A 60,948-nucleotide genomic window follows, 5' to 3' on the forward strand; every position below is an offset into this window, starting at 1 on the left:
AACTTTAATAGTCTGTTTTCCGACTCATGCATCTTCATAAAGCGCCCTTCCCCAAAGTCTGCAGGCGAGGGGTGCCATTTCAAACAGCTGTGCCAGGCACACTCCCGCAAAATGAGAGGAGCCTCATGATGAATCGCATACATCTTCCAGTTCCTTCCATTTTTCCATTGTTCACCTCACCTGGCAAACCGTCAGTGGATTACCTTCATTTCCCTTGATGCCTAGAGGTAAGGGAGTGAAGAGAAAGTGCAAAGAGAACAAGGATCTTCTGTAAGTTCCTAATCACCTGGTCCAAAGGAGAGGAGGGGGAGGGGTGAGGCAGGGGAGGCGGCATCCCATGAGTGGTATTAACAAGCAAGCAGAGCGAGCTGCCAAGGTGAGAGCTCGAGGCCTGCGAGCAGCTCTGAAGACAGAAAGTCTTCCTTACTTCACATGCATGCATGCGAATGTGTCATCTGTGTGGGAGTAATGAAACTGACTCACATCCTCTGTGTGCTGTTAAACCATGGATGGATTATGAGGACCCCCCCCCCCACAACACATGAGACTGAATGAGACACACAACGACGTGGTCTCTTTGTGGTTGTTTTGCGTCTCTTTTGAAGTAACTTTGCATCATTTTATGTCCCTTTGTGGTAGTTTCGATTCTCGTTGTCGTCGCTTTGGATCTCTGTAGTTGTTTTACGTGTCTTTGTGGTCATTTTGTGTCTCCTTGTGGTCATTTTAAGTCTCTTTGCAGTCATTATGCATCTCTCTGTAGTCGTTTTGCGTCTCTTTGTAGTCGTTTTGCGTCTCTTTGTAGTCATTGGCTTGCATTTCCAACAAGAAAAGTTAACAGTCACTCCGAACAAATGCTCGTAGGCCCATTCAGGAGTTAAACTCATGCCACAAACCTTTATGAGAAGAAGCAGCGTTCACTAAACAAACACTCCACTGCACAACAGCACTTTACTGACACACACACAAGCACTACAATAACAGGTATTTCAAAACAATACATCCCCAGAGAGGTGAAGCAGAGATTAATCAGTTTATTTTGGGCTCCACCATAGAGCGATGTATATGGAAAAGGACTTGAGAGCTGGCAGGTAGCTCTGCTCTTATTGCTGGTACCCTTTCTCGCCTGACACCCAACTAAGCAGTGACACCGGGTGACATTTAAAACACTTGTGACAGCAACAACATTTCAAATGTTGCAACTCTGAAAGGAAAGACAGGATCTCGGTTAGGGGAGATGCAGGCGAGGGTGAAAACTCTTGGCTATGCAATTGATCCATATTTTTGGAAGGGAAGGTCTTATAAACAATATCTCAGGGGCTTCATGCATAAATGGAGCTGAAAGGAAATGAGACTATTTAAGATGTCACTTTGTATTAGGGGTGTTTTACTGTAGCGTGCAGAATTCGCTGCAAGCCCAGCGGACCTTTTCTTGACATACACCTACACACAGGTAGGCCACCAACCGCAGTAACAATTAGCTGTGTCAAAAATGACAAATTTAATTGCAGCCTTTTATTTACATGTGCTGCCATGTTGAAGGGGGGGGGGGGGGGGGTGAAATATATTTGGCAATTCAAAACTTTGTGAATATGAGCAGAATAGAATTAAAATCACTGATTTTTGGACTGAATTGAGTCCATTTTTAACAAACATTTCTATTGGGCTCTTTTCATGTGACATGCTTTTCAATTCTGCCCTTTAATCACATCTGAAATAAAGATCCTGGCGTGTGAAATGTGTCTTCGTACATTGAAAATAGGTGACAGAGAGGCTGAACAGTGTAAAATAGAAGCAGGATTTTTATTTCTCCTTGTGAAGTTGAAAAATTCCCCTCACATTCAGACACATTCAAAACATGCAGACTGAACTATGTCACATTAACACATATATTTATTTATTTTCTCCCTAAAAATACGCCTCAGTGTCAGCATGTCTCACGCCTGTATGTTTATTGCAGAAGTGCCACATGGAATCTAGATATATTTTCATGGCTTGTTTCTGCGTACGCTGATGTCAAATTGCCTCGGTTTAACTGAAAGGATGAAGTCTCAGAATAAGTGATAGACAGCTGCAGGGGTGCGACTGCAAGACAATCTGGGACGGACTTTCGAGTGACGTTTGTGTGTGAATTGATTAAATTGTCAGTTCAAGGGCAGTTGACCCTAAATTGGTGACTGACTAATATAATGTTTGTTATCGATACTACATCTAGATTTGGCCATTTTTAAAGACACTATAGAATTGTTTTCCCTTGTCTAGGTGAACTTTAAACCATCAAAGGACAACATCTGCTGAAACCAAAACTAAAATGAGTTGGAGTGGGTTTACAGTTTCTTCGAGCAGGATGAAGCCAGTGCTCAAAGAAGTATTCAGATCCTTTACTTTCACGGTTGTGATTTCACTCAAAACCACAAGTGCCACCCTCATGTTTGGAAAAGGAAAAGCCAGGAGATCACCAAAGTCTGTAAGATTCATCCTCTGGGGGCCATGAATGTCTGTTCAAAATGTAATGGCAACCCATCCCATGGCTGTTGACGTATTTCAGTCTGGACCAAAGTGATAGACTCAAAAATACCAGGACAGCTTCACAGGGTTACATTACATAAGTAGAAATATGATAGTAGAAGCAGAAAAATGCATCAAGTAAAAGTACTTACTCCGAGTACTTACTCTCAACACACTAGACAACCCTGGTAAAACAAATACATATAACTTCCTGTCTGCAGGCTGCTTGACATCATAGAAAGCAGACGTTTATGTTAGGCCGGTCTGGTTCCTTTCTGGAGAGTCAGCAAAATGTGTGGGGTGTGCTGGTGTTAGAGGCGGAGGACCTGGGCTGTAATAACACTGGCAGGGTGGTCTCGAGGTTTAGGCAGAGGTACAGTATGTGCATTTTAAACGCCATGTATCCATGAGACAAGACAGTGAAGCCTTTTTCATGTTTTCACGTCACTGTACAAACGTGCAGCCAGTTGGAGCCTGTTAATCCTTCTCCGTTCATCTCGACATTAAAGACAAAGTTAGACCAAACCAAGAGGAAACACGGTTAATACCCGGCATCACATACAAATCCGCGAGTACCCACTGTAGCTTTGTATTGTTTGTTTATTTACTTCCCATGTCAGTCTGGGGGTATGTGAAGATTAGAGCGTTAACAGGGGAAACCACAAGCCGCGGTGACAAAAACTTAGAACAACAACAGAACAAAAGACTCAGAGAGGCGGCTGAGGGAATACAGGAGTTTAGTAAATGCAACGGAGGTGTAAACAAAGGTAATTAACCGGAAAAGGAAACTGAGATTATTTTAAATACACCAACATGACCAGTCAGGAAACATTTGTGACTGTTTGCTGGGCCACAAATGACTGGTTTCATCATAGAAAGGGCGAGTACATGTCAAGTTGCAAGTCTTGTCAAAGCCTCATGTCCTTGAGGGCAAGTCTACGTCAAGTCTCATGCCCGTCATAAATCAATCAGGACAAGTCCTTTTCAATCTTTCAAGTCTCAGGTCCTTGTGGGCAACCCAAGTCTCAAGTCATAAAATCCAGGTCAAGTCTCAAGTCCTCGAGGGCAAGTCTTAGTCAAATCTGAAGTCGGTCAAGACATTCCCAAGTCAATCTCAATGGAGGGAAAGTCCAACCCAAATCTCAAGTCCAACAAGTCCAAGTTGAAAGTCTCAAGTCCCTGAGGCCTTTCCAAGTCAGTTCTTAACTGAAGTCCAGGTCAAGTCTGAAGACTTTTCAAAGTAAGTCTCAAGTCAATCAAGTCTCAAAACTTTGAGGAGAAGTCTGAGTTAAGTCTTAATTCTTATCAAAGCAAGTTCAAGTCAAGTCCCAAGTCAGTCAAGGCAAGTTCAAGTCAAGTCCCAAGTCAGTCAAGGCAAGTTCAAGTCAAGTCCCAAGTCAGTCAAGGCAGAACATTTTCCTTTCAAAGCTATGTTAGCTGTATTTTTTTAATATAACTAAGACCAAGTCATTTCACTGCAGAGGCCAAATACTTAGGTATGTGTTTGCACTCAAATCTTGAGCAAGTCAAATCTGTCAGCAGTCAAGTCCAAACCAGGTCTCATGACCTCTTTTTGGTGACTTAAGGTCTACAGCTCTGGCAGTTGCCTGCCAAAACATTTTTCTTTCTTTTCTTTGTCACACACAGACAGCAACCTTAATAAAGATTTTTATTTCAGATATGAAGGCGGCATGGATGTGTCTCGGGTCAACTGGGCTGATCTGATCAACCGCAGTGAAAGTTGAGGCCTCATTGATCATGAGCCTGACAGCATGTGGGTTTGGGATCGTTCCTCCAGGACACCTACGCTCCTTTAAGCCTTTTTCCCTCCTTGTTGCCCGGTGCAAGAATAACAATTGTGGGCGCACCAATGTGTGTAGAAACCTGAAGGTCACTCACACACTGAACATGATGAAGTGAGTCTCGCCGAGTCGCTTTCTCTCCATCTCCTACTTCTCAATTTCATCGCTCTCCCCACCAGCCTCTCTCTCGTTACCTCTCTTAACTTCTATTTTGCACTTTGTCTCGCCGCTTCAGTGTGCTTTATTCTCTTTCTCACCCTCTCTCAGCCACTCTCTCTCTCTCTCTCTCTCTCTTCTATTCCTCTTCTGTCCAGGGTTTAATATGTCATTGAGAAACCTTGGAATAGATGAGGTCTTCAATGAGAGGCAACCATCAGCTCGGCACTACAATACAGTTAGAAATGGTATAAATCAGAGAATATGATCAGGAATGACAGCGCTATTTGCCTTGGAAAGCCCATAAACCCTGATGCAATAATGTTTGCAGGGAGAATGGCAGAAGTTGTCATAAAATCAAACATATGCTCAATATGGGCGACGTGTGTGTGTGTGAAATTGAATAACCTGCATCATGTGACAAAGCAGTCTTAAAAAACAAATTTGAATCTTTTTTTTTCCCCCCTCGCTCGCTTCATGGGATCCATTTAAATGCAATCAGTGGAAAGTAAAAAAAAAAAGAAAAAAAAAAAGGCATTTCTGTTCAGTTGAAATATGTTTCTCATTAAAGATGTCAGTGGGAAAGGCAGGGATGTTGACGCTTTAATCGCCTTCCTTTCAAATGCACTGTAATGGGACTTGAAACAGCTGTGTCTCAGAGGGGGAAAAAAAAAATCTGTTAGTGCGTCATGTGGTCAAGTATCATTGAGACCCTCTGGAAGTGTTCAAGTTGTGGTGGAGGAAAAAGTGGATTATTTTAATTCAAGTGGGTGTAGGGAGACGGAGGGGAGGAGAATTTTCCCCTCTGAAGATTTAAAAATAAATGCCAGCCCTCTTCGCCCCCTGCCTTTTATCTTGGGACACCACATGCAAGCCTGCAGTTCTCCCCTTTTTAAATTACAGCTATAGGTTTGTGGCAGGTTACTTAATTCAGAGCAGCAATTGAGCAAGCAGCAGAATAAGAATAAAGGCTAAAAACCACCAAGAACTCCACCTCTCCGCTTAAGCTTCAGTCATCCTACTGACGGTGTACAAACTGACAAATCAAGTCCAGACTTTGGGGCCATATTCAACTCCTCGCTCAGCACACCGTTTTCTCTCTGTAGGGATCATTACTTTGTTCATGATTTCAGATAATGGAATGTATTTCCTTCCTAAAAACGGCTGAATCTAAGTGAAAACTCAATTCATTTATTTAAAAATCCACCTGCTCTGTAAACACTCAGTAGACTGACTGTTTAATTGAACTTCTATTATCAGTGTCTTTTTTACTGTCAACTGTAGTGATCCGTGTCCTCTTGCAGCCAGAAACAAATCAAGTTTTGGATGCACGGGGACATAAAATCAACAAATCGATCTGCTTTAATAAAGAAATCTGGGTGGGGTTTTATTTTCCATAACAGTAAAAGGTAACACATCATTTTGGGGAAAAGTGTCATGTATGCTAACCAGTCTATCTGGGTTTTTATCTGGTAGACTGCTGTTTTGAGCCTGGACACAATATATAGCTAGTAAAAAGGCTCTTACTTGCTAACACATTAGCTCTAACAACCTTATAAGGCACTAATAAATCAGGGCTCAGTATCTGTCAGGTCATTGTGGAGGTCTTCTGCAGGTTTAAAGTGGCAGATGTTTGCTAGCACATTAGTCATCACTTTAAATATAATTTGCAGCAGCTGATTAACATCTTGTATCATTTCTTTTATTCAAATAAAATAGTAAAGTACATCATTTTCTTGTGTTATAACAGCCAAAAGAAACACAATAACATTGATTAAATAGTACACACTGTGTGATTCGAGTATGTCGTATTGCATTGAGACACAGCTCAACAAGTCCACCCCAGACTCTGGCTTTCACGCGGCCTCTTGGACAGAAATCCGACCATCAGTATCCAGAGGTAGGACATCCGGCCGCGCTGTAAACTTTGTTAGACAGAGGAAAGGTGAGGCAGTGAGGGAGAGAGCTTAAGATGTCTTCCAATAATGCACCTTCTGGGAAACTGCCAGAACTGTTAATTCGATACATAACGAACGCTGCTTTGCTGTCTGTTTCTGATTAAAATAAAGCCACTGAGGAGGGAACAGTGATGGAGGCACTTTGCGCTGCAGGTTGGCTGAAAAAGATTAACCCTTTTCCTATTATTACCTGCATAAATATGAGCATGCATCAATAATTCATCCTAATGGCTCAATGTGTGCGATTAGATGTCAGCTTCCCATCCTTTCAAGGATTTGCATTTATGGCTTTTTCTGCTGCTTCACATGAATGTGATTTGTGTTGTAGGAGGTAAAAAGACAGATGTCTTTTGTGTGTGTGTGTTTGCCTTTATTGCACACACACACACACACACACACACACACTCCCTTGACCAGATCCCATTAGCCTGCAGCTATTTATTTACAGCAGGAGAAAGATACTGGTACCAGGAGAAAACATCAAAACAGGGCAGAGAAGTCATGTGTTTATGTGCTTGTGTGCGTTACTTCCTTTTGTTGTGATTTCAGGCCTCACTATTGATCTCAACACCAATAACCAACTTCCAGAAGACTTTTACACGTTTGAAAAAACCTCGCTTGTCTTTCCAGGTTTCTCTTTTCTTTGTATATTTATCTCATGAGTGCTGCAGTCATGTTGCTTCTTAGGAAGTCATGGGATTCCTCCGGAAAAAATACACAGCGCTGCAGGGGAAGAGAGTACGATGAACTGAGAGAGAGAAGCCTACGTTGTTAAAAGTAGAACAGTATAGGCACTGTCTCAAATACTTCCTTTTGATATCAGAGTGGAGACCTTGTGACATGTTCGGTTGATGCTATTTACACTTGAAGTTGCGATTGATGGTTTGCAACAGATAACGCAAACAGAAACTATAATAAGCTCGACTGTATTTCTTTAAAAATAAGTGAAGACCAAGTCTGATTGATGATCTGTGACCGATCGTCATTAAAGAGAGCGATGAAGTGAGTTCAACTGTTACTAAACCATCTGTTCACCGAGGGATAAAAGATCATATAATAAGTTAATATAATAATGTGGCAACTGATATATTAAAGCTCCATTCATTTGTATATTTGTGGCCACTAGAGGGCAGAGGAACGGACAGAGCGCTGAGATATTATCACTTTACAAAGTTGTTCTGCTTACATCTTAGCAAAACAATTGCACTGTTGGAGCTCTAGTTTGCTCTTCACACAGTCCTGAAGAAGAAATATCTGGCTCCTTAGCTGCTAAATGCTCCACATTCTTCATCAGCTGATCGCTAACTTTGTCTGGTAGCAGAAATCAGCAGATACCATAGCTCGCGTAGCTGAAAACAGCCGGCTGCTGCAGCTGGAAACCAGGTTAATGATCAGCGTCAAGCAGCCAGCAGCACAACAGTGAGTTCAGTGACGTAAAACTGCTATAAACAATATTTTTATTTTAAGAATGGATCAAATGACGTATGTATATGAAAGGCGTCGCCCCTGTATTGTATGCCACCTGCCCAATGCCAAACAGGAGACGGACACAGTTAGCAACTAGCTAGTGAACATGAAGCATTTAGCTGCTGAAAGGCCAGATATTTCCCTCTGGAGTTGGTGGAGACCAAACACGGATCTAAAAAAGGGTGAACATTGGACTTATGTTCTTAAGGTGGACCGAAACACAACTCCAAAGACTGCAAACTTTGCTCCGTTCCTGTTGGATGTGTATTCAAGTGTTTGCCAACAACAGTTAGCAAAGTTTGAGTTTGAGCTCAAGCAGGAGGACTATCTGCCTCGTACTTATTATCCAGTTACCTTATTTGGTAACTAACAATGATCAAACTTTCAAATAAGTTTCAATTATGAATTCCAAATACCTTTAATTTATTAAAATAAAACGCGCAGTGTGTTCGCTGATGGTGTCCTCCCTGATTGTAAATACATTTTGTCATTATCTATTCACATCCATCTCATCCCATCCTCCATTAATGGAGAAGATTGCTCCTCTTCTTTACAGTCCTCCCCCTGCTGGTGTCTGCACTCTGTTGGAGATGTGAGCCCTCATTTGCCGCCTTTCAGAAAAAAGCCATTTGCTACCATTCATCCTTCGGCGGTATGGAAAACCATCTTCAATAGATCAAGATAATCCATAACACTGAATATGAATCAGTAATTTGTTTGGGAGTTTCTATTTGATCATTACTTCATTGTGCCCTAGTTGAGTGTTTTAATATGATTGCATACATTACGTTTCTCTCTGCTCGCTGTCAATCATCTGACGCCCACTGGAAGAAAATGAAATGTCTTCTGGGAAATATTCCCTCTAATGCAAGTCGCCTTACAAGCTTAACTGTCACATTTATAAGAACATGTCCTTATTTTAAGACAGCAGTAAATGCTGACCATGAAGTTTCAAACTGTTCTAAAAAAAATCGAATTTATTTCTTTATTTTATTTATCATTTGTCGGGATAGTCTGGTTATGGCCAAAATGCTAGCACAGTACTAGTACATGCTTTTCAAAATGCTTGTATTTCGAAATACAAACTAGACTTGTATATAAAATATAAGGGCAATCATTTTAAAAGGTGCCACTAAGCAACTCTGACAAACATGCAGGACACTGCAAAAACTCCACCAGTATTTTCTGTCTGTTTTGCCTGTGAATTCTCCAAACATGAGGAGAAAATGTTTGTATCTTAAACCAAGAAATGATAATGCCGGTTGCTGCATTAGATGTAGGAAAATTAAACTTGTAACTAGAAATTGTTCTAGAAGTACTTGAAACAAGTCAGTTTTTACTGGAGCCAGATAGAAAATGAGTGGTTGTTTATTTTAAGAATATGAAAAGAAGATTTATATCACTTTCATGTCCATCCGGTGAATATGAAGCTACAGTAACCAGCTGGTTGTCTTAGCTTAGCTTAGCTTAGTTTAGCTTGGCATAAAGTCTGGAAACTGCTGGCCTGGGAACAAAATCAGCACCTCTAAAGCTCACTAATTAGCCCATTTAACGGGAGGTTATGGGCCGGACTGTTTGTCCAGCTACATGTTTACCGAACTGACACGACAGTGGCATCAATCTGAGGAGAATAAGCATATTTTCCAAACAACTCTTCTCAATTAAAGACAAAAATGACTTGATAAGGAGATGCAGTGCAGGTTACTCACTACACCTTCGTGTCCTCACATGAAATGAAGTAAATAAGTTGTTTAGAGTTTACAGTTATCAACACAACTCAGCAGCACTGTCAAACCGTTGGAGATGTCAACATGGGTTTAAATATACTGTATAATGTCAGAATCTGGGGGTGAACCATCCCTATATAAAACGGAAAGTGGAAAACTGGCTGCAGAAAGTTTGTCGTGCAATGCCAAGAGCGAAGGCTTGGCTGAGGCCTTGGAGGAGCGCTTGGATGAGGGCAGCTGCAGCTGGTGGGGTCTGAGGTCACAAACAGATGTCCTTCACAACCTCCAACGCCGTGCTGTTACTCTTTTGTCGGAGAGCTCATTTCAAGAACTGCCAAGTTTCTCTCAAACTCTGACATGTAACTTGGGAGCCCACAGGGGAAAAAAAGAGAAAAGAAATAATAACACCATTTCAAATAGGGAAAGGATTTTTGGGCTGACTCGATGGCTTCCCCACTCAAGCAACAAATGAACAGCTCATGTCTAGATGCACTGCTCAAAAACAAAAAGCTGCATGGCTCACTGTACTTTCCCTCTTCAGGGATTTACTTTATATCATCCATCTTTTTCACTCATGTCAAACCGGTCATAGTTATTCGTTTAGTAGTCGCAGTATTTTAGTTCACTGTGGGGCCTTGAAGCTCTCCACTTAGTCCCTGGATCACTGCAGAAGGACAAAGGATTTTATTATTTAATGTATTATGGAAGGAAGGAAGTTAGTTTTAAGCACATGTAAGCTGAAAGAAACCTCAACCCCACAATTTTAAATTAAAATAGAAATTTTTCTTAACTTCCTTTTTAAAGTTCCTAAAAGTCATTCTTTAATATTAATGGCGTATTTAAAAAATGGTAGACCACCTGGTAGTGACACTGGGCACTTCGAAGGCCACACATAACTTACTTTTCACATCTGATACGGAAGCTGTGAAGGTTTAGGTCTTTGAAATCTCAAAGCAGCCTTTGAAATCACTGATCATAGGAGTTTTTGACTGCTTCCAGCATTAAGCTCTTATCTTTCGCTATAACATACATATTCCTCAAAGCTTCTGCAGGTTTCTCTCTTCTTTGCTCTTTGGTTTATATATAGACATCAAATCCAGATACAGATGTGATTCAAGACTTACCTGCTTAAATCAATACACACAAGCAATGCAACTTTGCCTTCAGTAGCTTTGACTTGTAACTTAGACTTGGTCTGACATTTTTTTTCTTTCCTTTACCAGAAAATCATTGTTTAGTTTCCCCAGACCACAAACAGCGAAGCGCTTCATGAGCTCCTTATTTTTTTGTTTCAGGTTTACTTTGAGTCAAAACAATCAGCAATCAGTACACAATCAGACGGTAGGGAAATGTCTGGAATCCCTTTACCAGTGGGAGAAGGAATCATTCCTGCAAAGAGTATCCATGAGGTCTGACAAACATGTCGAGAGCATTTCCTTCAGCATTGTTTACATCCATGTTTACAATCTTGCAGTAATGTTTTTCTTCTCTTCTGCTGCATGTCGTCTGCACTTCTGTGCAGAATATTTTGCTATAAGCGTGGGTTGCTTGATATGGTTGGTGACTATTTTTTAAATTTATTAGTGTATGCCAAGCTAGGCTAATTTCTCTAGCTCAGAACATAATGCACATAATGCTTATCTCTCAGAAAGAAAGCAATTTTTTTCCACACATGATGACAACTTCAAATAATTAATAGCTTTGATGGATAAATTCCACAGACTGTATATCAGATTATCCAATACTGAAAAAGCTCTTTAAGTCATTGTCAATCAATTGCCAGCCAATCAGCTCCCAGTAGGCCATTCAGTTGAAAAGAAAATGTAATAGAAAGCATATGCGAGCTGTGGATGACAGTTTTGACAAACTCTTTTAAGCTCATGTCTTGAATCCAGGAGGACTGTGTCTGTTTATTCCCCTTTTTATTACAAGAAAATAAAAATAAAACTTTGTGCACATCCTAACGCCTTCAGGTGGCCACACAGGACATCATTTTATCAATGCCCATCATCATGCATTCGTTTTTTAAATTGTTCCTGAGTCAATAGCCTGCCTGTAAGTAACCCACGCTGATTTATAGCACGTTGATAATGACCATTATGACCTATTCAGCTAAACTAATAACACATAAAAGTGGCTGCACTGCTGTTTCTGAAGCCTATAATCAAGCAGCGAGGCCAAACGTTGACCTCATGCTGTGACCCTTTTTCTTAATTGGTCTTTTCTATGATGAAGTTTTGAAGTTAATTACTTCTATGAGCGCTCCCGCTTGCTTACATGGCACAGCGCCGCTGTGTTTTACAACCATCAGGCAACCCGAGCTGTGTTCTTGGCACAACTGTCAACCTGATTGATTACCTCTGCAAATGTCTAAAGGTTGAGCCTCTCACCTCTCGACATTTCACTACAGTTTCCTTTTGGTCAACTTTGACTCCAAACTTGACAAAAGGATAACAAAAGCGGGAAAAATTCCAAACACTGACAGTGGCCTTAGAAAAATAAATGTCAGGGAGAGAACGGGCAAGACAAGGAGAGCTTTAATGCTGAGGGTAAAAACAATGTGATAGAAATGTAAACTGCTGTGTCACATAGGATGAAGACTGCAGACGTGATAAGATCAACACAAATTACAATTCATACTAATCATTTCAGTGTCTTTGTAGTCTTAATATATTTTACTTATGGAAAAGTAAAGTCTGTAAATTCTATTTCAAGATGAAGTTGTTGTCCACAGTCTCCATCTCTGGGAACGCATAGGCTATTGATTAACAATTTGAAGCCTCAAAACCTCTTAATTAACTGTGAAGGAGGCTAAACTTTACTGCGTCTCCAGGAGAGAGAAACTGCTGGCAACCAAATGAATCCACTCCTCAATCCAAGCTTGATAAAAACCCTGAGCTTCGATTAGAAAGATAATTTGCTAATATCTTTTCCGTGGTTTGTGGCGTTGATATGGTGATCCTTGCTTGTGCAGCCCACTCACCATGACCCCAGCATTTTCACCACTAAGGGTCATGCTCCAGTCATGATGACTTTTCATGCTGCTTACATGATGTACTGGTAACTGTTCATGCTGGATTTAGGATTTACCTTGTGGCTGTGTTGACCTGTATAGTATACTCTCTAGGCCTTTTCTATAAGGGAGTTTTGACAGGCTACTTTCCTCAGCACTGAAAATAGCATCTCAAGCTTCAAGATATCACAAATGGACCATTTTGGGGTTGTGTAATGGCAGAATCCATCGTTATTCTATTATTTCCATTTGTTGTTTTTATCTATGCACTAATGGAGCCCCAAAACTGACAAACTGTTGTAAAGGATTATCAGACAAGTCCAAAATCTAACAGAATACATCAATAAATAATATTGTTGTAGAAGTAATAGGCTACTGGGTAAATAATTAAAGTGTAAAAAGAAATGTAAAGTTTTATATGTGTCTTTTTAGCTTTATTTGTTTCCCTCTACCACCAATCAGTTGATAAAATAATTTATTTACTCATTTCAAGTCCTTCGTTTTCTTTTTTTTGGCAGGAAGTGTTGGCACACATTTAATATTGTTTTCCCCAACAATGGATTTTTGCAGACAAGCTAACAATAACAAGGTTAGCTAGCTAACATGAATTAGACCTTCACACATATAATTAAATGCATGTCTCATCTACAAGCCCACAATAAAAATAAGTCTTGGACATTATTGTTTTATCCTTTTAATGTCAAACAAGCTAATCTAAACATGTAGCGTTAACTAGCTAAGCTTGTTAGCATTAGCTTGTTAGCAAACAGCCATAGCCACAGCACTGTTACAAAAGTTTATACAGTGATACCACAGCAGTATACAGTACAGTAATTATATGGATGATAAACTTTTAGCTGCAGTTAGCTGGCTGAAGCTAGGTAGCTAGCTCAATGTGCTCAATGTGTTAAACAGCAGTTAAGCTAGCTAGCTAGACGTTTGTTGATGTTACACACACATACAAACACACACTGGACGTATAGTACATGGACACTACTACTTCATTATCATATAAACATCTGGAAAATTGGAAATTGTGGTGCGGAAAAGGGGAATGTTGCTTGGGGAAAATAGGTAACAGATAAATGATTAAATGCGAGCCGAAAACTAAGGAGTTAAAATAAAAAATGAGCAAGTGGAAGACAAAGTTTTAATTCATTTAATCAAATGACAGGTGGTAAAGGATCTGTTTTTATAAGCCGGTCACAGGTTAAAATTACAAATATTAAAGCTTTGTTTGTTTATACACTCCATTTTGATTATTTAACTACTAATATTATTATTGTAAACATATATGTTTGACTCATCTGGTAATCATTTGCTGTCTTTTGTCAGTTTGGGAGCTCCATACAAGCATGTCATGAAAATTAGAGCCGTCAGGAAGCATATCATCTAGACATGTCGAGTCAGTAAGCTGACAAAACCTTTGCAGGTTTTGGGGGCACTGAAAGAGAAGGGTGTGCTTTTAAAGATATTCTGTATTTTCATGGTATTGGGCACCCTGGTGAGCGGGTCTTTCATGGGGACCGTGGCTTTCATTGCCCCGAGATTGAAGTACATTAGTAGAAGAAAGGCAGAAATTTGAATGCGACTCGGGTCTTTCCTTCAACTACAAAAAAGTGACTTAAGCAGGTGGAAAAAAAAAGAGATCCTGTTCCATTTCAATAAACTCATTTGTACAAAGCATTTTTCCTTGTGCACTTTCTGACTGGCCATTGATCTAATTAATTTGTGGCTCAGCATGAGGAAAAATGCGAGGTTGAGGCACCGTTCCTTAGAATGGTCAAAAGTCTGCACTATCACAATCAGAGTTACTGATTCAAAAATTTCCTTTTACATGACGCACAATGTACCTTTATTAACCCAAGCAAGAGCGACAGACACAAAGTCATCAATTTACGAATACTTAATATGTGCAGAGAGAAGCAATTTAGACTCTAGAAATTGGAATGAGACAAATGATTGAGCTCCCACCAAAGTCCTCGTTCGCTGAAAGCCCTCGTTCTTAGTACTAATGCATCAGTTTTAGAAAATCTCACGCAGGAAAGAGTCCTGTTGAAACTCAATACTGATCCTTTTCTGCTCCATCAGAAAATAAACTCGGCATTGCCTGATGTTGTCACTATCGATGTTGGAGCGTCTCCTTTCTGATTCTCGGCCTTATTGTTCAGACTGCGTCAACAGCTGTTGTCAGAGCGAATGGAAACTGAAGTCACATTGAGACCAGTTCTTCCTGCTGTAATACATGCCAGGAACACCACTTAAAATCGAATCCTCCTCCTCCACGTGCTGTTGTGTCCGATCACACAACTCTCTTTGTGGCCTTGTTAGAGTGGCGATTATCTGACTCCAAAGTTACATCATGAAACTAATTTTCTTCCAGGTATTTTAGAGTCCTCAGCTAGGAAGTACAGCTTGTACAGCTTTCTGCATTCTGCAGCTGGAAGCGGAGGGATATTTTAACATAAAGAAGACAAAGAGACGTTTAATGTCATGTGCTACCCAAACTAGAACCACAGGAATCAAGTTTTTAAATAATTCCTCTTTGTAGTGATTCGGCAACCAGTGAAAACATCATATTGCTATTACTGCTGCCGTCCACACTCTGCTCCAGAGAAGGAACCATCTGCCAGGGCGACGTTGATTTAATCCTCAAATGTATGGCATCCCTTGAAAGAAGTGCGGATGACCTTGCAACAAGAGGCCGTTGTGATGAACGTGAATGTATGTCAATTAGAAGAATCTCACAACCACCTTAACATGCCGGAGAGCAGCCTTTTCAAAGGACACACTTTCCTGCAGTTTAACCATTTCATTCAGAAATCAGATCATGTGTGAGCTTTTTGGCCTTGCTTCGTAGAACGCACACTATACCTCCCTCTTTCACAGTTTCTTTCCGGTTGGAAAGCTGAGATTCACAATTTCAAAACCAAGAATTGAATATGTAAATGTTTTTTTTTTTTTATCAGAATAAAAGCAGCGATTCAGATTCTGCAGATTAAGTTTTTAAAAGTCTTCTTCCATCTCATCTTCCCTGACAGGAATCCATTAGATATAAAGTTTTGTTTAGTCCAAAGGCTGTATGAAGTTCTTTTGTTTTCCTTTTTCTTGCTGCTGCGCTTTATTCACTGCCAGCAGGAGTGGGACCAACAAGGGGTTGACCGTATGATAATCTCATTAATCAAGACTCAACCACGAGAAGGCTGCAGCTTACAACAAGAAAGCTATTACAATAAGAAGTTGTCTTTTAATTAAAGCTGCCCTTAAGCTTTAACACACAAACACGCACACACATACAAAGACGAGCATGTTTATATATCACCCATGTGCCTGTGCATAAGCAAAGCAATTATTGCATCGCGAGCCAAAGAGAGACAGAACAGAGTGAAAAACAAGCACATGATGAGCGTGTCCCCTTCAACTGATGGGTCTGAAATGGCATTGAAAGTATTTATGTTGAACGCAGCTCCACCGCAGGGCCTCGGGAGCTCCACCGTGACATCTCCCTGCCTCCGAGAGCTGCTCATCATCCCATTCAAATGAAATGTAAATCCCCGCTTTCCCCAGTTCCTACCATGTCAATACCTCTTTGACTCCTGCTCAGCCCCCATCTATTCTGCATCTCCCTCCTCCCTCGTAGACTCTTTCTCTTTCTTCTAACGCTCTCTCTCTCTCTCTCTCTCTCTCTCTCTCTCTCTATCTCCTCTTTCTCCCATCGGCTCTGGCTCTCTCCAGCTACCTGCCGCTGTTTTCCCATTTCTTCCATTTTCTGCTTTCTTCCTGCTTTGCTGATGGATACGGGCTGCAGCCAGGCGAGGCAGGAGAGTTTTATCACACCGAGCTCAACAAATCAATCTGGTTTCATAAATACATTTGAGTGACTGTGGGCCAGATCTCATTAACTCCAACCAAATTTAATTGCAATTACTAAGAATGCTCTTTGGGGCCTGTATATGTTTGTGTGAAATGAGTGTGTGCGATGACATTTAGAGTATCGCCAGTACATCGAGGAAACACACCACTATAACTAATTAACAATATGATAAAAATGTCTTCTATTGTGTACGGGAACTTTCTTGTTCTTAAAGTTTATCTCTGTTTTATTATTGACCAGTGAGGATTCACGCAGTGTCTGCAGACAATCTCAAGAAAGCAATTATAGTTGTATGGTACCATTACATGTGTTGATTTCCAAATTACAGTTACACATTAAGTTGATGCTCCGATCCGGAGTGATTGACAGCTGGTGCGAGTTAGAGGAGCTATTCTTAAATAGGACAGGCTGTATTGTTGAAGGATTAAATCAGGATTTTTGTGTCTTTTTTTTTTTTGTGGAAGGTTATTTTGGGAGATTAACTGATGGTTTTATCCTGAGCAGGCAAGTTTCAGTTTGGCATCTTACTCAAGGACACTTTGACAAATGCTGATTTGCACATGGTGTCAAAAACGGGTGAAGCCAAAACCATTGGACCACCTTGAACTGGTCTTTGCTCGTCAGTCTAACACTTAGTTAAAGGTGTTTATTTCTCTTGAGAGTTTTGTTAGCTGTGGCAGATTCGGCAGATCTCTCTGCTGGAGGGTGGTAAAATAAAAATGTTCAATTAAAAGAAATCCATGGAACACTTAGGTTTTTATGTTACGATAAAACTGCCTTGTAACAATAATGATGCAATCACTTCATAATCTGAATCATCCAAAAGTGGTTTCACTGCATATCACTGCAGTAAGAATTAACTGTAGCGTCACCGTGCTATGAAATGCATGTATCCCCAATTCTGATTCTGAGTGTTTAGAATAAACTGGGTTGATAATTCTCCCACTTCTTAAGCTAAATAAACCATTTAATGATCTGTCACACAGCTGGGTTTTTTTTGATCTAATGAAAAGTTGAAATTTTGGAGATACATGGTTTTCATACAATGAGAAGCTGACAACATGTGGATGTAAGGAGGCGTTATGTGTCCGTCCGTCCGTCCGTCCGTCCCATTCTTGTGAACGCGATGTCTCGGGAACGCCTTGAAGGAATTTCCTCAGATCTGGCACAAACGTCCACATGGACTCAAGGATGAACTGATGAGGATTTGGTGGTCAAAGGTCAAAGGTCAAGGTCATTGTGACCTCAAAGTGACCTTCACAAACTCAAAAATTGATGCGATAATTATGACAAAGTTTCACGCAGATGTTTAATGGAATACAGCGATGAAGTGGTGACATTTCTGACACTTCTATTCAACACCATAACTCAGGAGCAGAAGGGGATATTGTGACCATATTTCACAGTTGGTCGGACACTGAATGGGTGACACTTTTGACTCAAAGGTCATAGGTCATTGTAACCTCAAAATAGGTTTTTAGCCGTAGTTCAAGAATGAATTGAGCGATTCCAGATGTTGACTGGGACCACAGTAACTAGCACAGTACGGGCTTCCCTCCAGCTCGTCCATTCTGCCTTTCACCTCCTGCCTCATTCTGAATTTTGAGTCATAGGAATCACGTGACTACAAACGACGTATTGGAGCGTTCTCGCATGCTTTTCGTTCGCCATACACAGCTGTGAATGTGGGCTTATGCAGATTTAAATATTTCCCGGGAAAGACGTTCCCTGCCACCAAAATGGAAAATAGAAACGTCTTCAAGAATGGAAATACTTTGAGTGGATTCTGCTGCCACTGCCAAGTTTTTGGATTTGTGGAAATCTTGAATATTAACATGTTAAATGCGCAAAATATATAGGAAGAATAACCAGTAGAGACACAATAGGCAGTTTTGTTTGACAACATTGTTTGTGTTTATTGATATCACCTTCATCTGCCATACGGGTTTTTGACAACACTCATTCTGTAATAATGTGTTGAAACACTGCAGGGATTTTCCACACCAGCTAGCGGAAGCTGCAGTAAAAGCCGTCATTATATGTGCAGGGAATCTTCTGCGGCGTCTTCTTAGCAAATGTCATCATCCAAATCTACCGCACATAACATTCAGTGGCATTGTCTGTTGGAAAAAAGAGACTATCCTCTTTCCCAGCTTACATTCTTGCTCTGGGCAGATTGGGGGTTCAGCTGAAGACTTTCTTAGGGATGTGGACAGCTGAGCTCATTCCGCTGGGCGATGAGTTTCAGATACCAGGATGAGATTGTGGAATAGGACCAGAGTAATCCCAGGTCACCTTCACACAGCATCAATCCCTGAAGGCACCAGCCACCCTCCATCTCTTCCTCTGCTTCCTCCCGTCTTGGTTTTTCATTTTTCCTTTTTCTCTTCTCAAATCCCTCCATCTCCTTCGAACCGCTCCAGACACCCACTAAGTTGGCTTAGCTGGGAAGCCATTCGTGTCTTTGTTATAAGGGAGGAGTTGTGTGGTCAAGAATGTACAAATACACTGTCTTATCAGTTTAAATCACAAATAGGGTTGTGATAAAAAAAACAAAAATGGTCTACTTCCCACATATGAGACCACAGATTGGTTGTATTTGACCAAGAGAAACTATGCATGCTTCAGACCACTATGAAAGGCAGAGTAAGAGCCAAACTGTGTAACAGATACGAACTGTAAAACCTTAATTTTAAGCCTTTTTAGGTTGATTATTAATCACAGACTTTAGATACTGTACTGACAATCTGAACTTTCTTCTTCAGCTTTCTCGTCCGTTTGAACTATCGAGCTAGTTTAATAAATAAACTTATCTTAAGTATGTGATTGTAAAGGTCGCTAACACCAGTTTAATAAATATGTATTTCACTAAATACATTTAAATCATCAATTCACGATACTTCAACTTTGTTAAGCTAGGCTAGTTAGCTTTTAGCATACCCGGTGTTTCTGGTTTTTCCTCCATTACGATTTAGATTTAGGTCCTGCCTTGTTTATGTGGTGTAACAAAGTCAATTGTTAAGCTGTTGGAGCATTAATATTGATTTTTTAATAACAGGAAACTGGAAAAAGTGGGTAGATTAGCTTTAGCGAAGACTATCTCACTAGTCTTAACGGGCTAGCAGTTTGCAGTTTTTTTTTATCTTTAGTTCTTGCAAATTTGATATGCTGTTTTAACATATTTCTATGGCGTAATACATTTTATATGGTAAAACATTCTGGTCTGAACTGAATTTTGTACAGCGTCTTGGTTTTGTAGGGCAGAACTTTCCTCTCAACAGCAGCAAGCAAACTGTCTGTTTAATCTGTTCAGTCTGTGTTTTTGGAACCGGAAATTTGACATTTTCACTCATCTCTTAGTCATATTACATTAGTCATGAATAAAGTTCACTTTGTGCAGCTACAGTATGAGGAATTAGTCTCTTTTGTAATTCTGGCATCTTCACCAAACGTAAGACAGATTACACATGTGAACCCACGGTTCACCAGGCAGACACAAAGCACATCCATGGAGCACTGCTTTGGGGGTAATGAATACTGTATTACCCAGTGGAGTTGACTGCCCTCCTCCTACACAGAAATGTACTCAATCAAAACATGCTTTGTGAGCTACAATAATCAACACTGTTCATTTAAAGACAGTAGCAGGACAAAAAGTTGCTTAAAAATGTTTTATTTATGGAGGCAGGCAAAGTGTGCATGTTTATTTCTCTAATTTCTGTCTCATGAATACAGTTTGCTTTTTAATCAACGTTGGCATAAGAAGGTTGTGACTTTAGCAAATCCTCGTTTTGTCTCTGCAAAGCCTGTTAAGCACTTTATTAGTTCAAACTCATCTGCAATTTTTTCTTAATCATGCATATCTCCCCAGTTCTGACTACTGTGCATCAGCCCAAGCCGAGAGGTGGAAGGGTAAAAAAAAAGCATGCTAGTCTGCCCTCTGCTGTTCATTTGCAGCAAAATCTTTACAGTGTTTGACTCTTCCTCTATGTTCTTCCATATCTGTGGTTTTCTTGTGGAGACAACATCTAATCTTGTGTGCCGACTTGCCTTTTCCATAATTGCTTTACTTGATGATGATCCTTGATTGATGTTTGTGCATATTGTCAGCGCGTCAACATGAAAAATAGATGCCCTGGTGTCGACAAGACAGAGGACAAGAGAAGGCAATTCATTTTCCATGTACACATGAGGCATAAATCCTACATGACTGGTGCTTATCCAACAGAAAAAGGTGCCTAGCTGCAACAACAACCTTTTAGCAACAAGGCTGAACTTTGGTGAAAAGTGACGTATACACACTTCAAAAGTGTTTTAACCGTGTCGACTGTAAAATATGAATAAAGGCAGACTTAGGCCGATGTGATCTCGGATTCACAGCGAGCTGGTGGAATCTGTGAACTTCTGATATAGCAGAAGCTCGCAGTTGCATCTTTTGATCTTGGCAGGGGTTCCTCTGCCTCATGTAGATACAGTAGAGACATTCAGACATACAGGAATCCAAAGGACACCGCAGCTTCTGTGACTTTTCCCACATGCAAACATGCTCACCATCACCTGCGATACACTTTAGAAGAGCTGACTGAAGTACGAAGGTGCAGCAAAACATTGAGTGCAACACAATAAGTGGCATTTGTTGAAGTTCTACTGAATAACCAATGAGGTCACAGTGAGGTGAGTGTTTACAGTCTACTCGGCTGGATGCCAGAGGGTCATCTGATGAAGTTACGCCGCTGAAGTCATCTTCATCTCCAAACTACAGAGAGACAGACAGATGTTACTCTGTTGCCATGGAAGCCGCCACAGAAGCGTTTGGTCTGAGTATCTTATCGGACTGAAGAGTAATGATTTGATTTTATGCAACTAGAGTTTCCTCCATTTTTATGTACTTGTTATGGTTTATACTGTTTGTAAACCTTTTTCCTATTTCTGTGTATTTTATGTCTCTACTTCTGTCACTTTTCACCGATTAAAAAAAGAAAGAAAAGCAATGTAAAAAAAACATTAATCAGATCTTTTGGTCACTTAAGCGTGAACTTGCGTGTATGCCCATAACTCTGCTCACGGAACAAAATGTGACTATTTGTGGATAATGAATCGGATCTAAAGAATGTACATAACAACGTGCAGGAGTTAAACATTTGGAAAATATAATTTAATTTAAATCCAGTGTCAGATTATTAATTTATTCATTCAAACTTGTTCAGTTTCAAAGGTTAGGATTGTATTTTAAAGGGGAAACTGAAATACATTTAACACATTAGCATACATGCTATTTTTATTCATTGTCTAGTTCAAGTTTAATATTTATTAATCTAAAACTGCCAAATTATTCTACTTAATATTGGTCATTAATGTCATACTGTATGTGACATATGGAATGATTTAAAATGAATGCAACAGAAGGATGTGCTGATATTCATGACTCACAGGCAGCTAACAGTCTAAAGTTCTTCAGAGTCTCAGGGCCACGGCAGCAGATGCAGCAAATAAAGAAACACTGGAACAAAGAGTAGAATATGTTTTGAGAAGGAGGACGCGGGAGAGGTGGAGTGATTCGACACAGAGAGAGAAAGGCGTCAACTTATGTAGTTATTAAGGAGGAGGCAGCATATCATTATCCTGCCCAGTAAACCATGTGCCCACACTGCTGCCAGCACAGCCGGTTAGTAACAAATTGTAGTGGAAAAGATTAGACATTCTTGATATAAAGGACAAAGCATCTATTCCCAAACAAGGACACTGATGTCTTAACAATTTCAGGTTAACACATTCACAGTTTGCCTCCTGAGCTTCTTCCCCTTCCTCTACTTTATCACTGGTCTCTGAGTCGGCAGCTATGAGCCCGAAGGCTGTTCTTCTCAAGCATCACTGGGAGTCCGCTGGGCCAGCCTGGGGTGCTGCTGGAACCAGGATGGACCTCTTGGAGTGTGTTCCCTTTAGCCGGCTGCCACATGCTCCGTCTTCTGCTCTCATGAAGAATCTCGCACAATCCAGAAAATGAGGACGGGCGGTTCAGGGGTCCTCTTTCTGAACATTTTGTGATCCAAAAGTCTTATTTCCTTTTGATTATTGTCAGAGAGCTATAATTTCGCATCATGTGTTGCTGTTGTTAACACTTTCTGACAGGTTAAAACTGCTCACATCAACCTCAAGCGGTAATTACTGTACAACTGGGAATCTAAAAGGTCTAATGTGTCTGATGTGGTGCTAAATGATGTCTGAAAGCAAACAAACACACAGTCCTCCGTCCAGCCCACCGTTCATGCTAAATAGACACTAATTTACGAGCTATTTTACCCCCACTTACCTGACACCTTCTAGATAACTCCTTCAGTAGGAAAATGACTCTTATTATGCTGTGGTTACTACTTCCATGCACACCTACTATTTCCTGTTTTACCCATTAGCTTTAGTCCCACACTGTAAAACAGCAAACTGGAATTTAGTGAAATCAACTTCTGTAAATGTAGAATTACAGTTTTATTAATTTTCTTTGACGAGAAATTTTAATTTTCCCCTTTAATTTCCCTTAAGATTGTCTACATGTAGAGTGCAAACTCTGCCTGTTTTAGGTATATGTATAGGTGTGTTAAAGTTTGCCATCATATAACCTCTCCTTTGAATCCATGTTTGTACCCAAGTTGCTATTTTTGTGTTTTAGCCAGAGCCAGTTGATGCCATGAGGTACAATGAATGTGTTACTTATTTGCATATATTTTCTTTCTTTTTGTTTTACTTTAACACACTTGATATTAAGAGAAAAGTCTCCTTTCTCTCCATCTTTATCCTCCATCAGTTTAAACGGCTGTAAACTTTGAGTATCCACAGCGCGTACTGGAGAGCTGTTCTGACTGACTGCCTGATTACACAACGCTGCTAATCAGTGTTGAAACATCTGTTAACACAGGGACATGTTGGCTGCACAAACCGCTCAAAACAGACAAGTCAAACAAAGACTGAGTTCCAGTTCATTAAGCATGCTGTTACCAACAGAAAAAAAGTCATATTTTCCAATTCTATAATTCTCTGTAATCAGAATCTCCCGCTAGAAAGATTAGAGGATTTAATGGGCTGAAGGTTAACTCGACTAAAACAAAGATCATACTTACATTATGAATCAAATCAAAGTTGAGGATGACCAACAAAACTCACTGCACTACGGTATATACATTACGTACCCTGTCACATGAGTGCTGTACTGTATTGTAAGCGCATAGCTTTGCAGTGAGGATGCAGTGAGACCAGTTCTCTTATTAAGCCAGCAGATGTTGCTCTTTGACAAGATTTTAGCTTCCAGCTGCCCGTGAGGTTTCTCTCAGTATTTACTGCACTGCCCATCCTAAACTAACCAACAGGGGATTAACAAAATTCATCAGAGAAAAACATCTATTTGCTATAAGATTATGTTTACTTTTTCTGAATTTTGTCCACTATTTTCTTCTTGTGTTGGGGGAAAAACTGTTTACTTCTTCAGCTGACTGGACATTATTCCACTCAATCTAATAGCAATCTAATACGGTTGTAGATATTTCTACTTTCACTTGCAGCCGAGTTGCAGTTGAAAACTCACTCAATACGTTATCATTTTGTCAGGCAAGTACCATACATCAGTTAAACAATCACTTTAGTGTGTTTAGTTTGTCCTATTGATCATTTTAAAAGCTCCCCGCTGTGCTTTCCGTTCGAGCCCACATCTCCAAGCCTAAAGTTTCCTGTGGGGAAGTGCTCCAAGTCCTTTTTAGAAACTCATCAAAATCCCTCCATTTGCCCTGATGATGGATATGTCGTGGCAAGACTATCATGCTCTGTTATCCTGATACCTTGACTGGACCAGGTTTCCATGACAACTCAGCTTTAAGGGTTGATGGAGAATGGGCGGCAGCAGCAGATGATGTCGCTCCTTACCGGTTGACTAAAGCCAAGAAAATGTTCAGATTGAGTTTTAAGTTTCGTGATAGAATCAGAGCTATACATGATGCTCTTTATGAATCTCCTTTTAAACTGTGCAGTACATCTTCCCTCATAATGGTATTTGCTGCTCAGTCATGACAGAAGTCCAATAATTGTTTATCCCACCCTCGCTCACCTTCTCTCCCCACTTGGTAATACGTCGCTGCAGCTGATGAAGGGGTGAAGAGCAATGCTGAAGCTCTGGATGGATGAGACGTGGAGCAGGACTTCTGATGAGCTCAGTTGTGGGACCCCTGGGCGCTGGATGTGATGAGAACTGGAGGCGGATGGGTTGCAGGAGGGTTGCATCGATCTGGCACTGAAATGACAGCTGACAGCAGAGAGAGAGAGGTGACACGCCTTCAGCAAACCACACAAGGAATAATTGGCTTTTTAAAATGGTGAAATATAGAAAATACAATTTGAAAACCTGCAGAGGTCAGTGGTCCTGATGGCAATTTAAATTAAATTATTAAATCTAGCAACCATACGTTCAACATTGACATATACCAGCCTTTAAATACGGAAATGCATTTGACCCAAACAATTACAGAAGCACATGTGTCAGCAGCAACCTGGTGAAGTTATTCTGCAGCATCCTAAACAGGCCGACTGACTGCAAGACTTCCACCGCGAACATAATGCCCTGAGCAAGAGTCTGAGAGACCGGGTTTACACCACAGACCATATCTACACCCTCCACACCCTCCACAATGAACACGTCCACCACCAAAACAATCTAAATTCTCTCTTGTTTCGTAGATGTAAAAAAAACAACAACATTTGACTCAATTTGATTTGAATTTGGCTTTGAAATGTAAAATCAGTGGCGCTCCCCTTTAAGGCAGTTAATGACTACATGATTTTACATGGACAGATACTTTACGTTCTTTAATATAGTATGTATGTATGCATAGGCTGGCTGGTTGACCCACTGACCCAGAACCTCCTGGTACAAGAGTTCCTATCTTCCTCGAATATGTTTATGTTCCTAATGTACCTTATTTGAACTCATTTAGTCGGACCTGTAAAAGCCCAAATTGTTTGTGTATGAACAGAGAGGAAACAGTCTCTGAGGGTAATGGCCCGGTCACAGCACCATTTGTAAAAAGCACATTTTCAGACTGATATCAGTTCATTTGGAAGCTTTCAGTTCATGAAAATTTGTGCAGTTGACCAACTGCAAACCATCTTGACAGTGCTGACTTTTGAGAACAGACCGCTGGAGCACCGTCCAATGTTCTGTGACAAAAAAACAAAAATGCATGTATTCCCTTTGTTAGCAAGCTTTTGGTAGTCTTGGTCCAGTGGTTTGAGACTGTTTCATGGATCTGTTTCTACAAGCCACATTATTGGAGCGAAAGTAGTTTGTTTGAATCAAACCAGACTAAAACTGTAAGCATTAATGGCACTTTAAGCTCCGGATAAAAGCTGTTGTTACACTTTCACTTGACATTCAGATCAAAACCCTTTCACTGATCGTTTTCCTCCACACAGTTGACATTCAAGGATATTCCGACTGTTTTTAAGCACTTGCCTTTCTATGAAAACTACAGTGAAGTGATCTCTAGTAGCTGTCGGATCCAAAGTTTCAGTTTTTTTGTTAAATGGACTGCAAGATAAAAGTTTGAATGATTCCACTTTCATCAACTTACATGTAGCAAACCAGGACAAAATGCCCGACTACCAATATTTACATCTTATAATGGTGTTTTTTAATTGGTCCACTGCATATGATATTAACCAGTTAAATGCTCTTTTTAGTCCTGGTTCAGAGTTTCTGACGGCTGCTTTTCCTTTAAGACACTAATGGCTTTAAACGCTTTAGTCTTACGTTATCTAAATTACGATCTCTAAAAAAGCAGGTAGATTATCTGCCGTCAGCCACCAAGTACAAATGAAAAAATTTAATATATTCTCCTTGAATTTCCATTTCAAGAAGAAACAAGCAAATAAAAGGAAACACAGGAGCTTTGGATGTGCGTTATTATCTGATGGACTGAATTAGATTTGAGTATAGCTGCTTTGAGCTGGATCTGTCCTTTGCATCCATGCTGCCCTCTCATTAGTACCAGCTCTTGTATATATCACAGTAATTTGCTGGATGAGCGAGGCGTGCCCTCCATGGTAATATGCCCATACTGGTCACTGTGGCTGGAGTTATTACCAAATATTACTAAATTACACCCAAAGTCGTTTAGCAAACACACAGAGCCAAAGCTCCAAAAACTAAAATTGAATGAGGACACGGTGTGAATGAGCCCTCTTCCCCTGCGTTTCATACTTACTCACACAATCTCATTTGCCTGCCAGGCTATAAATGCCAGTAAGTGGACAATATTCAGAGAGCCTCTGCCACATCTCATTATTTTATTAACAACAAGCAGACCACCCTGACACCTCACTGGGTTAAATCATCCTTCTACTCGGCTTGTCCTCCCTTTCCTCTTTGCTTTGCCCCTGTTTAAACAGAGACATGATCTTTGTTGCCACGGTGCTGTTCTTCAGAGCTTTGAGGAATCTCGTGGTGATCAATCTTCATCCATCAAGCTTTCCAGAGTAATAAACCGAGCGTGTTCTTACAGGCACGTGCACAATTTAGAAGGGGAAAAAAAGTGCTTAAAATTACTTGTATTTGTTTTCCTGACATCCTTGTGATCATGTGACCGTTTTCTTCACAGATTGTCCTCGAATGACTCTAAATAGCACTGCGGCAGTATAACAACGCCGCTGCCACAAACACATCATTGCACAGAAGGGCTTTGATTGAGAACGGGGCCGTGAAAGTAAGTGTGTGCAGCAGCTCGGAGGTTGAATTCATTTTCGTGAAACCCGTTGTTATACGACACAACAATCACACTGGACTTCACACATCAAACTATCTTGCTGCTTCATAGCACATCCAGAGTGTTCTGCTTTACCGTAGTCGCACTTAGCAGTTAATAGCCATCAGCCTACCACGACAATTTCACCTCACAGCAGACTGTCTGGCTTTTTCCACGCCTTCGCTTCTTTACAGCATGTCAAAGAGCTCCAATCAACACACACACACACACATTGTATCCCTGTGTGTGTAAGAAAATGCCATCCGCAATGTTTTTGACCAGATGTGATTTATTGTGCTCTTATCTACTTAATTAGGGTAACAAATCCTCCCACCTAAAAGACGCAGAATAATAGGTCAGTGCCATCACTGAAATGACGACCGTTTTCTGATCTACCGCCTCTGCGGTTAAGCTCTTGTTTAATTTAGGCAGCTAAAAACTACTCGGTTAATGTTGGTAAAAGATTGTCTTTATGGTAAAAACAAACCAACACTGACTTTTGGTGGGATAAAGTATGCAAACTGTAGTCAAACTGCATGTTTTGTGCTACTAACCACCCAGCAGAACCACCTCTTTCCTAACCAGATCCAGGTTTAGTGCATTAATGAGTAAAGCTAGTGTTATTCTGTATTTTTCTTATTGTCAACAAACACCAAAACCAACAATGTGTTCCCTACCCTGTCAGTGACACTCCCCAAGCCCACTGGTTCCTACTTGATGCATAAATATTTAAAAACTCACAAATATAAAGTTTCATGTTTGTTTAAAGTTACATATTTGCTGCTGCAGGACGGTGTTTGTGTGATTGAGTCAATAATACAGTGTGTGTGTTCATGGTAATGAAGGAAGATGTGGCTCATTGATGTGTTTTGAATACTTTTTAGCACAGTGCTAATTATGTTGTGATGTCAAATGTAATTGCTGCCCGGATTAAGTTCACAGGGGATGTTTTTTCTTTTCAAGTGAAGTGAATGTCTGAGTCACAGGGAGGGTGGGGTTTGCATCTTGTCTGTGGTTTAATTTAGGCAACAAAAGCAATGTGTTTAATGTTTAATGAGAGCTTGTGGTTTCAGTTAAATGTTGTCTTGTGAACTGCAGATTTTCTGCATTAAACCTAAACATAACTCTAAAAATCACTACAACTGGATATTGCAATCGGATATTTTGTCGGAAAACAAATGAAGTATGTTGTCAGTGAACATTTTAATGATGAAAATGCAAATTAGCTGGATATAAAGTTGTTCTGCACCAAATGGAGCTCTATGGCACACGGATACACAGGCAATACTTCAATTCATTGTTCGTTCTTTGTCTTTTTTTGACAATAAGAAACATCAGACAATTAAAACTACAGGGTTTAGCTGAGAGAAAGATCACCTTCATGGTTAAAAGAAACCTGTGTCGTAGCTGCTGCTGGCGGATTTAACCGCTGACAAAGACAAAGGGGGAAAGCAAAAATCTAGAATGACTTCCTTTTCTCGGTATCATAATCTGAGACACATGTTTGGACTCACCCCTGCTGAAGGATAGCGAAAAGCAAATTACTTCTGAGGAAATGAAAACTCAGTTTGAGCCAAATCAACACTTGCTGAAGTTGTTGTCTTGTGGGCATGCCCTGTGATGTACGTGATGATTTCTTTCCAACTGATTGTTTTTAGTGTTGGGGAGCAAGGGAATGAGGTTACTGTGTAACCCTTGGAAATAAAAGAAACCTAATATAAAACCTCTATCAAACCTAATTATAGAGCCGCAGCAGGGGTGGACTGTCTGTGCCATTTGCTGTTTTTATGAAACAGCCATTAACGTTTCTGTGACTACACAGGAAACAGAAAATGTACGCAAAAACAACATAAAACTGAACCCAAACGTACTGCGTTACTGCTGACAACCAGCTCTAAACCGATGAGCTTTTGGTTCACTGACGTTGGTCAAACAGCTGCTCTGTGCCTCCAAAAGCATCACATTGTATTTGGTGTCATGAACTGCATCACCAGAGCAGCTTTCGTTCTGATTGCAGTAAATTTCCTTAATCTCTGTATTTGTCATCTTTCACCGAACCTGTTTTGTTGAGAAACACACTCTGATTCCTCTAACCCTTAATGTCTGCGGTGTCACCGGTCAGGGAGTTTAACCCAGCTGAAAGGTGACTGCGTCATTTGGCCTGAAATACAGCGAATTAGCCATCTATGGAGAAAATCTCCAATAATTACGAGTAGCTCAGTTCAATCAGGACATGTCATGCTTCCATTTGGACCATTTTCTCCCATAGCAGGCGTTGCTCATACAGCTGTGTGGTAATTGCTTATATAATTTAGCTAATTTATGTGATTGTGGGAACTTTAATGTCTTCCATACCTGCTAATCCTTATCAATGCAACAAGTTGAACTTGCATGCTTTTTTATATTTTGCTGGTGTATTCGTTTTAGCCTGTGGAATAGAAAATGAGGGATGCTTGCACAGAGGATTAGTATTCCTCATGCATCTGTTTCAGAGACTGTATGAAAACCCTGGAAGGTACATGGGCGTCACTCTCTGAGTAATAAACAGCACCGGGCCACGGTGCAGATATCAGACAGGGGGAGACATGAGACAGTGACGCAGAAAGCTTTAATTTCCAGTGACCAGAGAACAGCAGGAACATCACTACTTACATGAGCTGAGAAAAACAGAAACTTAACTGGACATAGTTCTGCTGAAGGATCAAGAGAAGTTAAAACCAAAACTCCAAAATAAGACTCAGGACTTACCTGAGGGCTGAAGCGCAACTCAGGAGGTATGCGAGCAGGGCAGCTCTTTCCCCTAACGTCCTGTTTATTTCATCCAATAGTGGTTACCTTGGCAACAACTACTCCTCCTGGGGTCTATATAACAAATGCACCCTGTATTTAGCACTGTCACTATTACACCGAGCACATTAAAATGACATTAAAACAAAACGCGCGATATTTAAAACAATAAATAAAACCTCGGCCAGTGAAACACAGAAACCCGAAGAAAAACGAAAAACACATTTTCCCAACCAGCTTCTCACTTTGAGCCTGACCACACATCTTCCCGCCCATGTTAACACAGTTTTATTTCACATGAGACATTTCTGTGTTTCTGGTTTTGTCCTTGCTTTCCTCACCGGTACGACGTGAACCGTGAATCAGCTCGAAGAAGGTGATGTCACATGCGTCTGTGCACCAATCAGGAATTAGCAACATTTCAATCTGAATCTGATGACAGATGTGACCCCCCCCCCCCCCCCCCCCCGCGTGGCCAGAGAAATCGTGTATTGTGTATGTGCGTGCCCATTTGCACCTGAACTTTTTCAACTTGCCATCTTGGCTTGCTGTGTGACCATGGCAACGGCAGAAACCACACTGAGGGCAAAATTGGGAGAAAAACTGGAGGTGTTTCTGTAGTTAGCTGTACGGAGATGGAACATAGAGGAAGTGCTTTTCCCTGCGTGGTGTCAGGAGCTGGATGAAGTCCAGCACCACCGTCTATTTAAAATTTAAGCTCCCTGAAATTCAGGTGTATGTGTGCAAACATCTGCGTAGAAATCAAGCCGTCCTTTTAATTATTTTTCAATTTTTATTATTAAACCTTTAATTTGAGCAAGGTTTAAGAGATTTTACTTTTAGTCATTTCAGATGCAGCAGCTGGCTTTTTTTCAGCTGACATAATTGTACCTTTTTGTCTAATCATACCTGACACAGGGCTACACCAAAGAGAAAGGTGCAGGATTATTTATAAAGTTTCTATTGTTGCGGAACTTTTTAACACCTCTTTTAATATACGTCCATTTTCCTCCTGTAAAACACACAAAAGCTAAAAAATACTGCACCGTCTGTTATGAATGTTCATTATAAACTACATTCAGAATTATGAATAATCATTGCCGATTTAAATTTCTGGATATTCTGTGGATACAGCGTGTTTTTTCTTTTTTTTTTTCCAAGGAGATATTCACACATCCAAATGTCTCGGATGCAGCTGCGTTGCAAAATGATCACTTCAGTCTTCAGATCCCGCACGCTGCTCGTCATCACAATTTATTGATCACACTAATGTTTCGGTTCCTCTGGGCCTTCGTCAAGAGCGCTCTTGACGTAGCATGTTGCAGGGAATCCATGGCACTCTGGAGATTGATGCGCTCATTTGTGTTGGAAGAACTAAACCTTTGAAATACATAATTGATCAAATCCAAATGCAGAACGCTGTGGTTGCCATAAAATGCCGAAGCTTATGTACATTTTGCTGAGCTTGAAGTGAAACGTCCAGTTTGTCAGAATCGTGGAACGACTGAAAAGATGTCCAATGAGCTCGACAGCTAATTTGTAATAACTGCTACCGGAGCACAACGTTAGCACGCAGCATGAGATAGCTAGCCATGCACTAGCTCTGTTCCAGGTTTGCACGGGTAGCCTGTTGCTGTTTCGAGGAATTAGTTTAACGTTCGCTAGCTTAATTTAGCTGGCTTGGTTAGATATCAACATTGCACAGATGACTTGTTGTAACCCTGATTGACCCTGAATTAAATATTGTTAGTGGCATGCAAAGGTCAAAATCAGTGATTTCAAACAAAATTATGAAGAAATAATATTACCCCCTAACACTACTACCGCAGCTTTAATTTTTCCTGTGAACTTGTGCAGCTTCTCATCTGCACTCAGTGGTGCAAAATGAGTTAACTGGCTAAGTAATTCTACTGCCAGGCAGAGTCATTCAGCCATTTGTTCACGGTAATGGGTTCGCACTCTCAATGAAGTAGCTCCGTCTGTTAGCAGGAATTAACCTGATAATGTGTCGAAATTAATTACTTTCATATCAAATTATGGATATTTTGCTGTCATAGGTCCCATTGAGTAATAGGAGACTTTACATAGTGTGAGAATATTATAATTTCATGGACCATTTACATATTATATACAGGATATTATCTGTCAATAAAGACTTGGGGACAGTATGACAAACACTGTACAATTCAATTTGTCTAAGAGGCGAGTGAAGGTGACTGATGATCCCAATGGATTATACTTATATAATGTGAATAATTGACATGCAGAGTCCTCTTTGGTACAAGGGCCCAATGTAGCCCATTGCTGCACTTTAACACTAAAGTGTGTATGCAGTGTATTTGCGTGTATGTGCTTGACAGGTTGAGTTGGTCTCTGGTTGTTTTATTTTCCAGTGTGTATTCATGTGGGTGGGTGGGCATGTGCGTGCCCTAAAGGTCAAACTGACCAATTTCTACTTAGTGCATCCACAGTGTGTCTGTTGGCCTGAGTTTGATTTTATCTGTGTGGCTCTCTTTAATAAATCCCGATTTCCTGCTGGTGAGTCAAAGCTGTACGTAGCCGAATATAACAAAGAAAAAAAGCCGGACTAATTCACTCCAGCTGCAGCATATTGAGAGGACATTTTAGAGCCAGCATGATCGAGAGAAATGATCTTCATGTCCAGTCCTCCCATTGACAATTAAGTGTGTTAATGCGACACACTTTGTATGTATGCTCTGCCTTCTTTATCTGTGTTGCCAAGCAACAAGAGTATTATTATGGCCATGGAAGTTTATGAGAAAAAGGTGTTTCGAGAACGAGCTCGGCTTTTACAAGGGTCCTAGCTACCTGGTTGCGTTGGGAACGGCCTCCCACAGATGCTCTCCGAGGAAAAAGCCACACAAAGGTGGGATTTTGGCTGTGCTTTATCAGAAGTGTTTACGAACTGTTTGTTTCGGTTGTACAAGACAGTAGACTTCATAATGCTCGGTTTGGCAAATGTAGTTGTAAACATACGCGCAGAGCCTACAAGAGTGCAGTATTACTAAAATCCTGGCTACAACCCCGGACCCTTAGTATCAAACCGCTGAAAGTGAAGCTATGGACTGGATGAAAGAATCCTTCACTGCTCCCAAACATAAGAATAAAAGCTATTTATCATTTTTCTTTGGCATAGAATACTGCAGAGGTCTGGTAAATTGGTTAAGAGTAGATCCTGCAAAACGGAGAAGCGAGCACTCACCATCTGAGACATATTTTGGATACTTCAACACACATTCACATCATGAATAATTCATTACTTGACGGAATATGTACAATTAGGAATAGAGTAGTTGTAGCCGACTATCTGCAGCTGCTTCTTTCTTGTAAGCTGTTCTACAAACACACATTTGAAAAGATGTTACGTCACTTATCACAAATATTATAGATTTACATATATATAGATATACATGATATGTACTGAAACCATTAAAATCACATTTGTTTTTCAGGGATAATATTTGACTGAAATAATAGCAAAGAACATTATGGCCAATGTAGGGTGAATCCAATCTCCATGATGATTTCCTATCCCAAGCGTATGAGTGATTATTCATGAAATCACTTGAAAGCTGCTCAAAGTACTTTCAGTGAGACACTTTGCTTTAAATGGGAGTCAGTCGCTTTATAAATGTGTTTTGTTCTCAACTTTCTGCCAAAATTGTCTCTTTAAAGCATTCTCAAGTTTATAGCCCTCAGCATGTGTGTAAGTAAGACAACTTTCCACAGCAGTGACCACAACTGGCACCATGCACAGGGATGCCCGGGGGACAAACGAGCAATTGGTGGGTCAATATAAAATTTCCAGCCGAGGGTTGAACTCACTTCAATTGGAAATCAATCACCAGGCACAATGGCTTTCCCCCCAGTTCCTTACTGTGCTCCAGAGGTGCTACCACCCGTGGCCAGTAAATGATCATGTCATGTGGGGTTTTTAAAAGTCCAAACTAACATCTCTTCTAAGGCAAAATGGCACCATCTGTGAGAATGCAGAGAGTCTCAGCACAAATGAAAAGCAAGCAAGTTATCAGTTATCTGAGAGCAAATTTCAAACTGGCACTCTGGTCTGCTTTCTTGGCAAAGACTCCTGGATACCGCTCAAAGTAAAAATCTTTCCCAGCAGTCACAGCACTGAAGCCTCCCCAGACAAGTTTCTGCTGTTTTTGCACTTCACTTTACTTAGAAAGCCTTTTAAATGCGTATAAATGATCGATTTAACAGCAGATCCCAGAGAAATGCTCGTGATAATAGACCAGTAGAACATTTTAATTGACCCATCTTGAGCACAAGTTTGGTATCTCTAATTATTTTATTGCACATGTTGATTATTTTGAGGGGATATTTACAGGGAAACTGTGTAACCGTATTATACCTACACAGCTGAATGAGCAAGGCATCTTTCAGTATCCATGGCGATGGTTGATTCCTGCTCTCGAGATGGCTGTCCGGTCAAAGTCATCCTCCCTGGGAGAACAGCCTTATCTCAGCAAGAACTTTGGTAATTTACCGAGAAGAAAAGAAAATAGCTTCAGTTTGTCTGAAGTTGAAGTTGAAGTTCTTATTGGACAGTTTGGACCGTTAACATGCAGTTTGTACTGAAGTGTAATCGCCAGAGCCGAGCTGAGCTGGCGTCACGGTTGTTCCAATTGTTCGTACTGTGTCCTCTTGTCCTCGGGGGTGTCCTTCCCAAGTACGTGAGTCTGAACTCTGTCTGTGTTGAGAAAGGCCTTGTGTCTCTCTCTCTCCACGGGGCTGAAACGGTCCAACCCATTCACTAAGGAACGTTTGAGAGCGCTTTGGAGGCGCAGCGGAGTACTGCGGAAAGCATGCGTCGCAAGTAGGATGCCTAATTTCGCTAGATAGTTTGTGTTATCAACAAATACTGTCAGTACACGGTAGAGTACTTGCTCTGGCCATTGCTCGGGATGAAGGGAAGGCTGAAGCGCGTAGCGAGAGAGGACGGATGCGCCGCTCGGTCTGGTTTTTGTGATTTTGTAGGTGAGGAAACATCTCAACATCTGTCTGTATAGCTGCTACTGTACCTCTGTGATGACAGCAAACACCGTTCATCCTTGCAACAAGTTCATACAGTAACAATGAAAGAAATCTTATGGGCAAGCGGTGAGTAAATGCCCTGAAGGCACAAAGAGCTCTGAGAGGTTGACATCAGTATGTCCCGGGTACTGCTGACTCAACACAAAATGAATGTCACATCCCATTAAACTTCTAAATTTGTGTGTACAAGCAAGATCACATGTTTGTGTTTCATGAATAAAGCCCACATTTCTTTTTTCATGGTCCTGCCGCTGAAGCCCAATTCCTGGACTCAGATTGTAAATATAAGTAGGGTTTTTTTTAGTTTTTTTTTTACTCTCCATCTTTTCTCGTCTAAGCATGCTGGTTACACTCTGGTGCAGGAACTGGAACAACTAAAGGTGTAGAAGTGAGAATACTGGAGGTATGTTGCAGCATAAAAGGTCCTCATTGCGTCTGTGTTAAACTTACAGGCATTTCTAATCCAAGTTTCTTAGTAATTAACAGTGAAAATGTGTAATAAATGTTCCACTGTATCTTGATCTGTACCTACAACAGTTTGGTAGATTTTTGTTATGTATTTGCATGTTCGATTTGAAGAGGGAGATTGTTCTTTAGCCACAAAATTGCTCGATACCTTTACCATGGTAACAGCTCTAAAAAGGTGCTTCATAAAGAGGAGAAGCAGCCTTGACTGTGGTTAGGGTTAATATCACAGCGTCTCTCTCTGATGCGTTAGGCAGATTCGATTCTTCAGATGTGAATTAGGTGGAGCTGTTTTCTTGGTCATTTGAAAATTGTAACCAGGGGAGACAAGTTAATTGTACTCAGTATCGCTCATACTTTGACTTTCAAAGGAATGATTGGCACCGGTGTTGAGTCCCATGTGGCGTCAGTGAAAACTATTTCTGGAAGTGTACATTTCTGAGAAATTGTGGGTTTATGGTAGAATAAATGTATTTATTTATTCCAAGCCCACTGTCGCATTTTGTTTACACAGGTTTTCCTTTTCAATCCTTTTTGTGAAAGACTTCATAGAACTGGGAACGCTGGTGCACTGCATTTTTCACTGCAAGGGTTCAAAACCATACCTCCTCTGTTGAAAAAGATTTTTGTCAACAACAATGTTAAAGCTACAAGAACCTCAGAAGTACCTGTGGCATCTTATTCCAGGGGCTACACACACACACACACATATATATATGAAAACAAGCAGAGTTCAGCCAACAAAATAAAATAAAGAAAAGAACAAAAACCTGTGTGGGAGGCAAACAAGATCTCGACCAGCGTCAGATTTCAGCCTTCACCTTGAAACCGCCAGCAGCCTCAGAGGCAGACGTACTTCATCGCTCTGTCTTATGTCCCCAAATACAGAAGTACTGGAATCAAATACTTGGTCATCTTTCGAAGGTACTCAAAATTCAGATTATTCCAGACCGTGTTTTGATCATTATTGGAACTTCTGAGGATTTTAGAAAACTCCAAACTACCCAGCAACAACTCCAGTCCTATGGCATACTACGGTTTCACAGACAGGGCTTAGAGTAAGCCAGGACTAGGCCTTAATGTGTATTAGTTAAACTAGAACATTTAAGTAGCTTTCTTGAACGTGGCTTTTTATGGCTAATTATGGGTAAGTTAGACTATGGAGTCCTGGAGTAAGGTAAGTAAGACTAGATGAGAACACCTGGGTTAAGCCTCATTAGGTTAAGTATGAGCACATGCTGTTGGTCTAATGGTGCTCATAACAACCCAGAATGGCACAGAAAACACCGTTATTGGTGTGAATCTGGAGACAGAACAATGGCAGAGGCCAAAAGAATTCAAAAAAACTTTAGTGAGTATGAAAAAAGCGCTACTAAAACAAATTAATTGTCAAACCATCCAGTTATCGAAAGTAGAAACCAAACTACTGCTACTGAGCAAGAGAAAAAGAGTGGATGGGCAATGCAACTTCAGGTGAGATATCCTCATTATTATCATTTCATATTTCTTATATTCATAGTTTTGTGACATTGCTTATATTGGGTGATGTCCGCCTTTACAGACTCTCTGGAAGAACCTTAAACTGGCTTTAAAAAGAGATGGCCAACAAACAGGAGTGAATGTGGAGAACACGGGTTGAATTGGATATGAAGTTGGAAGAGTCATGAGAAAGATTGTGATTACCAGCCGAGATGAGCAATACGATTTGTAAAAGACTAAATGTTTTGTCAGGATATTCATGAGCGTGAGTATTTTAATCACCCCAAACTACATTTTAAACTACATATTTTGTACAGAACGAACATTATCGAAGTAAAAATGAGCCATAATGAGTACATTCCATATTTAAATGCACCTGATCTAGCTGAAGTGCTGCATTGTGAAAGCAGCTGTGTGCAGGTCCTTGTTGGTCACTGCTCGCCTCAGCCGTGGGCACATCTGCTTGATCCTGATCTGCCGTTGGAGGATCCGGACAGCAGCGCTGCTTCAGGTAGTTGTGCAGTACAGCCGTAGCAATGATCAAAAAGTTATTTCATCGAAGTACTTCAATGGATTAGTCCTATCAACAAGTACTCGTCTGGTTGGCCTCTGTAGTGCATTTTGGTCTTCATTTGCTAAACAGAAGTTAAATCTGCCTCCTTGAAGGATTAAGTTAAGATCCAATTTAGTCCTAGAGTAGCTCTAATCATCCCTCTTGCAATTGGTGTAATCCAGAACAGGCTAAATCTACGACTAGTTAAAGATAAATCTGTGCAAGTCGCTTTGAGTTAAGACAGCTCAAACGTGCATTTTAGTCTAGGACTAGGCTTAAGCCTCGTCTGTGAAACCGGCCCAAAGTCTCTTAAACAATGGCTGACCGGATTAACATATACTTTGAATCTTGAGGTTTAAAGAATTTAAACCTCAAGCCTCATTTAAAGGGAGGGAGGGAAGGGCGGGTGTTTTTTTGTTGCGTTATATTACATCAAATTGTTATATGTGATTAACACGATGGTGCTTCACAATAAGTTTGCTTTTAGCGGTAGCATTACGCTACCTCGTACCTTTCTGTCACATTCTGATTGGCCGGTTTGTAAACAAACCTGCAGTCATGTCGTGGGATTTACGTCCGATTCTTCTGGAATTCAAACCCAATATTTGGTCACTGAAGCTCTGAATCAGCTGTTTGGATAATCTTTGGTTGGATAATCTTCATCTGAATTCTGACGGGAACAGGTCGCTGGAGGCGGAGGCTTCTGAGGACCGGAGTGACGGCTACGTGTTTTGAATTGGCTGCTGTCTATAAGGGGTTTTAGTAGGAAGGCAAATAAAGCATCACAACAACACACAACAAAGACATGCATGAGATTTCAAAGCCAGACCGAGATAGAAAATTGACGATATATGGGAGATATTTCTCAGATGTTAAGAGGCAGCAGCAAGTGTATGAAGCTATATATGGGAGTGCTTGGAGCACAGTCAGCATACTAATGGACAGCCGGGTGGGGAGTTTTTTTCCTTCATATAATCATTTCACAATTACATCATAATGAGCAGATAATTATTTACCACAAGTACTTTTGACTCACACCAGGAACGTAGCTTTTCTGGAAACAACATAATTAATGTGATATACTATACTTACACTACTTTATTCTCGGTCATTAATTAACCTCTTTGAAATAACATTTTGAAAATGACCACGTGCGTACTGTGAATAATAATTGCGGAGTCTTTTAATGTATTATTTCATGGCACTAACTGCAGGCCATTACCTTTTTTTTTTTTTAACCTATTATTACATCATAATTATGAAATACACGAGATAATTACCACACTGTGACACCCACAAACTCCTTTGTGTCTGGTCTGTATACTGAAATGCATTATTCTCCAGGGAGAAGGTTATCCATCTGCATCATCACAGACATCCATTGTTAAATAGCATCTTGCGTTGAAGCACGACAATTAGGGCTAAATATTGATTTGTCATTAGCAACAGTGTCGCTGATATTAATCAATATGACAGGAGACAGAGCTGCTGGTTTACCATCAAGGTTCTTACCGAGCTGGAGATCCATTTCATCACCAGATCCATGATCCGATCTTTAATGGCAGCGTTCTCAACATGACGTGTGTGATTTATTTAACACTGTAAGTCATGTTCATATGAAAAGTGGATCAGATGGCATGACATGGTCCCATCATTTTCCTCTAGCGCCACCATCTGATATGTGGACGCTGATGGTGGACATGGTCAACATTATACCTTCATAGCGTTAGCACTGTCAGCTAATGTTAGCATTTAGACATGATGACAACCTATGACTTATGTAAAAAGTAAAAACTTCTTATCTATTGTTCTGTTAGCACTTAACATTATCATATATATCATTATTGTCAAATACACCGCTGAGAAAAATGCACTCATGAATTAGCATACACATTTTAAAAGGTTCGTAGGATCTGCACACCTTTTAAACTGCAAACGAAACTAAATACAGCTTTTCCACTGACCTGAGAACAACTAACAAATAACTGCAGGGATGTAGACTGCATCTGAGTCATTTGAGACTTTCTTCATCTCTCAATAAAAACTGTTAGCTATCAAACTGCCAAGTGACACACAACAACAGTGGTTGTTAGTACTGGACAAATACAAGAAATAATAAACTAAACTGCTGTGCCACTTCTGGGATACTAAAAAATCCATTCCCTGGTTTCTGCAGTTTTAATGCATTTAGTTTTATCTTTCATTAATTTCCAGCCAGATTCAGCCAGAGCTGTCAACGAAGTCATGCCGCTTTTCTTTTCTTTTCTTTTTTTATCTGTCCAACTCTACATGCTTGACTTAACGCTCGTGAACGTCAGAGCAGAAAGGAAGCATTATGCGTAAAATGTCCCTTTTCCTAGAAGATGTGGAGAATCGTGAATGAATAAAACAGCAGACCTTGAAACGAGGCAGATACATTTACACTCAAGCGAGTTAATTCGATAAAAAAAACAACTTGAAACAACTCGACGTTCACAGTGAGTGATGTAATGTGTTCTTCAGGTTTGTTTTGAGTGGACTTTGATGTGTACACGCACTGGCTGTTGATCTACTGCAACCAAGTAAGTATGTCTGTAAAGAGGCAATGAGCCATATTTTTATATTAACGCTGTAATCAAACGACTGCATGTTTGTAACAGGTGTCCTCGTAGTGAATTCCCCTCATCTCTACTCGGCGTGTTAGCATCTCTCAGCTGGTTGTTTTGGTTTTACAACCCACAGCTTTACTGCTTTGGTTTAGTCTCAGTGCTCTCATAGTGTCGTTTCCAGCAGCAGCACCACCAAACAGCAACGCCAGCATCTAAACTGGTGCACATAGCGGGACATTTAGCAGCTAAAGAGCCAGATATTTTCCTCTGGAGTTGGTGGAAATCAAACCAACAGCTAAAAATTTGCCATTTGTGGAGATAAACGCGACTCCAAATGATGCTAATGTCGCTCTGTGTCGGTTGTCTGTTGCCACATCCGCTTAATAAGGACAATAACTGGTCAGTGTTGTGTTCACCAGTGGTGGAAAAGTGTTTTCATTTGATGCCACTTTAATTGAACTCCACTACAAATACCTGAAAGCCAAACTTTACTTTGCAAACTACGATATGACACGCAAAACATGTGACTGATCATCATTATAGGTTAAACTACACTCCGTACACCGTATATAAAGTCATTAAAGTTAGCTTCACCTATCACACACTAGTTTGTTGTTGCCCTCGCTCTCCAGCTTTAGTTCTGTCTGCCTGATCCACGGATTGTTTTGACCCTTGACCCGTAATAAGGCAGCTGTTTGCTAACGTGTACGATATTATATCAGAGCTGTGTTTGTCTGTTTGTTGTGACGCTATTCTGCCCCCTAGTGGCAACTTTAAGCATAAAAATACTAAATCTATATGAAATATTCCGATGTAATTACACTTAAATATAGTGTAAAATATCAAAGATATATTACTAACAATAGGAATAATACCATGTATCCACTTGTAGACCTCACCATATGGTTTTCACTATCTCATTTTATGTCACGTGTCCATTTCATGTTTTAATTTCAGCTTTAAAGATTAGTTTCTGACATCCATTCATTATTAAATTGGCTCATTCATTCATGAGTCAAGCCAAACTTTGCCCCTCCTCCCAGTTTATGAACGAGCGGATAGGACAGAAAACTACCAGGAGTGTTCATGGGAGTGTGTGTGCCTGGTATAACAGCAGAGAGAGAGGTGGGGGGGTGGGGGGAGACCACAGCAGCTTACTAAGTGATGATCTGCCTGCACTCACACAGCGAGCTGCTGCGCTCTGATCTCACGGCAACTCGCGTTCCCGCTCGCCGTTAATCAGTCTCACACATGCTCTTTCCTGCTCGTACCTTTCCGCTGTCTGCTTCACTCCTTCCGCTGATCTTCTCCACTTTCCTCTCATCCTTTTCAGGGAACTACACTCAGGAGAGCAGTGGGATTGTTTCTGGCGGAGAGTAACAACAGCAGCAGATGTTTGAAGAAAATTGCCTTTTTTTCACTCCCTCTGAAGGGTGCCGAGATTGTCCTTCAGATAATGAGGATGACTAAGAAGCGCACACCTTGAGATTTTAACTCCGACAAGCCAGATGGACAAATAACAACTGAAGAAGCAGACTTAACCCAAGAAGACAGGGAATTTAACAGAAGAAATTATGAACACCACAGAACAACATGGATTGATCCAAGGCTACCACAACAGGAGCCAGACCTCAGGCATTTCGCCACTCAACAAAGATTTATCAGGCGAGGAGAAGGACTCATCGGCGGGATGCTACGAACAGCTGCTGATTTCCACAGAGGTTTTCCTCACTCTGGGCATCATCAGCCTGCTGGAGAACATCCTGGTTGTCGCTGCTATAGTCAAAAACAAGAACCTTCACTCGCCCATGTACTTTTTCATCTGTAGCCTCGCTGTCGCTGACATGCTTGTCAGTGTGTCCAACGCCTCTGAGACTATTGTCATAGCGCTCATCAACGGGGGCAGCCTGACCATCCCCGTCACCTTGATCAAAAACATGGACAATGTGTTTGACTCTATGATCTGTAGCTCTCTGTTAGCATCTATCTGCAGCTTGCTGGCCATCGCCGTCGACCGCTACATCACCATCTTCTACGCCCTGCGATACCACAACATTGTCACCCTGCGAAGGGCAATGTTGGTCATCAGCAGCATCTGGACGTGCTGCATCGTGTCCGGCATCCTGTTTATCATCTACTCAGAGAGCACCACAGTACTCATCTGCCTCATCACCATGTTCTTCACCATGCTGGTGCTCATGGCGTCGCTGTACGTCCACATGTTCCTGCTGGCGCGTTTGCACATGAAGCGGATCGCGGCGCTGCCGGGCAACGCGCCCATCCATCAGCGAGCCAACATGAAGGGCGCCATCACCCTCACCATCCTCCTCGGGGTGTTCATGGTGTGCTGGGCGCCCTTTTTCCTCCACCTCATCCTCATGATCACCTGCCCCAGGAACCCCTACTGCACCTGCTTCATGTCCCACTTCAACATGTACCTCATCCTCATCATGTGCAACTCCGTCATTGACCCCATCATCTACGCCTTTCGCAGCCAAGAGATGAGAAAAACCTTCAAAGAGATCTTCTGCTGCTCACACGCTCTCTTGTGTGTGTGAGCAGCATTGTTAGAGTCGGCAGAGCTACGTCCCTGACAGCCAGGGTCAAAAGGAAAAATGAAACTGTGATGTAATCATTGTGGACTGATACGGCTCCGTTGTGCCCTGTGCTCTCGCAGTTGGCTGTAAATTATTAAATTATTATTAAGTAGGGCGCTCGCCTATGTTTATGTGAGTCAGGCTGCGGAAGAGGTAGGTTTGCAAACACCTTGTAAAAATAGAGTATCGCTCTGTAGACAAACGCTGCTTTGTTTTGTAGTGAACGCCGTTCTAAAGTGCAATATGAAGTAAGCGCTACCAGCATGTAATACACACTGTGGTTCATTGACCAGTCCACTCTGAGGTGTTGTCTATTTACCTACCACACCTTTCTTGTTGTTCACCGTCACAAATACCATCGTTTATCTTGGCACTTAAATGTCACAGCTGTCGCAAGGTAGAACCTAAACGCCACAGTGCATGTACTCTTTATGACACACTGGATATCGAGCAAAGAGATTAACATAGTATATGACAGACTACCTCCATGTTTGAGAGTGCGATCCACCTCATAACAGAAAGAGTATTTTGCACACTGCAAGCAAAGATACATGTATGTCCCTTTTGTTTTGCATTACAATGAATGTAAAGAGATAAAATGATGAGGTGAGATGTTGGTTTCCCTCTTGTATTCTGTGCCAATCATGAAGGATTCGTACAAGGTCCTGTAAGTACAGGGAACATGCTGCTCAGCTAAAAATGTGCTTGTACCTTTTTACTAAGGTGGCATTTTTCTAAGGTAGAGAAATCTGTCACGGGGGAAATAGCTCATTTCACACTACCTACTTTGCAGAAAAAAGGTGTTGCGTGTAATTTTCCGAGCGCTGAGATCAAACTACATTCTAATGGGAATCACAAAACAAGAGCACCAACACAAAATACCACATTTCCGCTCGCCCGCGCTGATCCGCTGTCAAAGCCACAGGCCACTCTCTGATGCTCAGGCACAATGTTTACTGACTGGGATCTGAAATGCAGGTTGAGTTAAAAGGCTACACATTTACAGTAATGAGGGTAGATAATTATATGCAGTCAGTGCATAATATACGGGGAAAAGAAAATTATTATATTAAAAATGGCTAGCAAAATGTCAGTCAGTGTATTTCTCAGGCATTCATTTGCGCCTACAGACAACTGGGGAAACAGTTCAGGGTGGCCTAGAACCTTTATTCTAGCGTGTATTCCCAGTGTTTTTACACCCTGATCAGGGATGCAGTTTTTGTAGACCCTCGCCTCAGATTACCCCTTTGAAACAGAGCAGCAGGAAAGAGATTTTTATCCCAGTGATGAACAGAAAGTCTCTTTGAGTGAAGTCACTTTTGAATCGCTAAAACTGACCTGGTGACACTGCTGTCAGTCCACTCTGGCTCATGATGTCCGGCCATTTCCAGTCAAAGCTCTTGTGAATTTGTGGTTTGTGTAGATATTTGCGTAAATTTGCACATGTGGGTTGCTCTCACTCTCAGCATGCACATGTGACCACACAGAGATCTATTTTTCATCATGTTTCTGTAACAGGACAGATTTTACTGAATGTATTCTTACGTTTGTGTTGTGTGAATTGTTGCTTTCTATTCTTGCCTTAAATATGTTGCACTGTGATGTAAAGAGCAACCGTATCCTCTGTGACAGTGTTTCAGAAACCGATGTAATCAGTCTTTATATGTAAGTAAATGCTATTTTCAATATTGCCTTATTTATTCATGCCTTTTTAAACTTGAAGTGCGTTTCTAAGCTCATGAAATACACAAGCAAACCGATGTAGACGGACGTTTTCTGTTTAAAGCTTCGCCTTGAATTTGATCCATGTGTGCCGATATGAAGGTGTTTGCTTGACCACTGCATCCTCTGTGAATCACTGCTGCAAAGTAACTTCAATAAATCATACTGCCACCTCAGCAGCTGCTCTGTTTGTCAGCTTTCCTCTGGAGCAGACTTTAACCTTTACACAATAACTAGGTTGTTGACTTTTTACTCTAACAGAAAAAAAAACCACACACAATTCCTCAAATTCAGACATGAAAGCAACCTCACGCTCAAAAACAACTGGATTTATATAAAAACTAAATATACAAAGGAATGCATTTTAATATCACTGAGATAAAATGCATTCATACAAGCACAACTGCAATGCTCAACAGGCTTTCACATAAACTTGACCCATATATAAGAAGTGGAGCTACGAGGTGAGAAACTGATGTTTGCGTGCAAGAAAAATACCCACAGGGTTTTTCGATTACGGTGAATAATTTAAACAGAAGTAAACAAATCATTTATAACTGTGGAAAATAACTTCAGTCGCACTCAATATTGCTTCGGTTACTAATTAATTCCCAATTTCATTATATTTTAGTTTGTAAAGGATTCCTGGATATCAAACTAAACACTGAATCTGCAAAATATCAGGGATGTTTTCTGTTTTCATGAGGTACTCTTATGAAGGAACATCCTTTGTCATTAAATTGAGCAGTTATTTAGAGTCACTGATCAATTGAAGAAATAATTTTAAGGTTTTCAGAAAACTGAGCTATTGCCCATATGTCTTATATTCGTTTAAGCAGGCAAAAGCCTTCATTTTATTCAGGAAAGTAAGCAATACGCTCGTAAGATATGGATGAAGAAGCAGTGACTCAGAATTGGCTCCTGTTTCCATTCATCTCAGATTGACAGCTTCAATTCGGCTCCGGTCGCATCAGATCATCTTTCTTTCCCCTTTACTTCATTTTATTTTTATTTTTCTTCAAAGTAGATTGAACTTCAGCACAGTGGAACAAAATGTCACCGGCACAGCGGGTGCACTTCATGCTGCCCTGGTGAGGTGCTGCACACACAATGTCACAAAGAATTCGCTTCACATTTCAGCAGACAGTCTCGAGTGCAAAGAAACGCTTCCAGTTGCAGGTTACAGGTGTGTGTCCCACTGGGAGTCAAAATGTATTGATTGATGGATGAAAGCACTGAACACTGAGACGACATGATGTGAACGACAAATGGCTGCGAGTACAAGTTGTGTTTGGTAGGTGCCACTCTGAACCTTTCACTCACCACAATCAGGGGGCAAAAACACCTGTGCTCGGCTCCCTGTTTCAGCCTGCCTGCCCCCTCCGCTTTGCCCGGTTCTGGGGAGGGAGGCGGCGGTGGCTAACTAGCCGTGGTACCGGCACCACAAGGAAGATGACCAGCCCGCGAGGAAGTTCCTCCGTTCCCGCGACGTACCGCACACTTCTGCCATCTGCTAGGCCAGTGTCGCCCAGGCTTTAGCTGCCGTCGCTGGCTAGCTCTAGCAACATCATGACTTGCTAGCATTTGCTTGCTGTTCTAGTTGCGTAAAAACTTCATATTTTGGCCTGATGGTGGCGCCAACTGTCACCAGTCCAACGCTTTAGCAAAGAATTAAGGAGCCAAAATATCAGTGATATACATAACTCAAGTAACTTTAAGATTACAGAAATGTACAACGACTAGACAGCCCAAACATGACAACTAATTCCAACAACATGCACTGATATTTCTTGACCAAGTACATATCGAGTGACTGAGGACAAACAATGGAGGACAACTAGACTATCGTCACTAATCGCGAATTCTTCCGTGTTTCTCAAACAGGTATCCATTTAAAACAGTTCGTCTTGCTAATTTACGATGCAAGAAGTTAAGAAAACCTCATTAAAAACCTTGTTGACGCTGATGATTTTATGCCAATTGTCAACACCAACTGACCCTGACTGGAATGGACTGGCTTCTACATTCACCTGAGGTTGTTTCCTGTTGTCAGTGAATCCATAAAGTCTCTTAAACTAAACTCCATCCTTTTCTTCGGGTTTCCAAAATCCTCTTTCCGGTGCGTGATGGTGGTGCAATGCTTCGTCTCTCTCTGCCCCTCAGACTGCGGTGTATCATCTTCAAACCAGACTCCAGGTTTCAGCTGAACAATAATAAGCTTGAGCAAAGCTGCGGTATCAGCGACTCCCGGAGAGCCTCGCCTGACTGCCTCCCATGTATCATGTATACACTCATTACTCCACACAGCCAACACATCAGCAGATACTCCCTGAAGTGATCAATGCAATTGTTCTTTTTTAGCAGAGAATCATTCTTTACACTTAATTCAAAAGTGGAAAAGGTGCTGGATCTTTTTTCTCATGCGCTACCACAATTTCTCCTTCTGTGTGGCCTTTTAGCGCTGCTTTACCTCAGACTCCCACTGCCTCGATCCGTCCTTATCGCGCCGGCCTCCCGGGGACTCAGCTACATGCATCAAATTAGACCGTGTTGACTCTACTCTCGCTTTCCCCAGCTGCAGCAAATAATGCAGGAATTTACTTTCAAGTCAGGTCCTCTCTGTTAAATTCAATTAAAACACGCAATTGGATTGTTAAATGCGTGAATAGCTCTAAAGTAGAAGTAATAGTAACTCTGTGACAGAAATAAATACGTGCACTTAATTCTTAATCCTATGAGGGAGGGTTAGTGATGTAATATTTCTTCTTCTTCTTCTTATTATTATTATTATTATCATCAGACCTTCAGTCGGAGCCATTTGAAGACTATGCAAAGCTCAGAAAACTGTGTAGCTGAAAAATATCATCATGTGGCATTTACTCAAGTACAAATTCAATGTACTTGTACTTTGCTTGAGTATTTCCATTTTTTCTAACTTTATACTTCTACTCCACCACATTTCAGAGACAAATATACTTTTCACTCCACTACATTTGTCTGACAGCTTTAGTTAAAAAGGCATCGTCACAGAGCTGAAAACAGGGCTGTTTTTCTGAGCTCATGAAGAGTTTTTAGAGATACGTGACTCTCACAGGGCGGCGACGCTGCAAAGACATGGCGGTCTTATAGAATACAATGCATCGCTGTAGATTAATCTACCCAACAGTATATAAAGTAGTTCAAAGCAGCTCAACCTGAAACATCTACAGCAGTAAAAACAGAAGCAATCCAGAAACATCAGATAGAATAGAAACACTCACACAGGGACCATTTTACTGCAACATGAGTACTTTTACTTTTAATGCTTTCAGTACATGTTGCTGTTAATACTTACATACTTTTACCTGTAAGGTTTTGCATGCAGTACTAGTAGTGAAGTATTTTCACAGTGTGGTATAAGTAGTATCGGAATACTTTTTACTAACTTTAACTAAAATGTGTCTCTGATCTGCTAACCCCACATGAGCCTGAGTGCAGCCTGAGATCCTAGTAGGGGTCTTTCCTGACCTGTTTTTTGATCGAACTTTCATAACTGCATTTTGTGTAACTGTATTTGTTTATGAGTGTGTGTGTTGTGTGTGTGTGTGTGTGTGAGAGACAGAGAGTGGGACGGTAATGGGTACCATAGTCGCCATAACAACGCATGCCTGTGTGAGATGTCCTCCAAGCAAACATGCGAGGAGTCTCAGAGTTCTTGTTTTTCTGCTTTCTTTATTAGCACTCCTACAACCTCACACCCCTGCATGAGACAAATAAGGCCAAAAGACTGGACTCTAGCAGACCTGGAGACATTTAAACTGTAGAAGTCTCAAGATACTGTTGACACCATCTCCTACACAGGGGCAAGCAAAACCTTTAGAAATGTAACGGCACCTAAAAAATGAGATTCATGCTTTTATTACATCCCGGTTAGATTACTGTAACTCGCTGTATTCCTGTCTGAGTCAATACAACCTGTCCAAGCTTCAACTGGTCCAGGATGCCCAACAAAAGAATGCACCCACATTTGGTTACCTGTACCTATTTTTTTGAATAGATTTAAAATTTTAACGATTACTTGTAAGGCTCTGATAGAGCCTGAGTGCAGCCTGAGATCCTCCGGTAGGGGTCTGGTAGATGCTCCTAAGTCTAGACTACAAACGAGTCAGGACCCCTCGACTCGTTTAAATCTCTCTCTAAAAGCGCATTAGTTTAGAAATGCATTCTCCTGTTCTTGTTTGGTTTCTATGCTTTTATTCAAATAGGAAGAAACGATTAATTTGTTCCTCTTTCAGCACCGTCAGGCCCAAATATCTCACAGCAACATGTTGACATTTAATGTTTGGATAAGCATTACATTTTCTGTGCACCTTTTATAAGCCGAACAAGGAGAAGCGTATTGATTTAGACCTTGTAGCCCTTCCTCTGGCCCCGCCATCAAACCAGCTTCTCTATTTTCCAATGAATGTAACTTCAAGAACACACGTGCATTCTCCCAAGGAGATTTCAGTAAGCCACATGACTCTGAACATAATGCTACCATTATGTTGTCTACTGTCGTATATCACAGGTAGCTATTCTATTATCACCCCTGTCTGTTGTTGACCGGCAAAGCATCAGCTTCAGGTTGAATTGTCGGATCATTGTTCCCATTGTTCACCTTCTAAGATAGACAATAGTTTGAATGAGTGTAATGACTTTAATGTTCGTCCAGAAAATTAACAGTTAAACCTGTGAAGCTCACTGCATTAGCTCACCTAGCTTACCTTAAATTTAAGTTTGCTTGTATTGCTTTTTGTTTTTGTGTAAGCACCTTGGGTTGCATTATTGCTTATTCCATTTGATGGAATGGTGCAGCCATAAAAACATGGTTTTGGGTTTTGAATATTTCACCCAGTTCAATGAGCTTCGAGGAAGAGCTGGAACACACTGATACAGAATATGTGATACCGTCAGACAGAGTGAAATAAGGTCATTTTGACTTTTTTAAAGCCGCTTGAGGGGATACGAAAAGAAGAACATGTATGTTTGAGGCTCCGCAGAGAGCATGTCAGTAGAAATGTCTCTAAAATGTCAGTGTTTGTGGATAACATCTGGTCAAGCCAAAGTCAAGTAAAACTAGAAAACAACTGTATAAACTTCTGCGGATATATTGCAACCCAGTATCTATAGGAACTACATTGGTTGCATAATATCTACTTCGCTTGTCTGCTGGATCTCTAAATAGCTTGCATACTACTCAGAGAGGTGTTAACAAGGGTCATACATTACTTATTGCCTTTTGAAATATACTATTCTACTCATTCGTTTTCAGCTCAGTAAGTCACAGGACGTCACGGGGAACATACATCTCTTGACTCGGACTGTCAAAACCTCATGCAGGTGTTGATGAGTGGTCGCACAGTTTGAGGCTGATTGTTTTCTCAGTGGTAAATGTCAGAACAGGATGTTATTGAAGAAGCTTCACATACTCGGCCACACTGACGGGAAGTAAATGAAGGTTAATAAAGGTACATGTTGCACATGAACGTAGATCAGTGGCTGAATTCACAATGGCTCATTTTTACTACTTTGCAGCACAGACTCTACAACTGTCTGTCCACTGCTGTTCACTGGAAGAGAGAGCGAAATCAGTGTTGTTTATCAGAGAGTTTGAAGTGTCTGTCCCAGTTTATTCCTGTAACGTCTCATGAGATTCGTGGGCATGGACTGCCACTCCAGCTGTAAATGGTGGTTAAGGCTAATATCCACTGTCTCTGCTGCTGCCTTTGCCCCTGCTTTCAGACGTCCATTTTTTTTTATCACAATTCGAACTCTGAGTCAATATTCTTACATCCTTTGCGAACGGAACAAGTTACAAAGTTGACCACATATGTACTTTATCTTCTAGCGCAAGTTTAGTTAGCTCCTGCCTTTATTGCAACCACCGGGTTTCAAGAGATCTTGCACTCCTGTTAGTTAGGCCACTGTTTTGCATGCTAGCTTACTGCAGTGAGTGTGAATAAGAAGGAAAAATTGTATGAACGCAGTCCATTCACCATCTGGAAAAGAATCTAACTGATCAAAACAAAATGAAGCAACAAAACGCAGCAAGACTCCATGGAGACGGCTGGTCATTTGTAAAAGAATTGTACAATTAGTCGTATTTTTAAACTTAATGCTTCCCCAATTACGTTTTGTATCAACACAATGAGGAATCCTTATTAATAAATGTCCATAAAGAACCCCATGTGCCCCCCTCTCTCTGGTTTCAAAGTCTGACCCCGACCTCCCCCTTATGTCTCATGCGGGACATAAATTAAGCACGTCTTGCTACAGGAGTGTTGCCATGGTAGCCATTATGTTTCCCCGGTAAGTGTAATTGGCAAAGCAACTAAGTGGTACATATAAACATCATTTCTAGGAGAGAGGGTTGATGGAGTGCAAGTATCATCGGGTAACACGCTGCATTGGCCAGTTAAACATCCTGGTACTTCCTGGTTCATATGGAGTACAGTGTAGTAAAGAGCCCTGAGCTAGGTTATCAAAAGCCTTCTAAACTAAGATAGAGGAGACGTGAATGGGTTTTGATTTTGGATTTGAAGCATTCTGGGGAACTAACTTCTCTGATCACAACATGAAGCTTGGGACTGTCACAGAAAGCATGCCATGAAAATGTTCTTTGGCACACAGTGCAAGGGAAGCAGCACTTTGTGACTGAAGAGAAGAAGGCGGCACAAAGATAAAGGATGAAAGGTCTCTCATCCAAGAGGTTTGAGGGTTTGGAGGCCTATAAAACCAGATAAGAAAGAGGGTAATCGTGGACTATCTTTCTGAGATTGTGGTGGACATTTTCATCCTGTTTGGCAAAGCTGTTTCATCTGACACATCTGTGTCACTTAAGTTAATGAAAGAGTAGAAACTGATATTAATATTAAGACCGAAGTGCTCGTTTAGAGAAAATATAACACCTTGCGACTGCTGCTTCAATTCTCTCAACGCGTAGAGACTGCAAGGTTTAGTCAATATCTACTCTAACATCATCAGCCACTTCTCAAAACAGAGTAAACAAGTAAAGGGATTTTATTCTCAGTGGTGCACATGATTGTGCTCAACTGAGCCTCCAAATGGCTGCATGGCTGCACTACTCAGAATGCAGAGCAGTCCTCTGTCACGGAGGTCATCGGGCTCACGAACCCTCCTCTTCCTCCTGACAGGAGCTGACATGGTCATCTCCCTCACCCTGTGCATACTGACCACCTCCCCTGTCTCTATGTGCAGAGCTTGTTAATCTCTTATTCATTCAGTGTTCATGCACTACTGCCCAAACTGTTAATTACCCACCAGGTATGAACCATCCTGTTTAGATCAATTAGTAAATACTTCAGGAATATGCAAAAGAAAAAAATACAACCCGCCACAGAATGAAGGACTTTTTAGACTCCTGAAACACAAACAATTATCATCACAAATGCATTTAAACTTTGTGATACACGACTGAAGATTCAAGTCTCTAATTTTATTTTACATTGATGAAACAGATTCAGCTGCAAAAAACATACATTTTCATGCTATTCATGTATGACATATGCACATGAGCCTCTCGTATGGTAGGATATGGTTTGCATAACAACATTTGCACAAGCTACTTTGCATACATCAGCCACGGTTATTGTGTAGCATTATGAGTCACATTCATTCATTTGATATCTACAGTACATATATATATATATATATAATGTATATAATGTAAAATTAATGACTGTATTATCAAGCGTGGTTAAGTCTGTTTCTTTAAAGCAAAGAAAGGCCGGGTTGTTTTATTATTACAATGGTTTTAAAGGCCTTAGGGGATAAACCTATGCAGTATTTCACAAAAAAACAAAAAACAAATGTTAGAAAATATTTAGAAAAATGATGCAATCTATGCAGCAGATTATGTTTAATTTTCTAATTTTGTTGCCTAAAACTGACAACTTTTGGCTGTGAGTAAACTGGGTCGAGGTATTGGCTCTTCAGCAGAGGCCCGAGGATGGAAGGACACCCGAGCATTTCTCAGCAAGTTTCCATGACAACACACAATGTAGATGAGAGAGGCAAACAGCAGCTTGATTAACAACTAGTCAAACACGCTCAGGACAACACCAAACACCATTTTGTCTCTTCAGTCGCGCGTTCGGAGAGTCCGCGACGTGTCACCGTGAGATGTAATAAGTTGGAAGAAGTAAACAAACTTCTTTATGTTGTTGCAACAGAAAGACATTAACGTCGCACACAGCGCCTCATTAGCCGACTCGGCCTCCTGCTGTAGTATACACAGCAACAGTGCTTAAATGAGAATCAAGAAGCTGTCAATGCAGTAAACCAGAAGGCTGCGTGCGCATTCATCATCTGTAGAATCATCATCAAGAATGATTCCTTTCAGGACACAAACAACACGTTTTTTAACACAAAAAATCTGTATAGACCGTCTATGGAGATTTTAGAGCTGCTATTTAAGTTTTGTGACTGAGCTAAACCGCAAATTGCACCATTTTACCTCCCGTCACTGCTTATTTAAGCCTATTTTCACTTGCAATAACTGCACCATGAGTCCCTACAATCACTAGAAAGTGTTGGTATTGATTAGCCATCCAATCCAATATGCTGGATTGGTAAAGGCGCAGACACTAACTAACCAAGCAGATCGGCCATTACGTGACTGATCCAAATCAAAACTAATTTCTACTGTCAGTTATATCCACTGTTTTGTTAATTTAGTGCCACAGCAAGGAAAAAGTTGGACTGGTGTATCCTTACAGATGCCATGTCTGTAATTTGATAATTTAATACTAAAATCTGATAAAACACGCGTTTGAATCCAACTCTTGCAAACTTACGCATAAACCTTTAAAAACTTTAATGCATGTTTGGTGCAAGTTTGAACTTAACCTTCAACAACTGTGTGCAGGGCTTCCATTTCAGCATGTTGAGTATAGCAGTAAAACATTTTCATAAACATTAGAGGCAAGAGGATAATTAAAAGACCCTCTATAATACAAGGCCTCCGATGGTGAGTCCCAGACTATGAGGAATCTCTTTTCAATACGTGACGAGCCTGAGCTAACGGATAATGTCTGAGGCTCAGTATTAACGGAGCAAAGCTGAAGCATTATGAAGCCTCAGGATCTGACTGCATAATGGATGGAGAGAAGAATTCAGGTGGGACCATTACCACATTTACTATTAATCTATTCCCTCCTGTGTTGGGCAAAGTGAAGTGTTTTCCCCTACAAAGGAACAACCTGGCCTACTGAGTATAATTAGCACGCAAGAAGCTATGCAGGAGACTAAATGGTTGAAAGGCTACAGGCGATGCTAATAAGCCAAACAGGGACTTTTAGCGATATCATGTCACACATACCTGGACTATTGTTGGATTCAAATCTCAAGATGTAATGGAAGAGGTTATCAATAAAACAAACATAGCTCCATCTACCTCTCAGGACATGGACTGTGTCTCACACGCAATGTTTTCTCAACAGCTACTGGATGGACTGACAAGGACGTTTGACATTCATCGTCCCCAGAGAATGAATCCTATGGACCTCCATGATCCCCTGGACTTTCCTCTAGCGCCTTTTTGACTTTTTAAAGACCTTTATTCTGACACCACCCTCTGGCACAATACGTGTATTTCCCCACGACTACTAAAGACATAAAAAAACTAATTTTGGACCTCAACTTGAGGTCTGCCCTGTCAGCCTATGTGTTACTGTATAGTTGACCCTCTTCTTTCCCTGTTTTATAGCCTTTAGTCATACTAATGCAAAGAGATCTACATTATTAGACTTTTCTGGCTCTGTAAGAAATTGCCAAACTGCTAATGTGTTAAGCAGGAACACCAGAAGTCTCTCCTTTGTAATTTCAGATCTTTTCTAAGCTAAAGAGGCGACAAAATTATCTGCCATTAAGCTCTTACATTTTTCATTCATCACTACTTTCCCACTGACAAACTAATAATACAGGTGTAGTTTTTTTTTTTTTTTGGACAAAAATAACAAAAACAGCTTCAACTTCCTACTACATTTATTTTTTCTCGCTCAGGAGCTTTGATGCCTCACCGGACAGAGTGGATCCTCTGTGCAGACCATTTCCCAAAGAGCTCTCCACACATCCTGCCCCGAAAACCAAAGACTTTGCCAGCAGTGGTGGAGGCTTTTACTCTTTAAGCCACTTCACAACTGACAGGAGCTGATACCGGCCTTTGATTTGAAGATTTGAGTGAATGATTTTCTTCTCGTGAAATATAAGAATATTATTAGTTCTCTGACATTTGAAAAAGTGTTCATCAAAAGGTAATTTAGGAAAAGTACACATAATACTACGTGACATTAAAGTTTAAAGTATACCTAACTATACAGCACTTGTTTACCTGTTGCTTTGGCTCTGCTTCAAAATGACATTTCCATCATGTTTAATGAAATGAAATCTGAAAGTATTACATCTGGTATTAGTGTCCCTTTTGAAATACAAAAATATTCCTCCCTTGAGGGGCATCTCAGGCTCCTTCATGGTTATTGATCTCCACACGCTGAACAGAGTTGTCATTGAACGTACCGGCTTTATCGACCCCCTCCCATACTGCGTTTGGAGAGGAGTTCGTGCTCTGTCTGACAGTGTTTGAGATGAGTCAACTTGGCTGTTAGAAACAAGTACTCTAAAAAAATTGGTGGAAAAATTGATGGAAAAATTGAATCATGATTTCAGAACGAAATTGTTGCTTCTCTGTAATTCTGTAGTTTTCTGGGTGCAGACCTTTGGACCACACAGACAAATTGTATGTCTGCTTGGGGATTTAACTGCTGTGTGACGTGTGGAAGAAATCAAATGTAATCACACATATGTGGCCATGAATGGGCCTCGTATATATAGTTATGTGGTTTTGGACTGGCAGAGAGGTACTGTAAGGGGTTCTGTTCTACTGTGTATCTATAAATACTCCCATTTCTCACCAAACTTAATAAACTAAAGCAGCGCTTCAACAATTTGGATCTACAAAACACATTCAATGGATAAAATGATGAGACTTAATTCCATCATGGTCCAAAGTTGCTAAAAGACAGACACAAAACGTGTAACACAAAATCAAACGGCAAAATCTTTAAATAAATCAGTACAAAATTCACATGAAATAGAAATGTCACCTTACTTCATGAGATCTGGCCTGACCACTAGAAGTCCCTCTTGGTTCTAACAATTTGGTATTTAATGTAAAGCTTGACTAGATTTTATTACTCACTACACTACACATGAATGCACAATGGCATTTGTGTTGTAATAGTTTCAAATGGCACTCTGGGAATTTTAGTGAGGTTTCAGGTGTACCATAAACGTTGTACTTTTACTAGTCTTAATAATAATAATAATAATAATGAATGCTTGACTGCAGCAGCTGAAATGTTCTTTATATGGGGGGTATAGTGATGCGCGTGGGCTCTCCCATTGTCCACTGATAATTAGTCACAGTGCCATCTCTTTTACAAGAAGTAGAAGAAAGAAAGCACGCACAGATCCTCCTTTAAAAAGCACTTCAGCGACTGTGTTCTTCTTTGGAGCTGGAGTCTCTCTGTGGTCGGACATTGCCTTTCTGACTGACTTTCTTCTGAGCTACATTATCTATTCAACAGCAGCGTCAAATCTTCCACTAGACTTACAAACCTTATCCAGAAGCCAAACCTTTTTGTCAAAATCAAAAGATGTCGTTTTAGCATTTCTTTAATTTCATTTAATCTATTTTTCTAATTATTTTCATTACTTAATGTTAATTACTTAATTAAATTTGGTACCTATATATTCATATTCCTCACAGTATGAATTGCAATAAATGTGGGGCTCATCAGGCTTCTCATCTCTCAAAATATTTATATATATTAATACTAAATTACCAGCAAAAGCAATGACATTCCTCACTGCTAATTAGCAAATGTTAGCAAGCTAAAGCTAAGATGGCCACCATGTTAGCATTGTCACTGTGAGCATGTTAGCTTGCTGGCATTAGCATCTAGCTCAAAGCACCACTGTGCCTAAGTACAGCCTCTATTAGCTGCTAGCGTGCAGCGTTGGGCAAGTTCCTTGAAAAATGTAATCATTATTTGGTTATTTGGATCTCCCCTAAACATCATCAACGATCATTACTGAGACTAGTAACTGTTCACATTGTTCATTACTATAATGCGTTAATAAGTAATGCGTAGCGCCCAACGCTGCTAGAATGGCTGTAAACTCTGAGCTCTTTGCATTGCATGGAATTGTACAAAAACGCCCTCACAAAAGGAATCAGTCATGAATTGATTGATTATGCCGATAGTGCAGCTACCTCGCTTATTCATTAGAACCCCTGCTGATCTAGTTACGGCCACAGAGTGCAAACCACTCATCACAGTCCAGCAGGAACTTGTCTTTCTTAAAATCAGTGCGCTGATTTTCCCGTCTTGCTGTGATTGATTAAGACAATTTGAATTGATGCTTTTGACATTTTGAAATGGAAGAAAGGTACACAGGAGGGATTATACATCCTGCTCTGCCTGTGAAACTTACCTGAGGTGTACACGTATTGCGTGTTTAAAAGGTCTTCTATTTTTACATTAAATGAGTTACGTAATACCATAAGTTCATCCACACAAGGTGACTCACTGACCTGTCCTCCTTCACACCACTCTGTTTCTTTGAATCCCTGCTGCTCATCAATAGTAAAGGTCAACGCAGCAGGAAAACAAAGCAACTGAAGAATTTCCTCCACTTTGTGGAGTGACTTGACTTCACTACCGTTACTATGCTGTGAAAATACGATGTGTGACTGTAAAGGCTTACTGGGCTTCTCTGCCTTAAGGACACCATTTTTTCTTTTCTGTCCCTACTCTTGTTTTGTTTGGGTATAACAATAACCAGCCCTAAGTAAGTAAATACTAAATCAACAGCTATATACTTTATAGAAATTAGAAAGTGAAGGTGATGGATAAACTCTTTGATTTCTTTCTGGTCTTTCTCTTTTCATTTTTCTAATAAAGGCGGAAATGTCAATGAAAAACTCTTCAAAGCTGGTGGAATAAGCAGGCTGCATGATGGTAAACGTAGCGCAGCCTTTTAGTAGCTCTAATGAGCCCTCTATGTTTGCCTACGGTGGTAAAACTAACCCCTTCTTGACAAATTGCCTTACTTATGCATTTCAAAGTGTAGTGAATTTTGTTTTTCTGTAATATTGGGTTGCCCAGACCTTTCTGCCCCCCTTCTGATCCATTATCTGGAGACTCAGTGCTAATTACACTAATTTCATTTCAAGTGTTTGTGTGAACGCCAAATTGAGGGCACGCTAACTGATTGCAGGCCACACATGTAGTGTTTAATGTCATGTGGACAATTAACCAAAAATGGTTGAATTCAAACTAATTTAGTGTTCCTGTCCGCTGTGTTACTGAGGGCAGAAGTTTTTATACCTTTGAAGTACTACTTGGACCTGCAGCCGTATTGCATTTAAATAACACCGCTGATTAACATAGTCACATAACAAGTCATGGTGTTGTCACGGTGCTAATACTCTCAGTGTGTACTGCTGGAGGAGGAGGGTCAGGTCCTTTACCTGTAACTGAGAAGTTTGGAAATAGTAGTTTGACAAAACTAACCTAAAGTCCACTTACTAGCTTTTTCTACAGCTTTCAACCACATCTTATAGCCTCCATCAGTGGATGGAGTTTGTCATGTTATAACTACCTAAAGTTCCATACTTTGATCATGTGATCCGCTGATGAAGACTATGAGATGCAATCGAAAGCCCTGGAAAAAAGTAAGCTTTGTCTGAAATATCTCCACGTCTACTGAATGGATTACCTTTAATTTTGTTGCAGACATTCGGCTTTAGACTCTTAATTCCTATACTGTTAATCATCTTGCGACCCTTTGCCTGAGGGTCCTGATTCCCAGGTTGTGGTTGCTCAAATCCCCTTCCTCTCCACCCTCCGCATGATGGAGCGCTGATCATGACTCACGACTGGTGCGCACACTATTGGCAGCATGAAGGGACTTAATGTTTCAAAGCTCAAAATCACAAGAAGTCAGGATGATGACAGAAAATTCATGCTTCAAACTGCAATACAGCTTCTTGAATAATCTGCCAGGTGTGCGTTTAATTTTCAGCCCTTTTTGTCAGATTCTTTCCTCAATTTGCATTTTATGTGGGCCCCCGTTAACACAGCCGCCATTAACCCTTCTGACCTGATCCAGTTGATTGGTTGAAAAACTGAAGTGAATGGACCAATAAAAATGGATAAAAGACAGGTGGATACATAACAGATTCAAATCAGCATTCACCCAAAAGTGTTAGTATTAGAGTTCTGAATGTCTTTCAAAAGCTTGCACAGAAAGGAGGGATTTATCAAGTCAGGGTCAGAAATTAACCGGAGCCCTGGGCAAATATGTCCTGGCTCAGGAATTGAAAGTGAACTCAGAAACAAAGGGGCAGCAGTCTTTGTGCTACGGCGCTGCTGTCATGGTCACTTACTCACTGGAGGACAGTCGCTGCTTGCCCAACCGCTTGCTTGCATGCAAAATGCCTTGTTCAAAGTTCATGCCGACACCTTGTCTTTTCTTGTTAAGATTTTTTTGTCTTTTGCGTTTTATGCAAATCCGGTTCAGATGGAGTTCAGAAAAAAAAACAAAAAACAAAACCACATCCGAACAGCAGCTGCAGGTGAGGACGTACCAAGCTGTGATTATTGTGACCATGATGATGAAGCCTCAACTGAAGCAAGCTGTTCCTGTGCCTGAACCTAACCAAACCTTAACCACAGCGTTGTCAGATGATAAAACAGATTTCACAGTGGTTTGGAAGAGTTTGGGAGGACTGAACTGTTCAAGCATAAACATGATTACTGTCAATGTCAGTGATCTGTAGGAGCATGTTAACTCTTTGTTTGTAATTCTTTGTCTATAGGTGAGAAGAGTGGATTGTTCTTGATTGTTTTTTTGGGATATGCCACCTAAACTGTAGAAAATGCTTGATGCACCCAGCAAGTACTGATGAAAATTGCCCTCTGGGAAAAATTAGTAAACTGAAGTGAACTGAAATTAACTGAAAAAGCTGAGTCCCTCTTAAACCATTACATAAACCAAATATTAAAATGACCTCACACAGGTGGAACAGGGGCACTTTACAATATAATGCAAGCCCCAGCTAATGTATATGACTGCGGTACATTATATTATTAAGAGGTCCACGCCTGAAAACTGAGGTTAATACATTTCCCCTCAGTATGCATTCAACTGCTGAGGCTATTTCAATATCTGTTTGTGTTCTTCTGCTGCTCGGTGCCACCGGTCTGATTGCCCGGGGGCTGCGGTTTCATTTGTTGTTTTGTGATTGGCCCCCCCCCCGTCAAAACAAAGTACAAGCAAGCACAGAAAATGAAAGAGTTTGATAGTTTAAACTCTCTCTTCTCTTTGCTGTTTTGCATCTGCGATCTGTTTTGGCCTCCAGCTTGAGGCTGAGTTTATTCTACCCTCTCGGTTATACAGTATGTGAGTAATCTGAGAGTGGCTGTTATTCATTAAGCAGGTAATTCAGTGACCTTGAAATGTCCATATGACCATTTTCTCTTCAACGTGAGTTTGTTCTTGTTGTATGGTCGTGTTCGTCATTTCCCTTCTATCAAAGGTTTTACCATCTGAAAGACACAAGAACACGTGACCCTTTTTGTTTGTTGTTTTACAGCCATTATAACACTAAGAAGTTAGTATGTCCTCACATAAAAGTGTGAAAAGCTAGTGTCGTCTTAGTGATAAGTCATTCGTCCACCCGTCTGTTTCTGTGCCCATTTATTCCTCTTCAGGGTCCCAGGATGAAAGATCTGCTCCCAGCATGCAATAGGCAAAATACAGACGAGACATGTCGTCAGTCAAACACATAACGATGAAAACATTCACTTTATTCACCTGACATTTAGACAGTGGGAGGAATCAGACATTGTTGGGTATGAGTTAACTATTGTTTGAGCAGTTCCTCTCTCGGTTTTTAGAATCAGCGAGGCAAACTTTGATTTGTTTGCTTGCTCGAGTCAGGACTGGGGATCACTGATGAGTGTTTTTTCAGGCCTGTAACTCGGCTCAGCTCTGCTCCAGCAGCCGGTCACAGACCTTTAGGTAAACCTTATTGCTTCCAGCTCCAGTAACCTCGCTGCTCGGCCCGGAGGAAATCCCTCCTTAATATGTCCAGACACGTGTTCATTTGTGAGAACATGTGCAGGAGGCCTGACTGCTCATCAAGAGGGTGACTGCGATGGCAGCTAATTGAACACGGTTCCAAAATAGATGTTATATAACAGATATCGTTAGCATTATTGCTTGTTGATCTCTTTTCCTCTGCTGAGGATTTCTAATGTTCTGATTGCATGCAGGAAGTTCTTCAGACTG

At 40.8% G+C, this 60,948-nt stretch overlaps 1 protein-coding gene across 1 annotated transcript; it reads left to right on the top strand.

The window, feature by feature from the left end:
• Positions 1 to 41,802: 41,802 nt before the first annotated feature.
• On the top strand, positions 41,803 to 42,786 carry mc4r (melanocortin 4 receptor). Its single transcript, XM_070927801.1, has one exon. It carries the CDS (start codon positions 41,803 to 41,805, stop codon positions 42,784 to 42,786), a length of 984 nt encoding a protein of 327 aa, XP_070783902.1.
• Positions 42,787 to 60,948: the final 18,162 nt, after the last annotated feature.

The sequence above is a fragment of the Enoplosus armatus genome, chromosome 21, assembly GCF_043641665.1.
Source record: "Enoplosus armatus isolate fEnoArm2 chromosome 21, fEnoArm2.hap1, whole genome shotgun sequence".
In the NCBI taxonomy this organism is placed as follows: Eukaryota; Metazoa; Chordata; class Actinopteri; order Centrarchiformes; family Enoplosidae; genus Enoplosus; species Enoplosus armatus.

Bases quoted from the DNA above. Each gene is read 5' to 3' on its own strand.
- mc4r (XM_070927801.1), top strand. From the start codon at position 41,803: ATGAACACCACAGAACAACATGGATTGATCCAAGGCTACCACAACAGG.